At 35.7% G+C, this 52,247-nt stretch overlaps 1 protein-coding gene across 1 annotated transcript; it reads right to left on the bottom strand.

Moving 5' to 3' along the window:
* Positions 1-13,962: 13,962 nt before the first annotated feature.
* Positions 13,963-43,835, bottom strand: LOC140151559 (lanosterol synthase-like). Its single transcript, XM_072173946.1, has 20 exons — positions 43,515-43,835; positions 34,127-34,286; positions 33,630-33,768; positions 32,772-32,880; positions 32,430-32,551; positions 31,143-31,239; positions 29,352-29,487; positions 28,424-28,532; positions 27,484-27,602; positions 26,783-26,880; positions 26,489-26,516; positions 25,805-25,984; positions 24,699-24,848; positions 24,092-24,188; positions 23,588-23,693; positions 22,663-22,728; positions 19,840-19,920; positions 18,436-18,606; positions 16,496-16,574; positions 13,963-14,921 (listed from the first exon to the last, which is right to left on the bottom strand). The coding sequence occupies exons 1-20, from the start codon at positions 43,526-43,528 to the stop codon at positions 14,796-14,798; spliced, it is 2,187 nt and encodes a 728-aa protein (XP_072030047.1). The 5' UTR covers positions 43,529-43,835; the 3' UTR covers positions 13,963-14,795.
* Positions 43,836-52,247: the final 8,412 nt, after the last annotated feature.

Here is a 52,247-nt window from a genome sequence, read left to right as displayed (position 1 = left end):
AAGATCAGATCTGATTTAAATGAAATTCATTCATCATCATTTGAATCATTCTTTGTTGAAATTGACAATGAAAAGAGTAAGAACATCATTGTGGGAGTAATCTATAGACCACCAACATCAGGAAATAGTATTGAGCTTTTTAACTCTGAGTTTGATTATGTTCTAAACAAACTCAGCTCAGCTGAGAACAAAATCAGCTATCTCTTGGGTGATTATAATATTGATTTGCTTAAAGAAAAGAGCAATAAACATATTAGTGATTACTTGAGTACAATCTATTCTTATGGTTTTTACCCAACAATTGATAAACCAACTCGTATTACCAGAACATCTGCAACTATTATTGACAATATTATTACGAATAATTGTTGTGCCAATCACCAATCTGGAATCTTTGTAGTAGATATCAGTGATCATTTTCCCATTTTTACTAACACTAATATAAAAATAGATGGAAATAATGCTACACCTAGTAAAACTCAAACTGAATATAAAAGACAAGTTACGGATGATAATATAAATTTGTTATTAAAAAGACTTTCATTAATTAATTGGAATGACGTTCTAACTGAAGAGGTGGATACAATGTATACTAATTTCATATCTAAATTCAATGACTTGTATGATGAATGCGTACCTAATAAAAAAATTAATCGTAAAAATAATCAAGAACCACATTCTCCATGGATAACAAAAGGACTCTTAAAATCAATTAACCATAAAAATAAATTGTATAAATCTTTTTTTAAACATTGTACGACTGCCAGGCAAGATCGGTATATAATATACAGAAATAAATTAAACTCACTCCTCAGGAAAGCCAAAAAAGTTACTTTACAAATAAACTAAATAAATACAGAAACAATATGAGGAACACCTGGAAAATACTTAAAAAATATACTGAATAAAAACAAAAGTTCAAACTTCACCACCAAATTTCGTGATAATGATAAAGTATACACAGATCCAAATGACATTGCAAATGGCTTCAATAATTACTTTGTTAACATAGGTCCAAATTTGGCTTCATCAATTGAATGTATTCCAGGTATTGATTATTCGCATTATCTGTCAAAGAGTAAGATCAGTCATAACAACAGCATGTTTTTTACAGCTATCACTGAGCACGAAATCCTAAAAATAATCAATGGATTGGACTCCAACAAAAGTCCAGGGTATGATGGACTTGGTTCATTTATAATAAAAAAAGTTGCTCCAATGATAGTAAAACCACTTCAGATAATTATTAACGAGTCTATTTGTACTGGTAAAATACCTGACAGTTTTAAAGTAGCGAAGGTAATTCCACTGTATAAGAAGGATGATAATGGTTTGTTTTCAAATTATCGCCCAGTATCTGTTTTACCAATTTTCTCAAAGATTCTGGAACGGCTTGTATTTAAGGTTAGCCGAGAGTTTTTCATGCGCTTGATTTCAGAGGGGCGTAAGTTCATAACAGAAACAGCCATGCAGAAAATGAACAAGCGTACCGGGACGTAGGCCTACTTACAATAGAATAGCGATCCACGGTCAAGACATGAAAAGGCTATATGAAACTTGGCTTGCTCGTGCCCGGAGCTCGTGAGTGGGGTGGGGGGGGGGGGGTCATGAGGGGCGGCATGCCGGGTCGGATGCCGGGGGGGGGCACAAGCCGTTTTCGGCAATTTTCATAAGGATTTTATACATTTTAAAATTGATTGGGGGCACTTCGTCAAGCTACGACCTGGAAAATGTGTTGATTTTGAATTTATAGCCTTGATATCTTTGATGAAATAATTCAATGCTGCTATTCCCCTGATTACAATGTAATAGGGTACAAAAATAACATCAACAACAATATCAAAAGGCAATTATTGCAAATCAAATTTGGGAAGAATATTCAACAAGACAGACTTAACAGGCCTACACATTTCTGAATTAGGCCTATATAAGGTGAAAAACAATCAATCACGTCTATCACGATTCACTGCAGTCAGCGAATCAATCAAATAAAACTAAAACGAAAGGAGCAAGAAAGAATAAAGAAATACGGTAATGAAAAAGAGAAAGAAAGAGAGAGAAAGAAAAAGAACGAAAAGAAATGAAAAAAAAAAGAAATGTAAAAAAGAAAAGGAGAAAGAAAAGAGGAAAGAAAGGAAGTAAAAATGAGAAAAGAGAAAAAAGAAGGAAAATTCAGCCATACGGGGACTCGAACCCACAAAAATTTTTCATAAGAGATTCCCAGTCCAACGCTCTATCCACTCGGCCATACAGCAGCTTACGAAATTAATAGTTCTCGAAGCGGATATATAAATATAATTGGATGCAATTACGTGATTACAATCGCGTCCGCACAATGGCTCTTAGAATAAACACACATGTCGGAGCTGAAATTTTGAACGAACTGATGGAGGAAAAACCTCGTTTTTGCAATACTAGCTTCAATTTGGAGTGAAAATCAAATGGGATATCAATTGGCAGAATGTTGAGAAATAATGTAGGTATTCAGATGTCTAAATTAACGTCCCGTAATCAAGATATCGATAATTTCACAAAACAGTTTTTTCTCAGGCAAGATTCTCGAAAATGTTCCCCAAAAACGGGCTTTTAAAATTTAATCGGTACTGTATTTGGTTCTTCCCCATGGCAACATTATTTCTTTAATCGATTTGTAGTGCAATGCAAAAAAGAAGAAAACAATCAATCGACGTGGTTTTATACGGGGCGCATATTTGAAAAAAAACGTCATGGAACGTGTTTTTGATCTTGTGAACATGGTGCGTAAAACGGCTTTAAACGAAGGATTTTCAAATTTATTCAAAAATTTTGTATAAACACACAAGAAAAATGTTAAGCTACATCCAATGCACCAACATTTCACTTGCTGCGATATTTAATTACTGAGAAAACTCTGTTTTAGAGAACAACTTTATACGTCTTTTATACGTTTTTTATACGTCTCTTTGTGTAACCTTAACAGATGCATGTCATATTTAGATCACCATCGCATTTTATATAAACGTCAGTATGGTTTTAGAAAAAACCACAGCACATATATGGCAGTGATTGACTTGGTTAACAAAATTACTGAAGCTGTTGACAATGACAATTTTACAGCAGGTGTGTTTTTAGATTTATCAAAAGCATTTGATACTATAGACCAACAGTCTATAGACCATACAATATTGCTTGATAAACTCTATCACTATGGTTTTAGAGGTATTACACACAGATGGTTTGATGATTATTTGAGTAATAGAAAACAATATGTTTATTATGGTGTTCCATCTCAACAGCAAAATCTTACTTGCGGTGTGCCTCAAGGTTCAATACTGGGTCCACTACTTTTCATTATATATGTTAACGATATTCACTTAATTACTGAGTCACTTGATGTGATTTCATTTGCTGATGACACCAATTTATTTTACTCTCACAATCAGTTTAATGTTATTGAGGAGGTCTTCAACAAAGAGCTTATTAATGTGAATAGATGGTTCCAGGTAAATAAATTATCTGTCAATGCTAAAAAACGAATTATATGTTACTCGGTACCAAGAAGAACACAAAACCTGAGTACAATTTGCAATTGTTTCTTGACTCTGACAGGCACTCAAGAACACCGCTTGAAAAAGTGCCAAGCACTAAGTTTCTAGGTCTACAAATTGACCAGAATATCACTTGGAAAGAACATATTGATAATATTGTAAAAACATGTTCAAGAAATGTCGGTATCATTAATAAATTAAAAAAATTCCTCCCACATGAGGCGTTATATACATTGTATTGCTCTTTGCTATTACCGTATATCAATTATGGTATCTTAGCTTGGGGATGTGCATGTTCATCATACATAAATGATCTTTTTAAAATTCAAAAGAGGGCACTTCGTATTATAAGTGCAAGTGATTATAAAGTAGCACAAATCCTTACTGATTAGGTATAATACTTTAAGTGTCAGGGATATGTATACATTTGAACTTGGTTTATTTATGTACAAACATGATAATGGACTTTTACCGAGTGTTTTTGATGATTTATTTGTAAAACAGTCAAAGATCCATGACTTGAATACCAGATATAAAGATCGTCTGAGGCTTCCATTTATCAAAAGAGCTTTCTGTGAAAAATCTATTAAATATGCAGCTACTAAGTTATGGAATAATGTTGATAACAGTATTAAAAGTTCATCATCGATTAATCAATTCCGCCATGTATTTAAAAAACATCTCATGCAAAGTTACTGTTAATTCCTATTGTATCTGATTTATGTGACCACATTGGATATTTATATTTTATATTACTTATTGTTGTGCATTTTCTTATTTACTATTGTTTACTGTTATTTTTCATGTATTTAGGTTAATTCATATCAAGATATGACAGCTTACTGTTGCTTCTTCATTGAAATGACAATCTGCTGCCATGTCTAATGATGAATTAACCAATCAAGGATCACAGACTTTCAGGCCTCTTCTTGGCCTTTCCTGTGATTCCTTCACTCTCACTTGTATTATGATTTTGTATGTATCCTATGTATATTTGCTATTTGATGAGTGAAAAAAAATAAATGAATGAATGAATGAAGTCGTATACAGACTCCGAGTATTAGACGTACAATATTGTATGTACAATATGTACGTTATTTAATCTATTGCCATTCTATTTCCAGTAATGTTTAAGTTCTAACGAATGTTTGATGACAAAAAATCGATAATATGTTACATACAATATCTAGCAGAAATATATTATCGAATTTACGTCATCAAACATTCGTTAGAACTTAAACATTACTGGAAATAGAATGGCAATAGATTAAATAACGTACATATTGTATATACAATATTGTACGTACAATAAAAAGTCTGTATACTGCTTAACAGTCATGCAAGTCATGCATGAGTGGAGATACACCATAGTTGCGGGAACTTATTGACCAGCCCTCGTAGTTGGATAAGAACCTTATCATATACCTGCGCCAATAAAGTATCCTTACACTTGGAAAAATAATCATAATTCCCAAACTGAACAGTATTGGAGTAAATTAGTTGTTTTTAATAGATGCACTGTTTAATTCTGTACATTATGACACCACATTGAATCCAATGTGACTTCAAGAAGTAAAGTTACAAGCATTTGATTAGACGAAGGTCCAGTTTAAAAAGTGACAAACTGGCCTATTTAAAACTCCACAGACAACAAATCTGGTTTGAGAGTGGTGAATGGCTAATTTATGCGTTTGGCTTTAACTTATAACAAAAGGAACAAAAGAAAACTAAAACAAAAGAACTGACAAATAAAATGAAAGTTATGAAAAGTACAGAGAAGTAAAAACTGAAATAAAAACTGCTTTAAATAACGCTTGATTGAAGAAACTGTGTTGTCTCTTTGTTGCGCTTGTTGGAATCTTTTTGCACCTATAGTCCAGATTGTCACTTTTAAAACTGGACCTTCATCTATTCAATTGCTTGTAACTTTACTTCTTGAGGTCACATTGGATTCAATGAGGTGCCATAATGTGCAGGATTAGATAGTGCATCTATTAAAAAAAAATTTACCCGAATACATTGTTCAGTTTGGGAATTGTGATTATTTTTCCAAGTGTAAGGATACTTTATTGGCGCAGTATAGATCTCAATCTTGACGGATCATCAGAAGTTGTGGTTCGCACGGACTGTACTCTACCGCTATAGCACGATTTAGGGGGAATTTAGTATGAGATTTTCAGGGCTCACTCACATTCACACGCCCTCTATTGAATTACTTAAAATTAAATTTATTTCTTTTGTTTTTTCATTGTATCATGAGGAAAATTATAAGAATTGAAAATAAGCATCTAAAGAACTTGTGTGGCCGAGTGGATAAGGCGCCCGACTCATAATCCATAGGTTGCGAGTTCGAGCCCCGCTCGTGCCAACGTGTTGTGTCCTTCCTCATTGCCTACTGGGGGATGGGGTTGGGTTGGATTGGATGTTTGTATAGTTGTTTGTTTCAATGTTGCAATATTGGCGCTGATTAAGGGGTGGGGTATGAACGTTTGGACAGTATTTATTTTGGGACATTAGAGCACATCAGACATATCGATTGCACTCTGAATACGAAGAATGTCATTCTGATATCAAATAATTTTGATTTACACATTTGATGGCAAATCATTAAAAATTGATATTTTTGATATCTAACAGTACTTGAAGTAAACTTTATAAATCTGATGATTTATACTTAAAGTGTATGTAGGTGGGATGAAAAGCCGACGATCAATTGAAAATGTTGACCTTTCGTATTGAAGATATGGATTTTTTCCCAAAACACCAAAAAAATTAGGTCTTTTTGGGAAAAAAATCCATATCTTCAATATGAAAGGTCAAAATTTTCAATTGACCGTCGGCTTTTCCTCCTGCTACATACACTTTAAGAATATATCATTAGATTTATATAATTTACTTCGAGGACTGTTATATATCAAAATGTGAAAAATATCAAATTTTTATAATTTGTCATAAAATTTGTATTATATTGTGATTTTCAAAAAATGAAAATTATTTGATATCAGAAAGACATGCTTCGTATTCAGAATGCAATTCGATAGGTCTGAGGTGCTCTCATGTACTACAAAAATACTGTCGAAACGCAATAAACGCTCATTTTAGATCCCTTAAGCTGCTGCCTGCAAATTGCATTGTGTGTGTTTAATGTACATTTTCTAGCAATTTGACCTGCGGGTCACCATTAGAGTTTGAAATAAAAAACCTTCCTTTTTTTACATTAATCTTATGTTTGACTTTGTTTTATTAGGATTGGAATATCTAATTCTTTTGTTTTTATTGTATTGTGAGTAAAATTATGAGAATTGAAATTAAGCATAGATCTAGAAAAAATACTATTCTTATTTTTGACTTTGTTTTATTAGGATTTGTAAATATATTTTTTTGTTTTTTCATTGTAAACTATGAGAATTGAAAATAAGCATCTAAAAACGTTATTCTTATGTTTTATGAAGGTTTGAAAATCTTTTTTTTCTTTTTTTCATTGTATTATGAGGAAAATTATGAGAATTGAAAATAAGAATCTAGAAAAAAATTATTCTTTTGTTTGACTTTGTTTTATTAGGGTTTGTAAATCTATTTCTTTTGTTTTTCATTTTCATTGTATTATGAGGAAAATTATGAGAACTGAAAATATTAAAGCATCAAGACAAAATAAACACAATTTTTCACCAGGTTCGCCGTCGCAAATAATAAAGGAGAGAAGTAGAAAAAGTGATCCCGCCTGGGAATCGAACCCAGGACCTCAGGTTTACAGGACCTCAGGTTTACGTAGACTTGAGGCCCTGGGTTCAATTCCCATGCGGGATCACTTTTCTACTTCTCTCCTTTATTATTTGCGATGGCGAACCTGGTGAAAAATAATGTTTATTTATATAATTCCCGTCGATCATGCCACTGTTTTTTCCATCCAGAAAAAAGTTGTTCTTACTTTTGACTGTTTTCTATTTCTTTTGTTTGTAATTGAATACATGAATACAAAACCCACCCAAGTCCATGGGAAGTGATTTTGAGAGAAAAACATGTGTATCATTTTAATTCCTTCAGTTATATTTACCTGGTCAATATGGTAAGTTTTACGTGCAAATGAGTGGGTTAAACTGTATTAAGTATGACGATTAGCATTTCAGGGACTTCGTGGGGTTCATTTTAAATTTTGGACTTGGGTGGTTTTTTGAATCATATACAATGACAACAATGTTTGAATGAGATTACCACTAGTAAGATAATACAAAATAAAGCACACAGGTACGAGGGGGTATCCAAAAGTTTTTGACATCGCCCAGAAGGAAAAGAGCTATATTGATGAAATTTGGTCAGTGTAATCACTGGTCCTTATGTACATTATGGTCCAAAAATGGTCTCCTAAGTATGTTTACTTTCTTTACAGGGGCGCTAGATGGGCAGTAGGCGCATAACCTGTAAGATGGTGAAAATTGAGGCACGCAGATTGATTAAGTTCCTGCATTTGGAGGGTTAGGCCTACAATGCTCAGAAAATCTATGATGAAATGAAAGCTATCTGCGGTGATGATTGCCCATCATATGGCACTGTTGCTTTTTGAAAAAGGAATTTCCAAACTGGACGCATGTCCCTTACAGATGAGCCAAGAAGTGGACGTCAATCATTTACGGATGATGCGGCCACAGTGAAGAAACTCAAAAAAGTGGAGGATCTTATCATGAAAAGGTTATGCGCCTATTGCCCATCATAGCGCCACCTGTAAAAAAATAAACATACTTATGAGACCATTTTTGGACCATAATGTACATAAGGACCAGTGATTACACTGACAAAATTTCATCAATATAGCTCCTTTCCTTCTGGTTGATGTCAAAAACTTTTGGATACCCCCTCGTATGTATAATGTTGATAAGCATTCTGCCATGTAATATAAACCACACACTTTCCTTTATTAAACCCATTTTTTTTTTCAAAAGTCACTCTGAAGTAATGAAATGTGTTACAAGTGGACTTTTATACATACTGGATTTCAATCAATGTGTTACAAGACTCAAATCATGGACTTGTGTGGTTCTTTCATACATGCTATTTTTCACATGCTCAATAGACACAGTGGATGAATTGGAGTTGTTTTTTCATACATATGACAGGCCTATGCATAGCAACAAATTCCCATGCTTAAATCAATTTGGCCACAGTATGGACTTGGGTGGCTTTTGTATTCATATTTTCAATTGTATTATGAGGAAAACTATGAAAATTTAAATAAGCATCTAGAAAAAAAACTATTCTTATGTTTACAAACCTAAATAAAACAAAGTCAAATATAAGAATTGCCTTTTCCTAGATGCTTATTTTCAATTCTCATAATTTTCCTCATAATACAATGAAAAAACAAAAGAAATAGATTTACAAACCCTAATATATAAAACAAAGTCAAACATAAGCATAACTTAAAAAGAATTTAAGAAATGTTCTTATTATGAGGAAAATTATGAAAATTTAAAACAAATATCTAGAAGTTATTCTTATGTATTTGTTTTATTAGTTGTAAATATACTTCATTGTTTTATGAGGAAAATTATGAGAATTGAAAACAAACATTAATACAAGTTATTCTTATGTTTGATTTTGTATCATTAGGATATGTAAATATATTTCTTTTGTTTTTCATTGTAGTATGAGGAAAATTATGATAATTGAAAATAAGCATCTAAACAGTTAATCTTATGTTTGATTTTTGTTCTTTAGATATGCTTAATATGTATGACTTTGTTTTATTAGGGTTTGAAAATCTATTTCTTTTCTTTTACCGAATTCTCATAATTTTCCTCGTAATACAATGAAAAACAAAAGAAATATATTTACAAACCCTAATAAAACAAAGTCATACATAAGCATAACTAAAGAACAAAAATCTATTTCTTTTGTTTTCCTTGTATTATGAGGAAAATCATGTGAATTTAAAACAAATATCCAGAAAAAGATTTTTCTTATGTTTGACTTTGTATTATTAGGATTTGTAAATATATTTTGTCTTCCACTGTCCCCATGGTGCATTTTTCAGTTGGATAAATTCGTCATGAGAGTACTCTAGCACCTTAGAAAACGCATTATGTATAGGGAATCCAATGGAGCAATCTGCAGCTTTTTAATTAGTGTCTTCCTTCAGATTTTGGATCACTGTCTTTTAGTTCGCCCATATCTGTATACACACCCCTACTCACCCCGGTATACTTGTGTGTCTATGAGACTTGTGTGACTTTTCTGTGTGTCTTTTTGGCCGACGGACATGTGACAGACACCTTGTGTGTCTTTTTTTTTCATCTTGTGTGTCTTTTTTGGTGTTGCCACTGGTTGTTGTTTGTGTGCCTTTTTCAAGACCTTTAAAAATGAGCTCTACAACCCCTCTGCAAGATCTTGCTTCTGTGTCTAGACAGACAAAAAAAATCGACACACAAGCTAGTTTTATACTCAAAAAAGACACACAAGCATAGCGTCGTTTTCGGGTATTTGGTAGGTGTCTTTCTCCCCGACATATCAAAAGAATCACTATCTTCTTGCATGATTACATCACCCATTGGAAGCTGGTATTCCAATGACATACTTAACTTCAAAGTTGGAATGGATCTAATAATAAAAATAATATTGACACAGGGATCTTTATAAATAAAATGTGCACTTTTTGCACCTTTAAACAACAAACATCCAGCCTTGTGTATAATACGTATTATCACATTTTATTGCAATTTGAATTATTAGGGTTTACAAAAATAATTTCTTTGTCAACAATAGTGGCTCGAATTTTGATACAGATATATTCAGATAACAAATTGAATACTTTCAATATAAAAATAATTAAAAACAAGAGCATTATTCTGATAGATATCAAATGCAATGGAATGTATTCTTAACATATTGCAAGATGATGACTCTCTTGTGTGATCTTTTAAATGTATAAAACATTACTCCATTCTTAAACAGCTTGTTATTAATTTATGTTATTTTCTTTTCACCAGCCACAAAATCAATTAATCTGCATGGCCTATCAATTTGTCTTTTTATCAATTTGTAAACTCTGAGTAACTTCTTGGAAGGCAACAAAACAAGAAAACTCTGTTCATTGGGCAGACGGATTCTTGAAGTTGAGTCATCCGAGTTTTTTAATACATATTAGAGTCACGCGGTAGCCGTGACCAGCAAGTTTTAAAAAAAAAAGACTGATAAAGAAGACTAATAACAGATGCTCCCGCGAGACTATATTTACACGTAACATTAAAACACTTGACTTCTATTGTTCGATGTTATTTTTCGCTGGGTACAAAATGTATCTAAAACCATGCTAAATGTTATTTAAAGTCCCAGGTGTAATATCGTGACAACTCATTAATTCCAAAAGGGCCACCAATCCTACAGTCAATCATTGTTCGTAATAAACAAATATTTTTGCTTCCATTTCACGCGGTATTTCATAGAGAAAATTAGTTGCAAATCATGCTGATCCAGAATTTTTGGACACTGCTACAGGTCTACCTGGTTATCACCTTCACACTACTTTTTCAGATTCACTTCCAAATATACCCTAGCAGGTTCCTGGATACCCTACATACAAATTCTGAGCCCCATTCGCCAAAAAATCAAGTTTTTCACAATTCTTTTGTTCTTATCGGACGACGCATCCATTTATATAATAAATGCTGTATTTCGACAGAGTAATTTATAGCGGAGGTCCGTGGCCTAATGGTTAGTGCGCTTGACTCCAGATACGCTATCCCGAGTTCGAAACCCGGTGACCAACTCATTTTTTTTTCAATGTTTTATTAACTAATTTATTGTCATTAATCAAGGATAACATAATTTTAAACATCCAGTGCTATTGTGATATTTTTTTTTTTATTAAAGCAAATTGTTTGATTCTCATGGAAATTGTTTATTGTGTTATGGGCCTATTTAAAAACACAGCATAATGTGATACAACACCATCAAGGATCAAAAGAAATCTGAATAACACAAGAATCCAGATCTGGCAATAAGACGTTACACATCGTTATTCTCCTTTAAATAGATTTTGTCCTACCACGGGCAAATTCGCATGATAATAGGACAATGAAGATTGTGATATGTATGAATGGTTGTTGAATCGATTAAGAGACCTGACTCTCTGTCATCTTCAGCTATCGTAGAACATGACAATTGTCATATCGTCCCGGTAGGTTGATTACAAACACTCTGTAGGTGTGGAAAATTGTTCCGCTAGTATGGAAGGCCAGCAGGAAAAAAATATCCAAATAACATTTATCAAGCATAGTACGGAAACGTCTATGTGACACAACTTGACAAGATAATTATCTTGCCATGTCGACTTATTATCAGCATTATGTCAACATGACGATATAAAATATCTCGCCAAGACAAATGAACAAACAAATCAAGATGGCAAGATAAATTATCATGCTAAGTCGACATACCAAAAATGGATGTCGTCTTCGCGAAATAAATTATTATGCCAAGTCAATTTAGCAACAAATTAATGTCTACATAGCAGGATATTTTGTCACGTCCAGTTGACTTAACAAACAATATAAGTCAACATGGTAAGATAAATTATCATACCAAGGAATAGTAATTTTTGACACCGTATAATTTAAATGATTGAAAAGCATCCTCGGGATGGAGAGGAGGGGCGGCCCGAAATTAAAGTGAAAATTAAATCTCAAAAGACCACCGACAACCGCCGCTCAATAGGGATATCCAACTAGATTGCCCCGCAGGGCTACAAAGAACCACAAACCGCGAAATTTGGATATCGCTAGACTAATAAATGGATATCCTGCAAATTAAAACCACAAACCGCGAAAAAGTCCAACAACTGCCGCTTATAGAAATATTCAACTATATTGCCCATGAGGGCTACTAAAGAACCACAAACCGCGAAATTTGGATATCCAACTAGATTGCCCTTGAGGGCTATAAAGAACCATCAACCGCGAAATATGGATGTCCAACAAGTTTTAACTATAAATTAGCCCTCGATAGAGGGCAAAGCTTGAAGGATTAGGGAAATTATAACCACGAACCGCGAATGTTGCCTTAACAAACAATATAAGTCAACATGGTAAGATAAGTTATCATACCAAGTAATAGTAATTGTTGACACCGTATAATTTAAATTATTGAAAAGCATCCTCGGGATGTAGAGGAGGGGCGGCCCGAAATTAAAGTGAAAATTAAATCTCAAAAGACCACCGACAACCGCCGCTCAATAGGGATATCCAACTAGATTGCCCGCAGGGCTACAACGAACCACAAACCGCGAAATTTGGATATCTAGCTAGATTGCCCCGCAGGACTCAGGAACCACAAATCTTGAAATATGGATATCCTACAAATTAAAACCACAAACCGCGAAAAACTGCCAACAACTGCCGCTCAATAGAAATATCCAACTAGATTGCCCCGCAGGGCTATAAAGAACCACACACCGCGAAATATGGATGTCCAACAAGTTTTAACTGTAAATAAGCCCTGAAGAGCGGGCAAGGCGTGAAGGATAAGGAAAATTATAGCCACGAACCGCGAAAGACCTCCAACACCCACCTCAATAGAGATATCCAACTAGATTGCCCCGCAGGGCTACAAAGAACCACACATCGCGAAATATGGATATCCAACATGCTTAAACAATAAATTAGCCCCGATAGAGGACAGGGCTTGAAGAATAAAGGAATACCACGAACATGAAAGACCGCCAACAACCGCCGCTCAATAGAGATATCCAACTAGATTGCCTGCAGGGCTACAAAGAACCACAAGCGGCGAAATTTGGATATCCAACTAGATTGCCCCAGTGCTACAAAGAACCACGTACATTTTAGTTATAGGTATAGCTTCATATACTCGTATTTTTTATTGTCATAAATCAAGGATAATATTATTCAAACTTCTATTTTTCGCTTTATTCGTCTTATGGAGTACTTCGTAACGGATGACTTTTCAAGCTTGGAGCTACTCGGCTTCATTCATAAAAAGAAATGAAATCTACCAAAAAAGCGTTGACAACGTAAAAAAGCAGCAAGTTTAAAAGCCCCACCTCGGCTCACTTTTTGAAACTTGGTCCCATTTGTAAAAGATACTGATTTAAACTTTGTCATAATTATCAACTTAAAACATTTCCAGAAGTGGTATGAATCTTTAATGTGCCGATGCGATATATTACTTAAAAGTTGTATAGCATTCTGGAACGATCAGAAAGGTTATTATGTTATTCTTGGCCAATATCCTATATATGTTTTGTTTTATAATAATAAAGTTCATGATCAATGATTGAATTAAACGAATGGCAATGATGCTAAAAAACACCGATTTGCTGTTGATATTCAAAATGGGACCAAGTTTCAAAAAGTGAGCGAGGTGGGGGCTTTTTAAACTTGCTGCTTTTTTACGTTATCAACGCTTTTTGGTAGATATGTATAGTCCCGTAACAATTCCTTAATTACAATACCTTAAACGTTCGCCTAATGGTGCTATGGGCTCCCTTGACACAAGTGAAATTTTAGGCACACCCTAACTTCTTCTTTTTAGATAGGGATTATCATATTTATTGATTAAATAAACCTCTCTTTGATAAGTACTTTCAAGGTCAAATACCATGAAATTAAGAATTCCAAAATTTGATTTTTTTTTTATGGGAATGTCATCTTTAAAGGCCTATCACTCAAAAACTTGTCTGCGGACTTGTTTCTGGTTTTGTTGGAGCTGGTCATATATTACTGGTAGTGCCCTTTAATAATAGTAAGTACAATTATTTAATTTAGCTGCAGGCAACAGATATTCTATTGTTGTAGTACTTGTCACACTTTCTTTGTCATGCATATTCACTTATATGCAACCTTTCAATATACTAGCATATAACCTTTGTCCCTTAATGAACCAGCTTACCATGCCCTTTTCCTAAATATTACACTGAAAAATATCAGAAAGTGGGCACAAATTTGATTTTCAACCAAAACTATAAAGTGGCTACAAGTTACTTGAAATGCTTCAGAAATATTATGCTTTGACCCCAATTTGCTCCAGCACACATCATAATACTGTAATAGTAAACATTTTCCATACATTTTTCCACTTTTCATATTCCAAACAAAATTCCAAAATAACAGCACACAAATAGATTCCCTATAAGAAGCTTAGAATCACAAATATAAAAACAAGTGAAGAATTTCACAATTGGTAAAGTGCAAAAAATTAATCCCCAAAAATGACAGTATTCTGCAACTAATTTTGGACATCACAGGCTAGCTAGTTAGTTTACTTGCTAAGTTTGCTTTGAGGATAGAGCCTAGCAAAGCGTCCTAGAGTCCAGATTGGGAATATATTGCGATAACTAGTATAGCTGATGGTGCAGGTCTTGTTGAAAACTCCTACAATATTGCCCTGGGAAAAAGACAAGAAGAAATATACCATGTTAAGAAACCATCATACAAACCTTATTCAAGTAAGGTAAACTAACAGACGCAGTTTTGTTTGTTTTGTTTTTCCTTCAATGTAAAATTAGCATTATTATAATTATTAGTATCTGATGTTACCATCTGTTTACGGAAGCATTGCTAGTAGTTTTCAAACAGCACTCTCAATTAAAAGGAGGTGGGCGTGGCTCTTTTTCTTTTTAAATGTGAGATTCAGAGGGGTAAACCCCCTGGAGTATAAACCCCCTGAAGTATCACAAAAAACCTTGGAAGTGATCCTTGTTCTCTATTAAACTTATTAAAAGTAAACCCTATTGAACTTACTTATCTTTATCTTAAAGCATTCTAAAGTCTTGTTGTTTTTAAAAGCTAAAAAAAATACCAAATACTAAAACCTGAAAATGATTTAACTTGGTTGGATTATGATAACCATTGAGATAAAGCTACAATTTTTTTATTGTAATTCTTTTTTATTGAGTCAGACTATAATCAATCATGCCAACCTTAGGTAACAATGAAACACACCTGAACAAAAGGTCTGACTTTAATAATACAATGATAAATTACAGTGTCCTTGATGGTATTTATCTTTAGTGTAGGTCAGATTTAGCAGGCTACCTTTGACTTTCCCAAAACTAATAATCCAACCAAGGCTGTGATGACCTAATATAGGATTGTGGTGATTATTATTATTATTAAATGCCATTTAGGGTAATGCCCTATCCTTTACACCTGAGAGACAGTAACTAAAAACGTAAATAATGGGTGACTCAAGCCGAACCCATTATTTTAATGTGTTTATTGTTGAGGACATATTATTTAAGTGTAAAGGATAAGGCAGCAACCTATATTTCTATTTTTCTACTGAAAAATAGTGCAATGTAAAGAGAAAATCTCACTCTTTTGCCCAAATATTTCAAGTTGCTTACATCCACTTGTTTCTTGAGGCGGTCTGATTTCCAGGGGTTCATTGACCAAGGGATATCATGTGTGACCAAACATTCATGATCAGGCACTGTACATGTACATATCCTAAATAGGGCACCTAAAACAACAAAATTTAAGGGTATACCTTGTACAATAAATTAGTGTTTAGGGGCCGGTCCTTTGAGACAAATGTAGCATGGGTCAACAAGTTATGAACTTTGGAATTTGTATGGTGTTTTTTGGTTGTTGTCAAAAAGGAATTTAGAGTCAAGTAAATGACTGATTTACTTGCATAGGGGGTACAATTACTTTTAGGGGGTGCATTTTCATACCTTGCAATGCTTGTTTATGGTGCTTATAGAGACTTCATGGTCATGTATGATGCCCTGTTGTCAATGACTATACAGTGCACCTCCACCCCACCCCAGGTCATTGGATCTTGATTGAAATGCTTTTTCATTGTATTTAAATAATAATATTTAAACTATAATCTAGTCAACTGGGCTTACTATTTTTGAGTGGGAAATATTATTATTGTTTACTACCTGGATGAACGATAATCTTCACAAATGCATTGTATTAAAACTAAAAATATTTGGCAGGCAAGCAACCAACCTGTGGCCAGTCTCCATTGTCTAGTTGTCTGTCCATGATGACACGGATACCTCTCTCTATCACACTCACATCAGGGTACCTGTTGATTGCAAACAATGTGTAATATTAATAAATGGCGTCAACATAATATAATGAGACATGTAAATACATGGTTCACCTCATGACATGAAATATATTTACACTTTGATTTAATCAGTGGCATAGCTACTCCCCATTCCAGAAAAATACAGCACTAATTTTTGGGATCAAAAAAATATTATCAAGTTCTGCCAAATGAAACATAGCTCAATCCTAATCATTCATTTAGTCCTAATTGGAGATAAAAGAAAAAGTTCACTATTTTACTAATTTCTTGAAAAAAGAGACAAAAAATGCATTTTGGCATGTTTTCTGACAATCGAGTCACAAAAATCAAAGACTTGGAACAAGTCTAAGCAAGTCTAAACATTCAAAATCTTAATTATGTGCTGAAATTTTGCTCAAATTTTTACTTTTTTGTGTAACTTTAATTAAATGATTGCTTTTAAGAATGAAACATGTCTTTTCCAAATATTAGAATGCATTAATTGAAATTAGTCTAAGTACAAGTCTTAGGGCTTGATTATCACAGCATATTCCAAAAAAATTTCCAAAAGTTGGCCAAATTTCAATTTTATTTCCAGTTAGGACTAACTAAAGGATTAGGATTTAGATATGTTTAATTTGGCAAAACAGGATAATATTTTTTTAATCCCCAAAAATTAGTTCTGTATTTTTCTGGAATAGGGAGTAGTGGTTGTGGGCTTAATTGTGGCACCCAGATGGCAGGAATACAGAAGAATGGCACCTCCACCCATTCCTGAAACAATTGTGCAAAGGTTTGCACGCCATTTTAGCAGTAAAACGGTTTTTCAAACAAATATTGAAATGTTTGAAATGCAAATTTTGACTTTCACCGCTTGGAGGGGGCCAAGAATCAATAAAGGTGGTGCTGAATTCAGTGCCCCCCCCCATAAACAAATTTGCACCCAGGACACATGCCCTCTAGTCACACCACTGGATTTATTTGAAACTTTAAAATATGAATTTTGTATTGTTTTTTTTTTTTGTATTGAAAAATATCATAAAACAAAATCCACTTTTTGGAACTTTTTCCTAAAGATTGAGTATACCTGAAATTCAGTTTTTGCTGTAATTGTCATATCATTCATTACCTGACAGCCATTAGGCCTAGACATGCCCGGCATGTATTGACAAACTGTGATGTTTTACCAGTAATTGTCATATTATTCATTACCTGACAGCCATAAGGCCTAGACATGCCCAGCATGTATTGACAAGCTGTGATGTTTTACCAGTAACTGTCATATCATTCATTACCTGACAGCCATAAGGCCTAGACATGCCCAACATGTATTGACAAGCTGTGATGTTTTACCAGTAATTGTCATATCATTCATTACCTGACCGCCATAAGGCCTAGACATGCCCAGCATGTATTGACAAGCTGTGATGTTTTACCAGTAATTGTCATGTCATTCATTACCTGACAGCCATAAGGCATAGACAAGCCCAGCATGTATTGACAAACTGTGATGTTTTACCAGTAATTGTCATATCATTCATTACCTGACAGCCATAAGGCCTAGACATGCCCAGCATGTATTGACAAGCTGTGATGTTTTACCAGTAATTGTCATATCATTCATTACCTGACAGCCATAAGGCCTAGACATGCCCAACATGTATTGATAAGCTGTGATGTTTTACCAGTAATTGTCATATCATTCATTACCTGACAGACATAAGGCCTAGACATGCCCAGCATGTTTTGACAAGCTGTGATGTTTTACCAGTAATTGTCATATCATTCATTACCTGACAGCCATAAGGCCTAGACATGCCCAACATGTATTGATAAGCTGTGATGTTTTACCAGTAATTGTCATATCATTCATTACCTGACAGCCATAAGGCCTAGACATGCCCAGCATGTATTGACAAGCTGTGATGTTTTACTGGCCACATAGGATCTCTCTTCACATGATTCAAAATCTTCACCCCAGCCACCATCATCATTCTGTACTGAACACAGGAACTCACATGCTGCTTTCACTTCACTTGTAGCAGTACTGAAAATTAAATTGTATTTTCTATTAACAAGTACACATGAAATGGGCTATATATTCCAGTTAAAACCCATACACATTACAACCTCTATCGATGACCTATCGATGATCTTAATCATCCACACAGGGGTGTAGGTTTCAATTAGGGCTATCTAAATGGCAACTCCATTTCAAATCTACACTAGAATGCGATATTAGGGTCAGATCTTCTATAGGGGGTACATGTATTTCAACTGGAATATCCCAATGCTGAAGAGCTTAACCATTTACAAATGTAAATGCACTTCCAAGAAAAAATATTGCCTGAGGTTTTCTGGTTATAAGCAGCATGACATGTATGGGCACCCCTAAGCAAGAATAACAAATGTTACATCTATTTTGACTCAATACCAATGCTCAAGCAATTGTGTTCTATGTGAGCCTAAACAAGTAGGATTTGCAAGAGAAAAATGAGAATTGGTAACAAAATTCCTTGTACAAATTATTTGACAAAATCACTTGTGAACCTAATCTAGTATGGCAAGCGTGTGGGTGTTGGGGTGTACTTTTTGTGAATTGATATGTTTCTCCTGATAAATATATTGTGCCTGATCTGTAAAAGAACCTGCCTATTGAAAGTTCCTTTCCCCTTCGCCTCTCCAAACTCAATAATACCTTTGCTGAACTCATCATACCCTCCATGACAGTTACAGGTGGGGATAAAAGAACTAAAATGCATTAAAATGGATTGCTAACCTCAAGAAATCACTATTCTAAAGGTATAATAAATAAATAAAATAAATGTAGATATTTATATAGCGCTTTATGCCGTAAACAGCCTCAAAGCGCTTTATATTTATTCTACCGTCATTAGAATATGTCCACGTTTGCTGCCTACAAGTGGCGCAGGGTTCATCAGTACAATGACTGTGACTACCCCTAACAGCTTCCCATTGCACCTGGGTGGGGTGAGGCAAGCGAAGCAAAGCACCTTGCCCAAGGGCGCAACACAGTGGTGGGACCAAGGCCGTATGAATCCAAGGCCATAACTACTGAGCCACCGTGTCCTGTTGTATGTTTATACTGCATTGTAATCAGTGTGCTGCATTAATCGGCTGTAAAATGTAACTTCTCACAAACTGACGGTCAAAACAGGTCACCACATGGTAATGCAGTACATTGTGGCCAGAATAGAGCTCCAAAATTCAAGAAATGACATGGACACCATTAAGTGTATTTATTCGCAATGATACTTACTCATTGTCATATCTGTGCCCCATACAAGCAAATGCTTCCAGTCCAAACCAGGTGCCATATGTGAAACATACTCCCCATGATCTGTCCAACAGAAAAGTCAGTTTCACATATTATATTCTCAGTATCACAAAAACCAATTTTAACTTTATACTTTAATTACCATCTGTCAAGAGCTTTGCCAAGTGACAATTATTAGCAAGAAAAATCAAAACAAAGTTGTGACACGAAATGTGGCATTCAATCAACTATCAAACCTGTATTTTATTATTAACTTCTGCATTATACAAGCTGTAGACCTAGCCCAAAGAGCAATGGAAAGGAAGATGATACACATTACCTTAAGGAGGCTGTGTACTCTCAGACATGCATGTAGTAAAAGTGCAATAACTTTGTAATAATTAGCATAAGACATATAAAAGTATACATTTTATAAAGGCAAGACATCAATAAATCTTAATATAAATACAGATTTGGGGTAAAAACAACAATTATGAAGAAAATCACAGAAAAGTGAGTTTTTGGCATTATTTGTTAGGTACATCATAACAAAAACACTCTTTCCAAAATATTTTATTTTGTTTTTAGCTCAATCTTGAGACTCCATTCCAAAAACGTTTTTTTATTTTTTTGATATTGTCCTTATTTTTTGAGATATTGACCATATAAGGCATCAAATTGAACTTTTTAAAATTCACAAACGCCTATTTGCACAAAATGTTGCCTAAAATCGGAAATAGACCAAAATATAAAAAAATGAGAAAACCGTTTCTTGGGTCGATCATGCTTTTTACGATGATCATATTTGCTTACCTTTAGATGCTGTATTTATTGAGTTATCGTGTACCTAAATCGTCATTTTACCGAGAAAATGAACATTGAAATAATGGCCGTTGAAGTTTAAAGTGGTCACATTTTGCACTTTCATCGAATCTCACAGAAGAATGCGCCAGTTTTTGTTTTTCTACCTTATATTACGTGAACATCGGGTAAATCCACAGCCCCTTTTAGTTTGAGCGAAATCCATTAATAACTTGATATTTAAATCGGGGAAAGAACTTGAAAAACCCACATTTTATCAGCTAAAAGCGGAGCCATTTGACCACTAGGTTTTTGTGAAATCAGTGCTTCCGTGGTGTTTCCATAAGATGCGCCGCGCATGCAGATAAGCGTCAGCGTATGCATAGCGTATTTGTGCGTTAACAAATTGCGTGATACGCAACGCGATGCGTTGTTGCGCGCGTGTACCCTGCTGGTACAACAAAGGTTTTCTTTCCTTTCAATTTTAAACACGAGTGGAATAGTGAAATAAAATCCTTAAAATATTGCAGTTGGAGTTTACAAATCTGGATTTTCATTCCATGTATTTATAAAAAACATAACAAAGTACAAACATATCAAAAAAACCTCAATTTTGCGAAAGAAACAATGTCTAGAGTACACAGCTGCCTTAAGGGATAAAATTAAGAACACAGAAATAAGACGTCAAACTCAAGTCAAAGACATTATGGTGAAAATCAAAGAAGCGAAATGGAGATGGGCAGGTCACCTTGCACGAAGGGAAGATAACAGATGGACTAAACGACTTACAGAATGGCAACCAAGAACAGGGAAAAGATCAAGAAGAAGACAGAAGAGGAGGTGGCGTAATGACATTACTGCCTATATGGGACCTACATGGACAAGAAATGCAAAAGACAGAGAACAGTGGAAGAATCATGAAGAGGGCTACATCCAACAATGGTCGAACACAGCCTGGTGAGGTGAGGTGAGACCTAGAAATAAGTTCATCTTTTTTAATAATTATTAATGGTATGTAAAGATGGTACCAATAGAATGTATTCAACTTCAGGTTTACTATTTTTGCCAGCTGTTTTGCCTTTTAGACATTTCTTATTTTTACCTATATTATATAATTTTAAAAAGAAAAGATAAACTTGAACTGAGAATATGATGGTTAAATTGTATTCCATGGATTTCCATAATAAGATAGAAACTTAAAAAAACCCTTTCTAGTAACACAGATATGAGAAACCCAAATATTTCAAAATTTACATAAAATCAAAAATCAATATTAGGCAACAATTTGAGGTTTTATCAATTATCTTTTGCTATGTAATAGAAATGATAAGGCAGCGTATTTATATCTGAATGATCAAATAATACAAAAGTGTAATCACAAGACAAATACTCCTGTTTTAGACAAGTGTTTGTTTTGCAAGTCTAAGAATATTATCAATCTATTTGATTCAATAATGGGGTGATAAGATTTCTGTTATCTTTCTTAGGTTAAATTTGGATCCAAGTCTTAATTATAGACAGTCTATGCACACATGTTTTATTCAACCTTGTGATACTGTGCTTGAGCAAGCTGTATGGTTACTGCTCTATAAAGACACACATGTCTGCTCTATAGTGACTGTAATGGTAAAAATGTAAAGAACTTTTTTATAAATTAAAAAAAAATCTGTTTAACAATGACAAAATACAATTTAAAACCAATACCATATAGCAAACTTTACTGTAACTACAATGAGCGGTCTACCCAATTGGTTAACATGGTCAATGGACAAAACTGTAATTGCTTTATTGAAAACTGCATTGTTATTTCAACATGTCATGAAAGAAAAAAGTTTTTACATCTTACATGAAGGACCGAACATGTTTTTTAAATTTTTACAGAAATTAAAAAAATCCTAAATGTCATTTCTATTCAATTACGCCCCCATTTTAGCTTGAGAAAAAGGTTAAAATGGGGTTAGGTGATCAGAGTTTACAAAACTCTACTTTATTTGAACACACACACACATATATAGTAATTCTTACCCTTCCCAGGATCCGTCTGACCCCTGTTTGCCCTTTACGAATGCAAGTCCATTATCCAAGGTTGACCTGCAAAGCACACAATATATCAAACATATCAAATAGTAGGCCTATTAATTAAAGGCTGCAAACAATTATCATTTTTTATTATCTTTTTTACACATAAATTTTGATTCTGTAACTTCAGCAATTCATAAGGCTACAAAAATTTAAATATTTTCATGTTTTCACATGTTTGCAAAAGTGAGGAGGGAAGGAGGCGTTTCTTCTTTTTTTTGCTGAATTAGTGCCACAAAAACATCTGAAAGTGATTCGTGCTGACTAATTAACTTTTTTAACAGCATCAAATTTTCTAAAGTATTAAAAACTTAAATTTAATATGAAAATGGAAAAATAAAAAATAAAATCTGAACTGATCAGAGCAAGTGAGGAGAGGCGGGCGTGAAACAGATTCATTTTTTATGCAACTTAATGATGAAAAAAAGTTAATTAAGCAATACAAATCACTTTGAAGGTTGGTAGTATTCTACCTCTGGTAAATAAGTGTTTCCCATGAATACATAAAAAAAAAAGGACTGCAACTGCCATAGCTACTAGATAGTGATGCTAATTTGAATCTGGATAGGAAAGGAAAATAATTAAGTGAAAAGTACACCTACGAGGAACATGTTTTATGTAGCAACAGTGTGAAACTGAACCTTATTTATAAAACTTATTTACATTGTCACTGGCGGTGTTCAAGGGATTAGTCTTAAGTTTCTGTGGATGGATGTTCCCTCTAGTTCAACTATAGCATATTCAACTGGCAAATACAGGCTGCCGGTCAATCGTCTGTAGCGTGATATGCATGATCGCCCGGTATCCTGAATTTGTTTGAAAAACACCCAACGATGGGTTGAATATGGTATAGATACATGTACTATCTCACCTGATATCAGCTTTCCTGTATTCTGGGTACTGGTCATGGAAGTGTTTCAATGCTTGCATAGTAGCTGATGTACATTCTACATAGGTGTAATCAATCATTATATCACCTATAGATGAGACAAACAGATTCATAATACAAAAAATTGAAACAAAAAATAAGTTTATTATTGCAACAAGATGTGCTGTTTTAAAGAAATGTTTGCAAGTTATAAAAGTTGGGTTTCAATGTTAATTACTTGTCATGACACTGGATGTAAAAAGATTTATAATAATTTCATGCATGACTTTATACAGTTTCAGGAAGGGTAGCAATAAAAGTGAACACATGATACTGAAGTAGTGAAAGTCTCCAGATGGGACAACTATATGCTGCAGCTGCTGCTTATCAAAAGTATTAAACGCTTTTTCCACATGTGTGAGATTGTAACTAAATTGGATTTAAAATAAAATACATTTTCTGAATTAAATCAGACAATAAATAATAATACTCAAGATATAATCTTACCAAATACTTCAGAAGGGTTGAGTAATTCCAGGATGATGCCCCCTCTAGTTGTCTCATAGGAAGCAAACCCACCATCTTCATTCCGCATGTTGAGAAGCTGGTATAGGGGAGGAGAACAAATTAGGTTTTTACAAATTGTTTCAAAGACAATATTTGTCTGTTTCTTTCCACTTTAAAAAATGTATACTCCTATTATTTATTAACATCTTTTAGATGAGGAATCTACTAACCCACTCATGCTTACTAACCTAGAGTACCAAGTAACACTAACATGTACAAGCTTGTTCTTAATTTGTTGCAAGGGTGTGATTGTGAAATAACCTGAAAGTAGTAGAAAATCCTGAAAACAGCATGAAATTGGGCCTGAAGAATCACACCATGTTGTTGGTAATTTCATTTTGATATTATGCCTGGACTGCAATAGATCCCAGAAAAATACACACTGGTAAATAAGTATAATGTCGTTCTGCTTGGTAAAATGGAACATGGCTCAATCCTTGTAAATGGGAATAAAAGTCGATATTCTATATCCAATTGGTGTTTGGATAAAGAGCCAAAAACATGTATTTAGATGTATTTACGCAAGGGTAATGAAGCTCACACTTACTACATCTACAGCCTGACTGTGTCTTTCTTTGCTGATGTGGTCTGTTATGAATGAACACTGTTCTTCTAGCATCATGGCTGACTTGAGACCTTCTGCTGTGCAATCTGACACTATCCAGCCACAGTCCCTTGTACTGAATGGATAACCACCCTGAAGACAGACAAACAGACAAACATTAATGGACACTATTCTTCTTGGTGACTTGTGATCTTCTTTGGTAAAATCTGATACTATCTAATATTAATCATTAATAATCACAATGAGAACATGATATTTGGATAGTCTATAATACATCAAATTCAGTGGTTAGTTGATGTATATTTGCCAATTAATTTGTCAGTGCTTTGTCATTTACTCATTTTGTACTTTAATAAACAAATGTATAAATTAGACAACAATAACTGCGCACCATCTATTTTGAGGTCATTGTGTGAAATTGTCGGGTTTTGTTTTGGGCCTCGGTATTTTTCCTCGGGAGAGGTATACCGCTCCCTTGGAAAAATACCTCAGTTATTATTGTCATTCATTACCATCGTATCTAATATTTTGAACAAATCAAAATGGCATTTTATGTTATTTTATGCCATAAAACGCTGTTAAATATAACCAGTTTTAATCATTGTTGTAACCTACCCTACAAAAAAATCAACCAGGCGAATATAACATTCGCGCCGACAACAAGAGCTACCAATCACAGAAGCGCGACGGCATCGCGTAGGCGTGTGCGTTGCCATAACGCGTAGCTTATACACCCACGCATGCGCGCCAGAAGTCATTGTTGCGCCGTCCGAGTCATTGTGAGTTATTAATGACCTCGCAATTAGTGCGCGGTCAGGCAATCAATTTCTTTTGATTGGATTACAGGCTTCGCGTATATTAATGAGGTTATGAATAAATTTTAAGAACTTATAAACAACTAATGGAATGCTTTAACAATGAGTATATTTTGTACATTCAACACAGAAATTACCTAAAGTTAATCAATTGTGACTCCTGGGTTTGCCTGCATATCCTTGCTTCAAATTTCTATTCCAATAAAAATTTACAAACACTTATCTTTTTATTATTCTTGAATTTATCACAAATTAATTCAAAATATGAGTTACCTTATTCATGATCCTATAATACTTGAGGTAGTTAGGGGGATTGTCAGGAATTTGTGTGAGTTTGAGGAAGCTGTGTGCTTTTTGTAGACAATCATGGAAAAGTTTGTTGCTAGGGCCGCTAGCTTCTAGAAACGCCTGAACAGCAAATCCAGCGTCCCATAGTTGAGATCCATTAGTTCCCTAATGCAAATGATAAAATAAAGACATATATTAATGGTTTTGAAAACAAATGTAACCAGTCAAATAAAAACACAACATAAATATTGAAGATAAGAATCACTTGTTTTAGTGTTATTAATGAATGCAATGCTGAGAAATGATCATATAAAGAGAATGGTTAAAAATTAAATGTATTTACTCTGTGTCACTTAAATTTGGTATTTGAAGTATCCTGCTGAAAACTGTCCTAATCAAAGGTGGTAGATTAGATTAGACCAAAAACATAAGTTTTCATATCACCACATTCTGACATTATGTAGCAGTTTGTGTGAAACTACCAAAGTTAAAGAAATAAATGATATTGTTTTCATGTTGAAATCATTTGTAACATGTTATCCTGGTAGACTGCTATCCAATCCTTTACTTTATACCAAGTGAAGTACATGTACTAACATCTGAAATCTTATATTTCAAGTTCCTTGGAATTGTCCTTTTAGAGTTACATTGTATAAAAAATTCAATTACCTGCATTTTCATTCCATCTAGCCCAATCCTGGTAAAGGGAAAAAACGTTGCAAAATTGAAAAATTATAGACTGAAAATTAACACACATTTATGCAATTTTGTGTTGAAAATCACTTCCATTAGCTTCAATAGGTAACAACATTACATCATTGGCCTGAATCTTAGAACCATCATCCCTTTTATTAAAGTCAACACTTGTGTTTACACATGCCAGTCTTCCAATCTACTCTTTCAACTAAGTCTATCTTTCTTTAAAAATCATTAGATCTTCAGTTGCCAATTAGAAGTATTTACCATAGGTAATCAGGAACCCTTTCCTGGTGCATTTTGAAGGCCTCTGACTCAGGTCCATCTACATGCCATCTGACCAACATCTGAATCACTTTGGATATCTATATCAGTAAAGCATGTAAGTATACACATTATAATAATTTATCAATGGGCTATTCCAGTTGAAATGCATATACCCTCTATGGAGGGCATGACCTTAATTGCAACACAGGGGTGTATATTTCAAATGGGAGTTACTTATTCAGGTAACCCCACTGCATTCACACTCCCTGTGGTGAATATTAAAGTTGTATGTCTTCCATAGGAGATGCATGGTTCAAGAGGAATTTAGCCCAATTTTAGTATGCAAGTGCATAGCAAACTTAACTTAATACAGATGAGTGTTGCTGAAAACTAAATCATACCACCCTACTTTGCATATTGTAAACACATCTTTGGCAACATACTGTGCATTTATCTTATACCTTCAAATAAATTCATGACAAGAAGCCAGTTTGAAGTTTCCTGCAACTTAATATCAGTGGCTGTATATTTAAATCATGTACAATCAGCCTATTTGGGCCCATTTCAGCCATATTCTTCTAGCTCCTGAAATGAAGGTTTCTGTTATGTCCCTACATAGAGTTAGCATTCGTTTTTAATGGTAACCAAGTAATTGATGATACACACATTCAAATGAGTATAAAGTAATAATTTCTACTTACAGGTCCAATACTGATGCCTTTAGTGATGGTATCATCTGCTCTGATGTGATCATAGCATTCTTGTAATGCCCAATCCCTTGCCTTTGATGAATGGTAGTATTCATACACATCAAGCAAACCTATAGATGGAATGATTCAGAATTTATATGATGACTCTATTGAAGACAAAGAGATAGATGCTAAATTCATCATTCCTGCCTTGTCTTATAATAGGAGTCAGTAATACTAAAACACACATGCCAGATAAATTTGCAATGCCCACTGGGTGTCTATCACTGTATTGCTTAAATGCATCATAATATATTTCGCATAAATCCAGGGGTTTGTGACCCTGTCTTGCCTTATATGTCAAACAAGTGTAGTAGAACATTGAGTATCATAAATATGTGAAATGGGAGCCAAGTAAAAGATGACTGCAATCACAATCTTTATTATTTATCTCTTTAAAAAATATACTAGTGCATCAGTGATGAATGGTAGTGTTCATACACATTAAGCAAACCTATATAGATGGAAAGATTCAGAAAAGGCATTGACGTCACTAAACCGACCTTGAAGTGAACCAAAGAATAGTGCAACTATACTAAGGCTGTTTTGAAACTGACATGAAAGATTTTGGCATCTCACATGAGTGAGAAATTAGATTTTAACTCCATGTTTATATTCCTTCAATACCTCAGTGTATACAAAGGCACAATGTATACAACAGATTCAACATTTATTTCATTTAATGGATTAAAACATGTACTTCAATCCATACAGCTTGAATTATGTACCACTTACAACAGAAGCTTGAAAACCTATCCCTTATTAGCTCAATACCATATCAGATTATACACAAATTCTTACATTTTGATTCACAACTGAAAGCGTGGTTAAAAGTCATCTATCACACTACATCATATTTTTGAGCTAACATAATTAGTTTATTTTGCCTTACCAAATCCCAGCGTGAATAGCCAGCTATGTGGTGTATATAAATCTCCTTTTGCTATGTTATCTCTCTGTGCTGGCCAATATATGCTATCATAATCCTCCACATACAATTCCTGAAAATAAAATAATGAGTATGATGCACTTTCTGGGTAAACATTCTCTTTTATTGGGTACCAGAAAATGTTCAACACTCAGATTAATTTTAACTCCAGTCTAAATGGTTGCCATGCACTGAGTGCAACCAAGGAGTTTTGACAAAGAGAGTTCAGACTCGGCCATGTTTGCAAGTCACTCATGGATATGATAGATTATTTTCCCATGCACGTCTAGGAAACTTTGATCCTGGTGCATTGTACCAATGTGTAATAAGCCCTACATGGCCAACCAATCATAATGCCTATGCTTTAAAACACATATCATTATTCGATTTCTGGCTTTGACAAAAAATGCCAGAGGTACACTAGTTTGGTTCCAAGGTGCATCAATCCAATATGGCAGCTTGCCCATAGTATTATGCAGGGAGGTATATGGATTCCAGGCTTAACTATTAAAGTCTAGGCTCTTTGATGCCAACATGGCAGCCATTGGGAGTTATGGTTGTACTAGTTTCTTTAATATTAAATCTGAATTACCATCATATATTAATCCACAAGTGGTGTTACAAAAATATCCAGAATATACCATGTCTTTATCCAGCACTCAATCGGTGAGCTCAGAGTAAAACCAGAGATCTCCAGTTTTATTATAAATGTTAAATTTCACTGTAATTAAAGCACTTCAGGCTTAGTCTTTCACAGGGAATTTAGGTACACTAATGGCCATTACAATGGTGCAAAAAGTAGAAATTCTAAGAAAATTGAGGATGTTGCTGTGGAGCAAATCACACATTCTGGCTTTAATGGTACATATATATTTTAGTGTGTTTTGCATACCTTTCTTAAAGCTCTGATGAGGTCATCTGTTTTAGCACTGAGTTTGGCACCATAGCAATATCCCATTGGGAGATACACTTGCCTACAATGACACCATAATGTTGAAGGGTGTGCTGGGATCCATGTAGGAAAAAGCCTAGGATAAAATAGCAAATTAAAGCAGTGATTAATAACGTGCTTCAGACAGGCATATACAATGTATAATATACACCTACAAGCTTCAGCACACTTTGTAGGAATTCAATGACCACTGTGGCCAAAGACACACCATCTTACTATAAATAGGGGAATGTTGTGGGTGTGTATGTGTGTATGTGTGTCCACGCAAAAGCTCCGTCAGTTTCGATCCAAATGTCGCCAAATTCATACGGGAGACTAAGGAATATACGGGAATGTGTTTAAACTTTATTTGGTTGAAAACGGTCAAGAATTGGCCTCAAAATCAGTAAAAAGTGAGTTTTCCGGGCAATAATAAAGTGGTTGTTTGTTTACGGCCTATGCCAACCAACGCGTCCACATGTCTAGCATAAACCGCGCCGTCGTTAGCGTCGTCGGCGTACACGACGCGCGCCACTTGACTTGCACACACGGAAAGCGGCGTGCGATAGCCAACTTGCGCTTTCGGGGTTATGGTGTACGGGATATGGGACAACGGTATTAGGCCTACGAAGACATAAATATCGTAAGGGTACGGGAGGGGGAAAAGAAAAGAAAGAAGGACATAAAAAGGTAGGCCTACTTTGGATGGATTACGGGTACGGGGTTGTGGTTTAACGGGATGGGGTTACGAGATTACCAAGATGATAAAAAGAAGCTAAAAGGGAAATGTAAGAAAGGACAGATTTAGAAAATAACGGGAACGGGATTGAATTGGTAAAAAAACATGAAAACGGAAAATCGCAAGCTTTATTGCAGCAATTTTACCTTTTCAATTACCTGTTCAGTAATTCCTCCTGTTTTAGTGAACGCTCCCATTTACTCATCTAGCGGGGACCCGCGCGAAGCGCGGGTGTCCCGCTAGTATAAACCAATGAGCAACAATCAGAGACTTGCAGAGAAGTGCACAATAAACCATCACAGGCTGCATCAGCCACTCTCCAAGTTATCGCATGGGTAGCTGCAGTCTGTTCCTTGCTCAGGGAATTTCAAGTTAGCTCAATTACATCACGGAACATGGACGTACCAGGCCTTGAAAAACACAACTAAGGCACTACATCGAGTCATCGATTTTGGTCCTACAGTGCTATTGGTGCCCAATTTGGTACCAATAACCTCAATTTTGTCATACCCTTGTGTTGTAATAAATTGTATCAAGCATAATAATTAACATTTGCATAGTATTAAATAAAAAATGAAAGCACTGTACAAATGTTCAGGGTAAAATATAGAAAGAACAATTGGTCCCTATCGGGACACCTATAGCCATATAGGAGCGAATTAAAAACAAACAATGACATAACTAACTGTCACATCAATAAGGTGTGGGAAATCAAGACCAAGATTTCAGGTCATTATTTAAACCTTACAAAATTTCATAAACTAGGCTCAAATTGGAAAATGAACGTGATCTCAACAAACACATTATTCATCCATGTGGGACTGTACATCCCTCTTCATTTACACTCACCATATCACAATAATGGGAGCAATGGGTCAAACTGAACGCTATAATATTTTCTCCCCACATGAGCAAGAGATTCATCCTTCAAGGAGTGAATCTAGTCCTTGCAATATAGAGCAACACAGAGAATTAACAATGTGAAATTTCTAAATTTGAATAATGTATCTTACCATAATTCAGGAAATAATGTGTGCATTCCATCCCAGTTATATACATTCAGTACACACAGCCAAAATTTGCCCCAAGATGGTATACCGGTAGCACCCCCTGAAAGAATATAAGAAAACTATATAAATCAAACAAGCAACAGAAGCTGAACATCACTGTAATGATGACATATTTTTGAATTATAGTCATAAGGAGGGCTCAAATTTGTTCAAATCTAAATGTTTAGCCTCAAGTACAAGATACTAGAATTAAATTTTGAGGGACTTCAGCCAGGGGGATGGTGTATGGGTGGCAAATAACACCCCCTCCCCTATACAGCCCCGAAAATTTTCAGGGTAAAATTGGAATGGCAAAGAGTAAAAATATCATTAAAATGACTAAAAACAGGATGAAAAATTTACAAATGGGGACAAAAATTTGGCTTTGCACCCATACACTAAAAGGCTGGCCAGGTTTCTGCTTTCAGCAAAATTATTGTTGCTTATTACATGTACAATACAATGGCTAAGAATATTCATTGATGGCGAAACCTGAAGTAGTGAGTACTTGTTCAATGGGTTTGTCAAGCAAAAATGTTTGACTTATTCATCTACAATCCTACAAATGCATCTATTTAATGTTTAATGTAACTTATAGAAACTTGAATAAATAGGCCTAAATGAATGAATTACACATGTTTACTGATAAAAACTCAATTAAGCCAATAGTGCTTCTGAAATGAAAGCTTGTCACTTACCCAATGAATGCAGTAGATCTCTAGCCCTGACCAAGTCTTTATCCTCTGCCTTTACACCCTGTAACCTCTTGTCACTTACCCAATGAATGTAGTAGATCTCTAGCCCTGACCAAGTCTTTATCCTCTGCCTTTACACCCTGTAACCTCTTATCACTTACCCAATGAATGCAGTAGATCTCTAGCCCTGACCAAGTCTTTATCCTCTGCCTTTACACCCTGTAACCTCTTGTCACTTACCCAATGAATGCAGTAGATCTCTAGCTCTGACCAAGTCTTTATCCTCTGCCTTTACACCCTGTAACCTCTTATCACTTACCCAATGAATGCAGTAGATCTCTAGCCCTGACCAAGTCTTTATCCTCTGCCTTTACACCCTGTAACCTCTTATCACTTACCCAATGAATGCAGTAGATCTCTAGCCCTGACCAAGTCTTTATCCTCTGCCTTTACACCCTGTAACCTCTTATCACTTACCCAATGAATGCAGTAGATCTCTAGCCCTGACCAAGTCTTTATCCTCTGCCTTTACACCCTGTAACCTCTTATCACTTACCCAATGAATGTAGTAGATCTCTAGCCCTGACCAAGTCTTTATCCTCAGCCTTTACACCCAGTAGCCTCATGGACACATAGTTGAGTGTTGTACCAAACACAGTAGATGGACCTGCAATATGACTGATGTATAACCAATGAGTTACTACCGGAGATGTTGAACACAGAATATTTAAAGAAGCAATAATATTAGGGTGTTCTCCTTTTAGCAATGACAGATTGTCTCTTTTTAATACCAGAGTTTACAGTTTACTGTAATATGTGAACTGATATCGCTTGTATGAAAGTAAGGTATGGACTATTAGTTAGTATTTAAACCAGAGCATCTATAGGTTTCACTTACAGTCCCCATCCGCCATCTGAATTCTGCACAGATCGTAGATATCGCACCATCTCCAATTGATTTGCTTTTGGTAGCTCAGTTCCAGTGATGTAACATACTATTAATAGCCCTGAAATTTAAGCAAATTGGAATATTTTATCTGATCCATAACACAAAGCAAACAAAATGCAGCAACAATAATATCCTCTTCAAAGGGAACACTTAATATGGCATGCCACATCTTAAAATAATGTATGTTATGCCACATCTAAAGCACAGCTTGTGGGTAGGCCTACTATACTTAAACATAAACTTTGTCTATTCGCTCAAGTTTCATCCTTATTTCTTTGAGTCCCTGGGGGTTTGGAAATGAAATTTCTACTTTACTGTACTTGTAAAGGGATTGCTTTATCAATTTTTGGGTCCTACAAGTTTTAAGGGGTGACATAAATGCTATCCTGTAAATGAGCTTATTTTTATATTAAAGTTAGCTCAATCGTTAAGGTGTTCGACTATGGTGTGAGAGGTTGCGGGTTCAAACCCTGGCGGTGCCTATAATATGCTCTCGTGGAAAATTGAGTTCGCTTGAAATTCCCCTGGACAAGGAACTTACTGCTAATTTGTCTCGTTGTAACCCGTACGAAACTCGGGGAGCTGATCCTGGTTTCGATGGTTATTTGTGGAATGTCTAGGGTGTGCGCTCTTGAAGCAGCAAAGTCCCTGATTTGTTGTTAAATGGTTTATGGAATGATGTGGGGCCGTACGTAGTGGTCAGCGACAACCTGTAAAGTGTGCTGAGGCTTGTGGATCAACGTCTAGGCGTTGAGCCTGTGCGTAGTGCACTATAAATCACTGCACTTTTTTTTTTTTTATATTTACCAGGCATAAGAAATAATGGTCCTCCATAATCCCCTGCCCAGTGTCCATCTTCTGTTTGCAGCTTAGAATAAAATGACATGCCATTTGTAGCTGCTTCATTTGCTGTGGTTGGTTTGGGTAATGTTGGGGCTTCAGTGCTCTATCATAATGCAAAAAAAAAATTGATTGATCATTTTTTCGATCAGTACATTGCTTGATCAGTTGATCTCCCATCATAGACTCTGAATACAGAGTCTATGCTCCCACTGAATCAATAAATCAATCAATCAGTAAAACACAAAACAAATACAAACAAGCAACTAGTCTGTAAAATGTGAACACCCTGGGGTGAAGTTGAACACAAATTTATTCTTGAAGCAAAAACTTATAAGGAGCAGTTTTTTAATTTAGTGCTCATACACTATACATAGTTCATCAAAAATAATGCGTCTGTTGCAGTTACATTATGATGAGTAACATTGAAAACAATGTGTACCGGTAATATGCAAATAACTTACAATATCCAGTCCCAAACAAAACTTTTCTACAAAGTTCTGTTCCCGTTCAGGTTCCTCTCCTTCTTTGATGTAGCGCCATCTTTGTCTGCCATCTTCATTTGACAATCGCCATCGGCTTAAATCTGTTACAGGTTCAGTCTTGTAAGGACCTCCTCGGTTTCTGTAAGATAATTGTAAGCAGAAAAGTTAGTTCATTAATTCCACTCTATCTGTTACACATGCTCAATGAATTATGTGTACTAAAAACCTTTTTCTTGTAACATCTGTTGTTTGCAACAAAGCAAATGTTAGAAAAATGCGAAACAACATGCATAGATTGTGTATAATGCCTGGGCGTGCACATGTAGAAACAGTGCCCAATTAAACATTTTTGGCAAAAATTGCTTGCCCCCACCCCCATTTCGATCTGCCTGAAATTGTTTGTCCCCTCCTTTCAACCTGCCACAAAATGCCCCGAATGCCCATTATTTAAAATAATTCATTATTTGTAAAATACGCAAAAATCAGCACATCTTTCTTCATTTCTTTAAAAAATATGGCTGGCAATAATTATTTATTTATTTTTATTTTTTAGCTGATATTGTTCTATTGAGTATTGCAATGTTGTTGTTGTTGTTGTTGTTGAGTTAAATTTTTAATAATATATTTTATTTATTCATCTATTTTTTCAATTGGTTGAGCCATCGATCCCCAGTGAGCAGCAAGGCATTAGCCAGAGGGGTGTCCAGGTGTCATTTGGATGCCCTGTTTTTAATTTGGACACCCTACTAATTCTGATTTTTATAATGGAGTGAATAGGAAGTGGACACCCTGATTTTGAAGAATAAGGTATTTTGACCATTTTGGACACCCTAAAGACACCCCTTTGGCTAATGCCTTGGTGAGCAGGGGAGGGGGAGCAGCAACTGAGATGCTCTGTTGCCCAGGCTCAGTCATAATTTTTTTATATTTACTTTTTTTTGAGGAGGCAGCCTGGGCAGGGTCATCTGGTGAGAATCTACAAATAAATGAATTTGTTTGTTTGTAAATTTTATTTGCTCAATAGTACCGGTCATATTTATCATTTGGAAGACAATAATAAATTGACACCAAATAATGAATATAATGAATTCTCCCTCACCAAATTTTTCAAACATCCCAACAGGAATCTCAGAATTAATTGCAGATGGCCTTACATGATTATAAATTAATAATTTATACAAATTTGTAGGCCTGAATTTAGTTAGCTTCATAAGGGTCATTCTTCGGTTTAAAAGGTGCCTATTTGCAGTCCCGCCACTTTCAGGGACTAGCTTCATAAGGGTCATTCTTCGGTTTAAAAGGTGCCTATTTGCAGTCCCGCCACTTTCAGGGGTCATAACTATAATATGAAACAGGATTTCAAATTGTTTTTTAGCAGTTGGCCAATTCCATGCCAAAAGTGCCTTTTGTAACGTCCGTAACAAAATTTTGGAACATTATTGCTCAAAACAGGAGCATTTATTTCAAATTTGCTAATGATGCCTCCATAGATTGATGTCAGACCTACTTCAAGATAGTAAAGAAAAAAATCTGAGGAAGCACCTTGACAGTTTTTTTTTTTCATTATGAAAACGTTACGGACGTTACATTTGAGATAAAATGTAACATCCGTAACACTAAATTAACAGTGTAGGATGATACAGGAGTATTAATTTCAAACTTGCTTTTCATGTTTACATAGAATGGAGTCAGGGCTTGCTCAATATATAGTTAACAGAAAAAAATAAAACACAGAACTGAATGGAGATTTAAGGATATGTACCATCTGTCAAAATGGCAGGCACTTTCGTGTAACGTCCGTAACGCTCGTTTCTAATTTCTGTAGCTAATTAACTAAGAAAGCCAAAACAAAATTGCTTCATTATATTGAACATTAGAGTGTGTACTAGTAGCATACAAAGAAATAAAGTGTTATCCTAACAGCAAACATGTGTGCTATTCACTTAAAAGTTGCAAGTTGCATGTATCTGTAACGTCTGTAATGGTGGAATTGGCCAGTTGTTCAGTATTGACGTTCCTTTTATATCTTAAAACATCAAAATATTTAAAAAAAGAAGTTCAAATTTTCGAGAAACTTGTTTGTACAGGGTGTCACAACCCCCAAAACCCCATGTCCCGATTGGGGATCATCAAAACTTTTGATGCTGATATCTTTTAGTGGATAACTTTAGCATCGTAAAAAAACACCGGGAATTACAAATTATTTATTGAATATTGTAGAAAAAGTTATTGTAACACATCTTTCATAGCAAGTACATACATCGAATGTATGGAGCCGGTATATAAACCATATAAGGCCTTGTCCAATTGGTAAAAGCCGTAACTCACACATACGATGGGTGTACATAGCAAGGGGTACAAATAATTCCACCCTTTATGTCTAAAATTTCCTGTCCCGATTTCTGCGTCATCTACCGTCACGAAAATTTAGAAGCGCCTGGAGAAAAAAACTAATTTTTTAAGGTATGTGACCCCGAGAGCACGAGTCAATCTGCAGTCAATTCATTTAAACATTTTGTAGGTATGCCAGGTGAATTCAAATTTGCCATCAAACTGCATCATTTTATATATCAAATTAAAGCCCTTGAGTAAAGAAAGCCAAAACTGAAAACCTTTTGTCATAGCACTTTCCGTAGCAAAGTTACATCTTGTCAAAGATTGACTTTCATCAAAAAGATTCTGCTAGCAAAATTTAAAAAAAAAAACATTTCGGTGGTGTTTCTACATGTAGATCTTAGTCTCATGATGATAGCAGCTTTTTTTTAATGGAACTGCTATCAAAATCCCTCTAAAATTCCATGTGCGATTGTCTTATCACTATAAAAAATCATATATTTGGGTCAAGTGAAGTATAGAAAACATATTTATGTAGGTTTCCTTGACCAGCCTGTTCTTTTAAATTTCTATGTAAAATATGTATATTGCAAATTTGGTTGACTAGCAAATGTGTTAATTAAGGTTAGCCTGGCATACATTTTGCCCTCATGTTGGCGCAATACATTGATCAAAACTATAACCATGTCTTCACACATACAGGAGGGTATACCTTTATTAATCGTCATCTCCAAACGCTTCTGATCACTAAAATGTTTGTATACTTATTTTACTTTTTTCAAAATTACAACAGTTGTAAGTTTATTTCTATTCACCTCCTTTATTGACCATGTGTATGTCATAGTTTTACTACTAGGGTCATAGGTTTGTTCATTTCGTAATATACCATCACGTTCGAAGATGATTTTACTACGAGAGTATTATTTCCGTCACGTGGCAGAGATGATACAGCAGCATTTCCATTCAATGACATCATCTCAAACAGATAATGTCATGCTTTGACCTTAAAAAACTTGTCAAATGGAAATATAATCGTCGGTCGCAACACATAGTGGCGTACGTGAAGGACAAAATACGTTTCCGAGCAAACCGTTTTTGAAGGATATGCTACTAGTAACAGGGTCTATACTTCTGCACTGTTATCTCTCAGTGGCCCGATTCCATTTGAAATTGAAGTTTAAGGTTCAAACTATTAAACTGTGTCATTAATAGTTAACAAGGAATATCTGTTATAGGATAATAGTTAGCTCTAAAGCTATACGCCACTATGTGAAACGGAAAATTTGGAAAATCACTCTACGCCACTATGTGTTGCGACCGACGTAATGATGTTGCATAATCTTGGTTATACTCCTTTCCTCTGTAGGTAAAAAACAAATGTTCAATGTGCGACATATTTTTGGTATAAGTTAACTTCGGTGCAATTGTGATGGAGATGGCGATGGTAACGGAGATGACATTACTAGGGGGTGGTGTTATTTGGCAAATTTTTACTTTTTAATGTGAGGACCCCCTCAAAATATGGAGTTGACTGTACTGAACAATAATATTGAGGAGAAAAAATTAAAAACATACTATAACCCCCTGTACATACCCTCTGAAAGTTTTAAGTCAAGGTTTCCGAATTCGGCAGTCTTGCACAGTATTAATACACTACCAGATATGGGAGCACGTGTGGCTGAGTGGATAAGGCGCCCGACTTATAATACATAGGTTGTGAGTTCGAGCCCCGCCGTGCCAACGTGTTGTGTCCTTGGGCAAGGCACTTTATCCTCATTGCCTACTGGGGGATGGGGTTTGTTTGGATTGGATGTTTGTATATAGTTGTTTGTTTCAATGTTGCAATATTGGCGCTGATTAAGCTGCTGCCTGCAAATTGCATTGTGTCTGTTTAGTTGTGTGTTTAATGTACAATTCTAGCAATTTGACCTGCGGGTCACCATTAGAGTTTGACATAAAAAACCTTCCTTTAAACCTTCCTTTTATGCATTTATATGAATATAATGGACATATTTGGTACAAGTAATAGAATTACTTTACTAGGCTGTTTTAATGGATATTTATACAATATTTAAAGGTCTTTGGTACAATTGTCGCATATGAATACAAAACAAAGCTAACTTTTGGGGAAAATTATAGCAAAATAATATATTTTGATGCCGAAATCTAGCTGTATTTTGTCTGACGTTGCCCTGTGCATCATTGCTCTGCATCATTTACACGATTTATATGACATCATTTGTTTCCACAACTACGAGCATGCCGCCAATCTGCTGTCCTGTATTATGAGATGCTTTTTAGATTTAGACTTCTGAAAGTCGTCATGTAGGCTTAATTAATTTGTCATCATATATTAATTTGTGCAGGAGCACTGCTTGACCTTCAACAAGTTCTACATCAAATCTCAAGATTCCATTTTCAAGCAAGTTCATGATGGCTCGTCTAAACTAAATGCAGACAAACTTTTTAATATGAGCCTGCATTCAGCTTTGAGTCCTGAAAAGATTCCAACAGGCAAGATATAGGCCTATGACAATGACATTTAGGCAAGTCCAGCGAAAGGTAGCTGCAAGTACAACTTCAGCTTGCAGCAGGTTTTCAAACACAAAAGGTCAATATCTTTGGTTTCTGAGATAGTGAACCATCTTCACATTCTCTAGATCATATATATAGGCCTAAATGTGAACACGGAGAAGATGAATAAAGTACATAGTACATAACCTTATGAGCGCAGTGTGGGATTTGTAAATTGCAATCTGTCGAGAAGGGGTGTAAAGCAGATAGATGCGTGAATCTAGCTCAGTTTAGGAGTACAACCATATCATGAAGTGAGGTGGGAAAATAGAAGAAATAATCAGTGCATGGTACACTAAAGGTCTAGAAAGCGAAGAACAGGAGAAAGCACAAAAATAAAGATATTAATAAGCTTGTAACGAGGTTTGATTACGGTAGGTCACTGGTTTAAATAAAAGTTCTGGATAAACTGGTATTTGGTTTGGTGATGAGTTTATTCTTCTTACTGGTACTGATACACATAAATCAACTGAATACTGAACGCCCAATTATTGTGGTGTTGACCCAATGAGTTTGAGTGAGAGAGTATGAGAAAGATTTATCCCACACCTGGGTTTTATAGTCGTCTTCCCTATTCATAAACAAATATCCTTTGATACTAAAAATCAATCGGGATGAGTCGGCAATTTGTGTCTTTCCCAAACAAGAATATCTTATAAAAAAGCAAGACCCCCGCACCAACATTCTGCACTGTTACATAACTCCCCTTCCTCCAAGATGATGCCCTCATCATGCGCATAACATTGGGTTGTATGTAACAAGCATTATGCTGTAAAATATTTTAAAAATTATATTTTTGTTAAATGATTTAATTTAGTTTTGTTTTTCTACTTAATACATTTAAAATACAATTAAAATAAAGTTAGTTACAATAATACATTCATTTTTATAATAAGGTTTAAATCTGATACAAAGCATTTTCAATTTTAACAATCTTTATCTAAAACAGTTTTCATAACTTGTTTCTTTATTACAATGATTTGTACCAATGTACAATGAGTTGTACCATACCAATACTTCTTTCAATTACATAATTTCAAACTGTTGCAATATTTATAAAAATTGATTTCAATATTGTCAATGTTGATAAATTGAATACATTGACAATAAAATACGAGAATAAAAGTCAAAAACTTTTTGAAATCTTTAAAATCGCACTGATCATGTATACCAATTATACCGGTCCATAAAATAATCACAATTTGGATGTGATTTTGTTTTAAAATAAAAAACTGAAATATCAGAAAAGTACAACTTTTCAAGGCAAAATTAACAAATTTAATATTGAAAATTGATTGAATAATAAATTAAAATTTTTTTGATAATTCAATAAATACAGAAAAAATATTGACATTTTAGCATATCGAAATATTAATGCAACTTCATTTAAACATTAATGTTCATTTTAAACTCCTTTCAAACCTTTGTTTTACATATATTTTTATTAATCAATATCACAGTAACATTTACATATAAATTATATTGCACTTTATAACACATACATACATCACTAGTTTTAAAATTTATTGTTCATTATTAATATTGAATTGCATTTGAAAATTGCAATAATTAAATTCATTAATTGCAATAATTAAATTCATTATTTTTTTTTATTGCACACAGCATTTATGTCAATAAGACATGAATAATTTTTATTACACAAAACATTTGATGTTAAAGACATGAAATAATTTCTTTATATTTATTACATACATTTTATGTCAAAGACATGAAATAATTAATATTGAACAATAAAACATCTATCTTTTTTGTTTTGTTTTCCCTATACGCTTGAGTTATGCTTGTTTATAAGCTTGAGTTATTCTTGAACATAAACTTGAGTTATTCTTATACATAAACTTTTTGTTTTAAACATTTGATTCTCATGGATACAACTTAACTTCTACAACATGATTTTATTTGAAAGCCTAAAACATAATTTTATTGTATCAAGGTATACAAATACAAAGCCTATTCATAATATAGAACCTATATCAGTAAAAACATTTTTCAGTGAACCACGAAAATAATGCCATAGAACTTCAACTCTACACCTTGCATACAAAACCACTCATCAAAATGAGTAAAATACTATCTCAAAACCACTCATCAAATTAAGTAACATTTTTGGATAAATGACAAAATAATACTCTTCTTATCGATGTATGTATTTCCAATAAATAACAATGTACATGTAACAAAACTTGTGTACCTTAAAAACACTGCATCCATTTAACAAAATATCATAACACGTCACAAATATCAGAGCAATTTTTCAAAACCTCAATGTAATTCAAAAATGAGCGAAACTTCCAACTTCACTCGCAACAAATATCTAATGACAAAATATACTCGTCTTATCAATGCATGTATTTTAAATAAATATCAATGTACGTGTATCATTAACAATGAACCTTAAAACAATGAATCTATTTCACAAAAATATCATGGCATATCACAAATATCGGAGTAATTTTCCATAGACTTCAATACACTTCATCAAATTAATCAAATTACTACATGTATACAATGCAATATCAACACTGATTCAACACAATTGATTCATTTTGTCAATAACCGTGTCAGTTTTAACTAACCTTGCAATTGACATTGCAACTGCACTCAATTATTATTTAACAATATCAAAATGTGTTACATCAGAGATGTATCACATAAATTCACATGCAAACAATTATTAAACTTATCACATCAACGATGCATCATATGAAACACAAATACAACAAATCTCTCACAAATGTGTCACATCTACCATTTATCACCTTAAATATGACATTTGTTTTTTTAAACGTGCCACATCAACAATGTATCACAATTTCCTCAAAAAAATTACATTTTCAAAAATATGCTATACCAACGATATATCACATTAAATCCGATAGAATTCGTAAAAATGTCTCGACATCAATGATGTATCACATTGAACTCTACCTGTTATACAAAATATTTTAGATGTCTGCACTCATGACAGTAATTATTTTGATGTCTCATAAAATATCACAAAACATATCAAATGCGTATCATATTCACATCACAAAAATGTCATGTATGTACCAATATTCATACATGCACTTTTAAACTTCAATGCACATAATAAATGACAATATACTCTTTTTAAATATCAATGCATATATCGTAAACATCTTGCACCTGTATAAAAACATTGCATAATTCACAAATACCATAAATACTACAAATATCAGAGTTATTTTCATAAACTTCAATGCATATCAGAATATGGGTTACATTTCATAAAAGATTTTTGGCACATTTTATTAACATTCTGTTTGAAAATCCGCGACGACCGAACTGCGAAAGCGTGATTTTTGTTTTTCCGCAAATGTTCTGTAAATGATACTCGTACGCAAATGTTCTGTTTCACGCTATGAATTATTAAAATTCACAAGATATTTCTGCGATATCCGAAGCTTCAGTGAATTTTTGAATGAAGAAATAATTTTTTTGTTTACATATTATAAAAACCTTTTCTGCTTTCCGTAAACTTTTCTTCGGTTCAGCTTTCACACCAATTTTCTTTCTTCAGTTGTCCGTCAATTCCGCTCAGTTCAGCTCAGCGAGTGAATATAAAACACGAAATTTCCGTTCATCTGACATCACAGTCACAAAGCCATCTGAAAACATCACATCACATCTGAACATCAAACCAACTTCTTGCAAACTCTATATGAAGCAGCAAATTCGCCTAGACTGGTATAATTTTGTCGAATATAGAGTGCCCATGTTGCCATAAGTATTTGCGACGTTAACATGCAAAGTGAAACTTATGGTATACCGCCAGATATAATCTCAGCTACATCGGCCATCTTGTTGTTGTGGAGAACGAAACCACTGCATAGCCACCATTGTAAACATGGCTGATTACGGTAGTTAAAGTCTATCATGGCGCTATCTCGAGTTCTGAACCGCTGCCACCATTGTAACGGGGAAGTGTATCCATGGAGCTCCATGGGCGCGGTCCATCCACATCAGCTGCAGAAGTTGACAAATTTGTGGAATCTCACAGCATACATATACATACATACAAAAGTTTCTTAGGACGCAATTCGCCAAAGCAACATTGCGTTTACAAAAAGAACATGAGCAAAATATTGTGATGAAGAGAACAAAGTAGTCCTAGAAATTTGCTACGTCGGTGTTTTAGCCTAAAACAGGAGACAAGTGACATCTTTTAATAGTTTGATGAAGGACTGTAGAAATCTTTCTAAAACCACATAGGCCTATGCAACCAATCTAATATGAAACTACTGAGCTATTATGAAACTCCGCTGAACTATGTTACCTCAAAACCAAAAGTCATGCTTTAAAATTTCAACTCAGCTATGAATGTTAGCTTCTTTTGGAAAAAGCTGTGTAAAGTGGATGCTACAGACTGAAGTAAAATTATAACACATTGATATTTAACAACATAATATTCACTTACCTTTCTACATTCATCTTTTAATGTTGAACCTCCCTTGGAATGTCATTTATAAAGATTCAACTTATACGTTGAATCTACCGAAGCTCTGTAAACAAGTAAGCTTAATAAAAATAGGTTGTCCCCATAAAATCCTGTAGAATGTAGAATGTAGAAAATACACAGGACTTGATCACATTGAAGTTGCTGATAATTAATTGCCTACGTGCTCTGTCTAAACAGCTGATGATGAGCTGATGATCTTTTCTCCAATCAAAACTCTCGATTTGAGGCAGTTTCTTGGAGACGGTCTTTCTTTAATCTATAAATAGAAAAACAAACAAGGATATTAAATTAGCCACACTCAAACAACGTGAATTTCTTGCTTTATATGCCTTTTTGATAACTTATCAGACGCACTTTGTTTGAGCAGACTGATAAAGTAAACGTGCACCTTCTATTTTAAAATCCGCATGTCCTATATTTAATTCATGAGGTGACAACCTTTTGACCTATTTAATTTTAAGCTTATCTCATTGTGGAACACGTTAACACATTTCATGCAATGTGTTGCTCGGCACTTGTTGCATAGAACAGAGTGCTATCCATTATTTTCGCTGCAATTGTTCACTTTTCACTAATATTGATCATTTTAACCATGGGTGCTGGAATATCTTTGGAGTCTCTGACTGCTTGGGAGGAACTGAGCCGTACAAGCGTAGTGCTGCTTATTTTGGCTGCATCGCTGCTGGTTGTTTTATTCAGAAAGCTGCAAGACATTGCAAGCAAGCAAACAGTGAGTTTATTTATTTAGCTGAATTGATACTTTAAGTTTAATTATTTTGATGCATCATTCTTAAAAAAAACTAACTTGTGAAATGTATTATCGTACCCGAGAACTGAAGCTTCAAATTTACACCAATAGTTACCAATACCAGTGTCACATTGTGTCAAGCTGTGTACTTCCGAACTTCCAATTGAAAATGTATCATGCTTCTTGATTTGCACTAGATTATGATAGCTCGAGACTCAAGCTCGAATGTGAAGCTATCAGTTAGCAAATTTGAAGCTAGATTTCTCAAGCAACAAACGTAACGCATCGCTCGACATTCACTATGAAATTTTGTCAATGAAAAAAGCACTGAAAAGCAAACCTCAACACTGAAATGACCAGAACAAAAGAAAGTCAACTCTGAAATTGTGTTTCAGAAGTATTTCAGTGTATTTTCAGTATTTTTATATTTGCTATAATGAGCAATGATTCAAAGGATACATTTACATAACAATAGCACTGGCCCCCTCATTTCAGTGTGATTAAATCAATTTCAGTGGGATTAAGGAATCCCTGTTATTACCACTGCCATGGTTGTGACCGATTTCAGTGTGATTTTCCAAGAGGTCAATTCTTTTCAGTAGATTTTCAGTGTGATTTGCCCCAGGTTAAAGTTTTCAGAGATATTTCAGTGAAAATGAGCATTATTCTGAATATTCTCATTTGCATAGCTGCATAACAAATGGTTTGTTTTCAGTGTGATTTTTCACACTGAATTTTTTTTCAGCATGTTTTCAGAGTTGAGGTAAATATCAGTGTGATTTTCATTGTCAAAATTTCATAGTGATTGTTTCATTTTTATGCTGACGACATCTGTACACGGCGTTTGACCCACATGACCAAGCTTCCATCACATCTGCTCTCTCAAATATGTTGATTGTTGCTGTGTGTAGATGAAATTATGCTCTGGATGACAACAAACTTTCTCAAGTTCAATGAGGACAAGATGGAATTCATCTGCCATTGCAGAGCATCTCAATGCCATCTGCCACCAGTGAGGCTTTGTGTTGGTGATATCGGTTTATCCCTCCTGCAGAAATGGTTCACAACCTCCGTGTTGTTTATGATTCAGCTACAGGGTGTCCCAGAATGATTTATACCATGTTTAAAAAAAAATTAAAAATATATAATCAACCGTGTATCAAATTTTAATAAGTGCATGTAATACAATGACACACATACATTGTATCTTCTACATTCTGTGACTTTCATATAAATATAGCTTGATTCGTTTGGGCGTGACATTAATATTACTGAAAATGGACGAAAACTGCATGTGTGTAATCTACAGCGTACTGTGTAGGAGAAATCCTACATTCTTTTACAGGAAATACACCAAATTTGGCACAGATGTAGAGCTTACAACGCTGAATAATTCTTAATATGGGATTTAAGTGAAACATATCAATATGACTTCAGATATTTAGGTTGAAAAACATACTTTTTAGGCCTGTGTGATTTTGACCACAATTTTTACCCAAAAATGTCATTATTACAGAGGATATAACTTCCTCAAGGATCCTCCGCACTAGTCCGCAGTAAATTTTAATCTTCTTCGTTACGTCTGTGGGTTTGCTAATATGCTGTGGACATAGATACATTTGTACATGCTACGACACTAAGGACAAACCTTCTCCATACTTTTATGACAAAACTATCTCTGCCGGCATTTCAAATGATGAAACTCACACACCGCAATAATTGTCTTCAAAATCGCTGCCAAATAAAGAATAGTACGGTATAAGGTTACTCAAGCGTAACAAATCCTTTGTTCCATACAAGGATTGCTTCATAATATCATAAATAATTGATAGATATTGACTTTTTAGTAGAAGTAAGAACAGAACACAACAAATATACCTGCATATCATTTTTCAAATAACTTTGTGCTGAACGGTTAGTAATTTTACAGGTTTTCAAAATAGATTTAAAATAGATTTAAAAAATATTTCGCGGGAGAGTCCCTGGACATAACATCAAGTGCTACCATCATTAAAAAAAAAAAAAAATTACAAGTTTGTATCCAAATGGGACCGATTTGTAACTTGTGTTCACTGCATAGTCTATTGAAGATATAAAAATGCATTGGTTTTGTACACAAGTCTATATCTTAGATAGATTTTGAAGTGAACAAGTTACAAATTGGTCCCATTTGGATACTAACTTGTAATTTTTTGGTAACTTTTTTCCAAATTTTTTTTTTTTTTTTTTTAATGATGGTAGCACTTGATGTTAGGTCCAGGGACTCTCCAAATCCGCGAAAACAAATTTAAAAATACGCCAATTGCGGCGCAAATAACGCAATTGCGTATTCTTAGCAGCCCTAACATACTGCTTCAAATTGCACTTTCTGATATACTACATGTACTCCAAAAACATGAATGCTCTCCCAAATTCTGTCTGATTCCATATCCACTTTTAAAAAGTCTCTCAAGACTCAGTTGTTTATGCATTGTCTTTTTATTCCATTGTTCCTGTTGTTTCTTGTGTTTCCAAGCACATCGTTCTTGATGTAGATGCACTATATACTACTTATGATTGTAAAGTTATGAACCAAACGGTTTCACAGTATTATAACTCACTAGGCAAGATGAACAACCAATTGTATCAAGAGGAATTTATTAATGATATGCACTCAAATGTTAAATACTTGAGCAGTCACAGTGATTGTGATATTTCTGATAATTTTCTGCATAGTATTGTTTTCAGACTTGACGTTGACGATGTAATTGAATGATGCTAAAAACAACAAAGCACCCGGCATTGATTCGATCACAAATGAACTCATCAAGAATGGCGGTGATGCACTAAATAGTTCTATGTTCACCTTGTTCAAAAGGTTAACTTACTTAGAAAAAATCCCTCAGGAATGAAATAAAGGTATAATCATTCCAATTTTTAAAAAGGGTGATAAAAAGGATCTAAATAATTACAGAGGTATTACACTAACTTCATGTGTTTCTAAGATATTTAATCGTATTATTTCAAAGTCAATTGCCAATTTTCTGGAAGAAAATGATATACTCTCGGAGATACAAGGAGGTTTCAGGAAGGACCATAGATGTGAGGATCACATTTTCACAATTAAAAGTATCATTGCCACTAGACTGGCTGAGAATAAACCAACCTTCTTGGCCTTCTTGGATTTCCGAAAAGCTTTTGATACTGTATGGAGAAACGGTCTTCTTTCAGTTGCCTGGAACATGGGAATACGAGGAGGTGCATGGAAGCTAATTGAAAGCTTACATTGTAATGTAGAATGTAAAGTTAATTTTGGAAATATTGACACTGACTTCTTTGATGTGGAGGAAGGTTTAAAACAAGGATGCGTACTATCTCCGATACTGTTTAATATATATATTAATCAACTTGCAAAAATTCTCAATGATCATGAACAGGTACTTTCGAATTTGTGATATTCAAATAAGTTGTTTATTTTGGGCTGATGACGCCGTTCTTCTTGCTAATGACGAAGAAGAACTTCAAAAATGCTAGACGTTGCATCATCGTTTTCACGACTGTGGAAACTAGATTTCAACTACAATAAGTCTAATGTTTTAGTAGTTGGTAAACAAGTGAAAAAGGATAAAGTATGGAATTTGTGTGATAGTACAATATCTAGTTGTGACAGTTACAAATATCTCGGGTACATATATCAAAAACCTTTCAGATCACACTCATGTCAATGAAGTTGTGAAAAAGGAACAGACTTATTGGTTATATTAAGTCGATCTTGAACAATCACGATGACTTTAATAGAGTATATTATGGAGATATCTTATGGCGCACGATTGCTCTTCCGTGTATAAATTATGCATGCGCTGTTTGGACATGCGGGGGTGAAACAGATATGAAAAGAATTGAAAACCTACAGTTACAAATGGCCTGGTATATTCTTAAGGCCCCACGCAACACTCCGACTGCTGCTCTTTATAGCGACTTAGGATGGCAATCAGTTGCTTCCATCCAAGAATCTTGTAAAATAACTTATTTTGCTCGTCTAAGTTCAATGGATATGCACCGATGGCCAAAACTGCTTTTCAACACTTTATTTACTCTAAATCATCGTAAAGTCAACCAAACTCGGTTTAAATGGTTAAGTTGTATCAAAACTGCTCTTGATAAATGTAATATGAATCAACACTTCACTTACAACTCGTCAGTTAATCCAAAATGGGCAAAGACATTCAAGAAGATCAACAAATTTAAAGCTGTTTACGAAAATGTATGGTGTGAAGATGCAAGAAGCAAATCTTCCCTCACAGATTATGTTAAATACAAGAATTCTCTTATTTTGGAAAAGTACCTTCTTGACGAAACTGATTTCAATGGAACCAACCTGAAATTTAAAGCACGGTCTAACACCCTTCCCTAAATGGCAGAATATATAGATGGAATGAGAGCATGGACAAATCTTGTTCTCTTTGTAAAGGGAGCATTGAAGACCTCAGACACTTCCTTTTCACTTGCAGCTCTCTGAATAATATTCGTCCTGAAGAGTATTTAAAGCTGGAGCGTGACCTCGGTGACCGAAATCTAGAGGCCCTTTGGCAAACATTCATAGCAGGTGATTTAGATATAAAAATATGTTTCATGTTAGGTACCCCGTAAGTTGGGAAGAAGGTGGTAATTGTTTCGATATATTTTGCAAATCCTTTTTAAAACGTGCGTGGACATATAGATCATCGATTATTAAGGAAATATAAAATTAACTGATAAAGTGATGCTAGTGAAATTTGTTTAAATGTTCTTTATAATTAATTTGTTTAATTGTAAACCTATGTATATATACGACTCTCTTGTACATATATAATATGATTGTAAATATAGTTTAAAATTCAAAATAATTCCAAATCTGTTTCACTATAGGTCTAATACAAATAATGATGCTGGTAAAATCTGTAGGCCTATCAAATGTACTTTGTAACTAGGCCTATCAAATGTACTTTGTAACTTGATTTGATTTGATTTAATTCACCTATGTACATATGATTGTAAATAGTTATGATTGTAATTATTGTAATATAGGCCTACATAAGTTTGAGACTCAGTACACCGGTCGATCTTACCGCTTCCGATGTTGATTAAGATACTTCTTGCATCGATCCCGAGATGCGGAAAAACCAATAGTCATTTTGTCCCACATAAATGAATAAATAACAAAACCCCGATCCCCGGTGGACTCACCCAAAAGGTGACGCCACACCATATGATCGACCCTTATCCTCCTTGGTCTCCGACTGACACAGACGTGCCTATCGATTGTTCATAGCACTGTGTATCAATTTCTCGACCAAGGCGAGATATACGGTTGTAGTTTCACACCTTAGGTAAAACCAAACCGGTATTGTTCGGCTGAGGATAGTTTTGACGGCATTTTCTGGCGAAAAAGTGACAAAAAACAATACAAAACTTAGCTACATATCGTGCCTCCGTTTGTATACGGGACACACGAGCAATTCAAAATGGCCGCTCGTTGACGCCATTCATTTTGTTTCCCACGTAAAACAACCATTGCAGCCTGTAAGTTACAATAGATGTTTGTACATACACATTGTATTTCATGTACGGTAGGTTATTGTTGCTATGTTAGGGTGCTTACTCTATCGTTATGTCTTCATTACCGTCCAATAAAGACGAGTTAATCAGATATTCATACGGTGGGGATTGGTAGGGACCCGTCTGACATTTTAGTAATAAAGTTAGCCAGTCCTTACTTTACCACTAACGTTAGCGACCAGCCTCCGTGCTCAGGTTTGCTTACTGGGCTTGAGTCGCGTGTTGGGGGGTAGTGCCCCCTCCCTTTCTCCTCGCCGCCTCGGCCCTGTCGGGCTTGCCCTTCCCTGGTGACGGAGCGGGACCCACACCCGCTCTGTTTCACCCACAGGAGTGCTCACGATCTTCTAGATGTCTTTCTTTTGCTTAGGACTCTCCGAGTTCCAGCTTGACGATTGGGATAGGCTCCGTCGCCATCGCCATAAGACGAAGAAGAAATCTACCAAGGGCACTGGTAAGGTCGACACGGTGGATTCTGCTGTGACAGCCCCTATGGGACATGGCAGGTCTTCTTAAGGGGGCTCCGGTCCCCGGCCAAGCAGGCGGTTCCTTCGGGGACTGCGAGCGCCTCCAAAGGCTCAGCAGCCTGCGAAAGCACTGACTATACGTCGGAGCAAAGTAGCAGGCAGCAGAGCGGTAACCACCAGCGAAAACCCTAGCGGGTTTTGCAGCAGGAGGATACCAGTCGATACGGTAGATTCTGCTGTGACAGCCCCTATGGGTCATGGCAGGTCTGCTTAAGGGGCTCCGGTCCCCGGACAAGCAGGCGGTTCCTTCGGGACTGCTAAGCGCGTCCAAAGGCTCAGCAGCCAGCGAAAGCACTGACTATACGTCCGAGCAAAGTAGCAGGCAGCAGAGCGGTAACCACCAGCGAAAACCCTAGCGGGTTTTGTAGCAGGAGGATACCAGTCCTCTAGCGAAAATCCTCACGGGTTTTTAGCAGGAGGACACCCGCCTGTTGCAGGCATATCTACGGGCTCAAACAGCCACAGTAGTAGCCAGCGACGGGCAGCATGCAAGGGTACCCGGCTTGCCTGGGTTGAACCCTAGCATGCATGGGTTCAGCAGAGACGATACCGCGGCTAACGCTGTGGGTGTAGTCTTAGCAGAACCAACTGGGGTTGTCATACGGCAGCGTTCCATGGCGGGACCGCCGAGTGATACCCTGGGCCCTAGAATAGCTGCTGGCTGTCCACAGGGACTGGCTGGCGATTATTCAGGGGTTGGGCTCGCAGTCTCTCACGGGACAGCGACCCAGGTGCATTCGGTGGCAGCTACAAAGACGAGCTACGGCTTGACTTCAGTGGTAGCCGCTATGCACCCGCCCATAGCTGCCGTGAGTGGTCCGCCACACACAGCGACCTTGGGCGAAGCTCTAGAGGGTACAGTAAGTAGCTTGAACAGCCTAGCTGATCAACAACCCACTTATGTCCTCGAGAGCCAGCGGAGCGTGGGTGATCCATTACCGTCAATGGGTCAATTACCCTCTCTTGATCGATCACTGTCAAATCAACAGGGCATAGCTCCATTGATTGACGCTGCCTATTCAGGTGGCGAGGTGATTGATCGGGGTATGCACGCCAGCTACCCGTGGTACTAGGCAAGCTCCCTCTAGCCAAGGGACAGCGGTATAGCGGGTACCCATACACACGGCTTGATTCCCTTGCGGGGAACGCAGTGAGGCATGGGTACAGTGGTACACAGCCGGGAGCCCTCACGGGCACCTACGCTGGAACCACGCATACAGCGGTACACAACCGGGAACCCTCACAGGTACCCATGCTAGTACCGCGCCGGTACCACGCCAGCACACAGCTTGATCCCCAAACAGGGAACGCAGTGTGGCGAGGGTACAGCGGTCCACAGTTGGGAACCCTCACGGTACCCACGCTGATACCGCACCGGTACCGCAGCACCATGCTTTAGTCGCCACAGTCTCTGTGGCAACAAGGGGGAGGCGGTGCTGGTACTGCAGTACCATGGGGTTACCCTGGTGGCGGATCCTTTCAGGGTCAGCTGCCGGCTGGGTATGCCCCGTGGTACCCGCCGCAGGGTGTTTCTTCCACGGCCTAGCACCGTGGCAAGTGTCGCCAGCGATGGCCACGCAGTACCAACATCAGCTGTTGACCAGGCCAGCCGGCATGGGGCTAACCCAGATCTTGATCAGGGTAGGCCCGTGCTGCTAGCGCTTAGGACGACGGCTGCGAGAGCATGCGGGCCCGGTGGTGCCATGGCGGGTACCTCAGGGTCTTGCGGGAGTACTCCCTCTTCTGCTGGCAGGTAGTCGGCGAGCCACACAGTGGTTATGCCTTCTTACCCGCTTTCAGATGCCCGTCCTCAGTTACCGTCATCATCGGAGCATGATACGG

Source organism: Amphiura filiformis, chromosome 4 (assembly GCF_039555335.1).
Source record: "Amphiura filiformis chromosome 4, Afil_fr2py, whole genome shotgun sequence".
Taxonomy (NCBI): Eukaryota; Metazoa; Echinodermata; class Ophiuroidea; order Amphilepidida; family Amphiuridae; genus Amphiura; species Amphiura filiformis.
Note: the sequence above shows the minus strand (reverse complement) of the source record. Positions and strands in the feature narration are given on the sequence as shown.

Coding starts and splice junctions, on each gene's coding strand:
- LOC140151559 (XM_072173946.1), bottom strand. Junction 29,488..31,142: donor ACATTATTTCCTGAATTATG/GTAAGATACATT, acceptor ATTTTATCCTAG/GCTTTTTCCTACATGGATCC. Junction 22,729..23,587: donor TACAGGAAAGCTGATATCAG/GTGAGATAGTAC, acceptor TGTGCTTTGCAG/GTCAACCTTGGATAATGGAC.